Here is a 72,089-nt window from a genome sequence, read left to right as displayed (position 1 = left end):
GTTGGTGCGAGGGTGCGATGCGAAGTTGCCACCTTTTTAAATCCCAAGAGACCTTATTTTAATTCCAACTTCCCACACTTATTTCCACACATTTATATAGGCTTCTCAAGAGTTCTTTAAGGTTCCCTATCACTCCAAACCTTTCCATATCGTCAAGAGAGAAGATCAACATCAAGACCTCAAGATAAATCCATGGAAGGTGATGGTTCTTGCTTCCTTTCAAAGTTGTGGTGAACTTGATTTTGGAGGGAGATGAGTGAGGTGAAGTTCCTTGATTACAAGGTATGTTCTTCATCCTATTTTTATGGTTTAGCTGATGTAAACGTTTAGTACCCCATAGAAAGGAAAAGAATTAAAGTGGAGAAGCTATAAGTGTTGCAGTGAAGAAAATGACTATGAGGTGAACTCAAAAAGGGGATTTTGGTTAAATTTGAGACTAAATTGAATGTAACTTCTTGATTATGATATTATGGATGTTGTTATTGTTGTTTGGGAGCTCTTTTGTAATATGGTGGAAATCGATAAAACAGGGGAAGTGTCTTGCCCCAATTCACGTTAGCCTTTTAGTTTACTCTGTAGTTTGAACTTAAGCATGTTTTCAAGACTTAACCTTAGTATAAATTCTCTTGAATATAGAGTTTGCGAGCTTTGGAGGAAAACGTTTAGTAATTAAGAAGACGTGAAGGTATGTAAAGCTAACCCTTTCTTTCAAAAGGCATGAATCTATATTTGTGAACCTAGATATGATATCTACAATATTCCTATTCTTAGAAACATTAGAAGCTCATAATTCTCATGATCCTTTTGATATTGTTGACAAAGTTCCTTGCCAAACCTTAAAGTTCTTAATGTTCTTAATCTTCTAGAGATGCCAAAGCTTAAAGTTCTTAATGTTCTCATAATACTATTGAGCTTGTCACATGATTATTGATAGTAATCCATTGTTGTTGATCTCATCTTATAATAGTTGTTCTTCCAAGATGAGATATAGCTATGGTGATGACTCCATAATAGAAATCAGAGGTTACCGACCTTACGTCACTCCGGTAGAGTAGTAACATTTTATTTGGGCTCTCATGCATACTTTATATATATGTATGTATTTTCACACACCGTGCCGCGCTATAGTCGGCCGGGCAGGCGCTTAGATGCGCACACCACTGCAGTAGGCAGTTTATGAAATCGTCCTGGACGCGGGATAATGATGATAACACTGTACCTACATGGTCGGGCAGTTTACTATTGTTATATCCCGTATTTTGTACATTGGGACATTCCGAGCTAACCATGAAAAGTTAAGGACAGGACTATTCCGGGATACGAGGTTGAGACTTTTAATGTTATATCCCGTATTTTTTGTACATTGGATTATTCATAAGGCGGGAGTGGGGTCCACATGTCGAGATTATTTTTGACATATGATAAGTTATATGAATAATATATGTGAAGTTAAACACAACTCAAGAAGGACCCTTGAGCGAAATCAAAGTGGAAGTCCTCGAAGCAAATATTTTAAGTAACGTTTTCGGGTGATCTGACTTTGAGGGCGAAACGGTATTATAAGTTTGGAATTTGGAAAAATACCAAAGATAGAAGTTGTAGATAATTGAATTAGCTTTCCCAACCATAGGTCGTGGGCCCACGGGTGACATCGAGATAAGGAGATATGAATATTTTAAAGTAGAAAGGTCGAGTTTGAATAGTGGATTCGCCCAACCCGATTCCAAATCGGTCGGAGCCCAATACCCATGCCATTTAAGTGAAATTTTCAGCTTTCTCCTTCATTTTTCAGACCAAAACGTCCAGAATTTTCAGAGATGGAGAGAGAGAGGGAGAGGTAGAGAGAGAAACCAAATTTTGACCACATCTAAGCCCTGAATCGCGAAGCTCATGAGAAAAGTGTTGTACGTTGCGTTGCCTTCAATTTGGGCTAAAAATCAGCTAAGAAGAAGAGGGTGACGTCTTTGCACATACTTAAGGTAAGACTAAGGTCCCTTTTCATTGTTAACAAGTTTAATTAGAGTTTTAACGGATTAGAACGGAGAAAATAGCGTTATAAACTAGTTTTATTATTTTGTTGAGATTTATGGATTAAGGGGTTGTTTTATGTGGGTTAAATGGTTGGAATTAGGTTTGTGCTATGGATGTTTTGAATGTGTTGTAGTGTGTAAAAATGGATGGAAATCATGATATGTTGTGTGTTGAAGTGTGGCCGTTAGGGGCTGTTTTGGTAGACTATGATGGACTAATTTTATTTAGTGTATTAGTTGATGATTGTTGTGGATTATATGATGTTGACTTGATTATATATGGTTGAATTGAATGTAATTGGAATGTGGTCGAATTATGTAGAAAGGAGTTACAAATGTTAGAATACGTTTTGAATTACTTATTGATGTTGTTAGTATGGTTGTTGGTGTTGCTGTTGATGATATTGGCCGAGTTAAATTCTCGGGGTTGTTGAATTTACAGGGGAAATCTTTGCCCAAATTTCGTAAACGAAGTGCTAGCTTAGAATCAGTTTCTAAGTGCCTATGACTAATGTTTGGTGCCAAATGATGTTATTGTAGATTTTGAGAAGTCGAGACTTGAATTCGGATTAGCTTAGGAAGCGGACGAGGTATGTAAAGCTTAACCCTTCCTCTCTTTTGGCATGCCTTAGTTGTAAATAGGCTATGACACGAGCCTCGGAAATTCTATTCTTGCGATCCGAGTATGCCTACGATTCTTATTTGCATTTTATCTTTGACATTCGTAATGTAATGGAATAATGGCCCTTATGTCTTTGAAATAATTGGTTTTCAAATGTTGCATAAAAAGTTTTATTCCTAAAAGTTTACTGTGGTCGAAAAGGACCGTAACTTTCGTGAGCCGAGAACCGGATCGCCTTGATATGCTCGTGGGATGTTCCATAGCGTATAATGATTGCACCTTCCATAGGCGGGCTCGGATTGGGTTGACGTCCGTCCGTGGGTCCCGCGACTTTCCTTTGTATAGTTCCCACGACTTTGTGACAAAACTTAATATGGCTACCATCTGAGCCCTTCGGATATGGTTAGTGTACTTATCTCGTCGAATCCGTAATGATGATTATGCTTTCGAGCCCATAAGCTATGTCATATGGTTTTGACACGTATCTATGAATTCCAAAGCTCTATTCGATATGTCCCCGAGCGACGTTCGGAGGAAACTGATTTGATTAATGTTTGGTTCTTAAGTAATGGTTTGTTTTGATTATGCTATTGAGTCTTTGAAAATGTTTTCGATCGCATATGGTTATTCACGACTCGCTCGTGCATTCGTTATTACATATTTCGCCGAGTCCGGGCCGGTATGTCATCGTGCGCACTATGCTTTATTCCGGAGTATGATGTGTCCGGTTCGGGCCGAGCCCCTTTTGGTCGGGAACCGTGTATATATTATGGTGTTATGATGTGTCCCGTTGTGCCGAGCCTCTTTCGGCCGGGTGCTCGTGTATATATGCTATGATGTTATGATGTGTGACGGGGATACGGAGATATGAAACCTTTCCGGAGTATGATGTGTTATGGCGCCAATGTCGGAGGGCGACCATATTCTAAGAGCCCCATGTATGATTTGTATTTTAACCAGTAAGCATTTTGATATTCTGGAGATTGCATTTACTTTTTGTACCTTTTGTTCTGATTATGATCCTATTTCTTGTTTTCATGCTTTGCATACTCGGTATATTCCGTACCGACCCCTTTCTTCGGGGTTTAGCGTTTCATGGCGCGCGGTACGATGCTGTTTGGGTCCACCGGCTTAGATCCCCGTCCCCGTGTCTTGGAGCGGTCCACTTGTTTTCGAGCCTATACTTTGGACCCCCGCATTCGTTATTATACATATATATATTTGTTCGGGGGTACGGCGGGGCCCGTCCCGTCATATGATTACATTATGACTCTTAGAGGTCTACGTAGACATATGTGTGGGTTATGGGTGGTTACTTCTCGGTTGTGTCGGTGTGATACGTATTCGGACGTCCCCCGTATGATGACAAATTTTTGGCGCATGATACCATCCGCCGGAAGTTGTGACCGCGGTATATATATATATATATATATATATATATATATATATATATATATATATATATATATATATATATATATATATATATATATATATATATATATATTTGTAACAGCTTGGGGTGACGTATCATTTGTCTATGTGTATAAGATCTAATTATGTCAGCTATGGTCTGATGTCTGACCTTTGTATATATGTAAGCTATTTGTATGCGGTTTCTGATTAATGGTTATGTCTGGGTACCCAGCTCGGGCACTAGTCACGGCCTACGAGATTGGGTCGTGACAACTATATATATATATATATATATATATATGGATACTGTTTTTAAAAGAAAAAGCTAAGCATGCATGATATCTGCCTTGAGAGGCAATCAGATATACAGGTTATCTCTTTTATCTCATGCTCCTCCTATCTTTATTATGCTGTTGTTCATGCTTTACATACTCGGTACACTATTCTTAAAAGAAAAAGCTAAGCATGCATGATATCTGCCTTGAGAGGCAATCAGATATACAGGTTATCTCTTTTATCTCATGCTCCTCCTATCTTTATTATGCTGTTGTTCATGCTTTACATACTCGGTACACTATTCTTACTGACGCCTTTTTGCTTGTGGACGTTGCGTTCATGCCCACAGGTAGGCAGGGAGATGGACCAGATCCTTAGGTGCTCATCAATGGATTCTTAGGAGCATTCCATTTGCTTCGGAGCTGCAGTCTATTGGTACTACTCTTTTGTGTACATGTTTGGGCACGGCGGGGTCCTGTCCCGTCATTATGATCCCTTGTACTCTATATAGAGGCTCGTAGACATGTGTGTATAGTTAGACATCTCATAACCTCATCGGTTCTTATCTTGTATATCATTTTTATAGCCTTGTGGGCTTATATATATATATGCGGCATAGTTGATGATAATCATATAAATGAGCTTCTATTGATAATTTATGTCCGTCCAGGTTATGATAATTGTGAGTTAGATATGTGGTCCACCGAGATACGATTAAAAGAATCATGCTAGGTGGTGCTCGGTAGGTTAGCTCCGGGTACCCGTCATGGCCTCCGGTTGGGTCTTGACAGTTCCTCCTTAAAGGTAAGTGCAAACCCTTACGTGATTCATTATTTTCTCTACTTCAAATCCCATGACAAGCTTAAGCTCCATTAATGGTAGGTGCAAGATTAGAACCCAAGAGTTGATGAAACCTTTTATAGTTGAAAGGCTAGGGATATAGAAATGGAAAATCATTCACAAGCACTTTGGGTAAGATTCTAACCTAGTATTCATTATTTATTGTAGATTATCATCATCTCATAGTCATCCTACACACTAATTATGAAGAAATAATGGGTTGAGAACCCTAGGGCTAAAAATAGAAATAATGAATTTGGATATCTTATGATGAATAGAATTCCATGAAATTAAGATTGAAGGTTAACTGGATAATGGGTAACATAATTGTGCACTAAGTTTCCCGTTTTACCCTCAGAAACCCAGATTCACATTGTAGGGGAATTTTTCTAAAAGTATATCAATATGGGTATCGTTGGACACGTGTAAACACGTAGAGTACTATTTTGACTATATTGTGTCAGCATTTTCAATAAAATTACTGTTTTGCCCTCGTGGCTATTTTGGAACCATTTTTGAGTTTTGGGTAAAACTATGCCAATATGGGTTTCCTTAGATTCATATTCTAACGTAGAATTCATATTTGATAGATGTTAATTGTTTCGAGGTTCTCCAAAAAGGAAGGCAAGGCTAAGGTTTGGCAATTCGAGACTGTTGCTCGGCATTCCAGGTAGGTTACGGCTTACTTTAGTTAGACTTTGATTAGCAAAACGTATGTATTGTGTATAATTTATGGGAGAAAGTATGATTAGGTCTTCAGACATGGTGTTTTGGTTGGATATTAGCTAGGTTGGTATAGCTATTTTGTGGGCTCGTCGCCATAACTTTATGTACTGAAATATGAGGTGTAGTTGTATTCATACTGTGGTGATTCGGGATGGATTTCTATTAGGCTAATTGTTGTTGATGGTGGCTCGTTGCCCTATTATTGTGATTGGACTTATGACCTAAATTGTCTTGTTGTACTCAGTTCTCTCTTATTGCGACACATGTCATCGGAGAAAGGAAGGATAATGAGTTTAGGCTTGATTTGGGATATAAACTTATGACAGTATGTAGATGAAAACTTGATGTATGATTTACTGTTGATGATGATATATAGAAAAATGGAGCATCTTGGTGATACAAGACTTAGTTATGAGGCGTACTTGCTATATGTAGAAGTAAAGAGGGACATAGACTCTTATGTTGGGTGAGACGGTTTGTATGGTCCATTTCATGGTTGAGTTGATCTAAGTCTTGCTATGACTTGTGGCTTCTGACTTGTACCTTCACTGTTGCTTTATTGGTTTGCATTGATTTATCATTTTTACACTCATTTATGCATTCCTACACTCATACATGATGGAAATGGTTCGGTAACAATTCATCAAAGACTTATGGCATGATGCCTTGTGTTTGACATTGATATTGCTAATTGTTCATAGTCCATACATACTAATGAACTGGAATACGTGGAGACATACATTGTGATGTGAAATTAGTGAAGAAGTTAATATAATCTTCGTGTTGAACTTGTGATACTATTTGATGACAATTGTGGTGAGAAGTTAATATGATCTTCTTGATGAAAATGATATACTACTTGATAATCGATCATTGAAAGTGATGTGACAATATATATATATATATATATATATATATATATGATATATATATATATATATATATATATATATATATATATATATATATGACCGTTGAGTGAGGATGTTGCCTAGTTGTGAGCTCGTGGTCGAGGTTCGTTTGAAACGAGTGGTGTATATGTGTGTGTATATATATATATATATATATATATATATATATATATATATATATATATATATATATATATATATATATATATATATATGGCACGTTTGACCACGGGTGAGGATGTTACCTAGTTGTGAGCTCGTGGTCCGAGGTTCGTTACAGAACGAGTGGTGTATATATATATATGAAAAGGCACATTTGAGAGGGGGTGAGGATGTGGCCTAGTTGTGTGCTCTTGGTCCGAGGTTCGTTCCGAAACGAGTAGTACATGCACACCATGGGTCCCCTGCAGGTCATGACTATTAGGCAAAGACACCAAAGCATGTGTGTACACGAGTGAGGAGTGACTGAAGAGTGGGGTATTTGACCAGTGCATTGCATTACATTGCATGTACTTCATCATATTTTGCATTATACATCATTACATTTTATTCTTCATTATGATATGCTCGTTTGGTTCTAATTTTGGTACGGATGTTGAATGCCTATTGTGATATAAATATGACTATTAGTAGATTAAATTGTGGATTGACTCTACCTAGGACGAAACTTGGACTTGTGATCATCGGTGAGAATATTGAGTCTTGGTCGACTTGTGGTTTAGAAGCTTCATCTTAGGGTGTGACTCGGTTATGATATTCGTGACTTGGATTTGAGTATTAAGTGCCTATCAGTTTATCTTGTTGATTTTATACTTATATACGTGAACTAATCTTAGTCGGCCTATGATGCTTACCGATATACAGTGTTTGTACTGATACTACCTTGCTGTACCCTTTTTTAGTGCAGATTGTGTTTTAGAGATTTCATCCAGACTACATCTCTAGCTTGAAGCAGGTTTGCTCGATCAGATCCGAGGGTGAGCTTCCACCCATGCCATGCCACCTGAAGATCTCTCTTTCTAAATGTCTACTTTAAATTCCAGACATTATTTATTATTATATTTGACATATATTTCATTCTTTAGACATTGTTGGTTAGAGTCCTTGTACGATGGCTTTCAGATTTTGGGGGTGTAATAGTTAAGACTTCCGCACTTATACTATTTATTATTTATGATTTGGTTAGACTATTTATTCATTCACTTATTTATTGATTGTTAGAGTATAAATGATTAAAGAAGTTGAAATTGGCTAGTGATTAGTGGGTTAACGGGTAAGGGTTCGCCTACTAGTGATAATAAGGTAGGTGCCCGCACAATCGGTAATTTGCGTCGTGAGACAAATTACAGGGTAAAATGGTAAATTCTTCACTTGATCAAATTTCCCTAGATTAGAAAGATAAGAGTACTTCATATTTTCCTTTTTTACTAAATAAATAATTATCTTAAAATTGTAAACACTTCAGGAAATATCATAAAAGCATTTATTAATTCTCAAATGATTTATGGCATTAATAATTGCTTTGTTAATTTATAAAATCAACTTGACTTTCGAAATTCCGAATTTATTTTATCTTGTCATCCAAGGGCTTAGATTAACTAAAGTAATTTATGAGAGATCAAAAATTAGGTGTCAACAATGACCGTGTACACTTTCTCTTTGAGGAATGGATTTGGACGTTATCAGTTTCCCGAGACGGTGTTGTTGGAGACTTAGGGTGAGCTACTGCCAGATCTGCAGCCCGATTTTTCATTCTTCGTATACTTGTTATCTATTTCCAGACAGTATTTCTTTTGATGTTATGAGCTTTGTATGGCAACATTCAGATAGTTCTTGTTATATATTCAGACCTATGTAATTAGTAACTCTTGTGCTGACTTAGACCAGATGCCTTGGGTAGAAGATGTATTCCCCATTTATTCTCTTTTAATTGATATTGAGATTTATTATTATTACATTGTTCTTCCGCATTGATAGATTGCATGTTGGGTAAGGGAAGGGTTCGCCTACCAAGGTGGGAAATGGTAGGTGCCCACACGACTAAGCGATTTTGGGTCGTGACATTCTACCATAGATTCCTTAATATAAAGATGATATAACATAAAAGGAATGTAGGAAACTTACCCCAATCCCCATAAAATCCACAAAATCGCCCCACAATCTCTCTTTAGGTCTCAAGTTTTTTAATGGAAAGACCAAATACGAAATGGGGAAATAAAAAAGTTTCTAATTTTGCGATCCCGTATCTGCGCACAATCCCTCGCAGATGCAGGATTGCATCTGCGGAAAATTACTCGCAGAGGCGAACCGACTTAAAATCGAAATCTCGCAAATGCGTAAATCCCGGATTGCGGGTGCGGTCTGTCAGAGCCATCCAACATCTCGCATGCGCGGAGACCCGGCCTCGCGGGGGCGGTCTCTGCACTCGCGAGTGCGGCACACCATAAACTAGAAAAATTTGGTTTTTTGACCAATTTCAACCTGAAACCCAACACTCTTCCGAGACCTCCCGGATACAAATTGTCACACTCCAAAACCCACCCTACACGTGATCGGCATCCGAATTCCTGAACAACCTCGGAAGAACCTAAAGATGCAACATTCAACTTCTAGAACCCGCAAGGTTCGCTACTCAAACGCCAGCAATTTATAGATAAGCAACTAACAAACTTAAAAAAAAGGTCAATTATTAAATCAGCGGAAGTCTTGATAAAGGTATAACTTAGTCAAAACAGCAAAGCCGAAGCTTTAACAATAATTCTTCAACTACCCACGGAATGAATGTAAACTATGGAGCTTCTGAGAATAAAGAATGACCGTCTAATCATCGGGACACAGCCCGAAAAACTAATATAAATAAATGGAATGAATAAATAGAGGATGACCCACGAATGAGCATGTGGGCTCACCAAATCAACAGCAACAACAAGTTCTCCTAGCGCTTTAGTCTTCACTAACCTGCTCTTCTTCATTACCTAACATACCATCAAAAACAATAATGGTATGCCTGAGTACGAAATACTCAATGAGTGCCTCGGGGTCAATATGACATATAAAAATCATATACAATAATACGTAAAGAAAACAGTTCAGGAAACCATGTGAAATCATTGTTAAACAGTTACTTAACTTAGTTCAATATGCTTGTCAAAACAAATGAGAACCCTTTTTTATCAGGTTTACAACTTTCGGTTATGTCCTTTCAATTTGCTAGATTATCATCAGTAATACTTTCATAAAGAGATAAAGATATCACACATGCCAATACAGGCCCAAGAATGAATCACATTGAAGGGATGACCTTTGAGGTTCCCTAAACATAACTGCGCACCACACCGGAATATTAGACTCTCGGTGGCTATCCTTCCTCCCGAATAGCTAGGCATAAATCGCACCCGGGTAGCGAAGGCATCACTATACTAGGATCCATAGTGACTGCCCTTCCTCCCGAGTAGCTAGGTCAAACACAACAACAAAGTTCATAGCATAGAAGCCGAATCACAATTCATCTCAAGGTAGTCACATCATCAATTAGCATTTAAGTTCATCATGTCATTACCAAGATACATTATTTCATTGATAATCTTGAAAACATTTCCACTTTCTTAAACAAGGTTCAATTGTCATAGTTCATCATAAAACACCATTACCAACCCTTAGCCATTATTGATGATCATCTCTTATAGAGGAAAACGATTAGAATTACGTATACATGTATAGAGTATAATACAATCAAGGTTTAATGTGGGCTTGTCCCCTCACGCACACCAACCACAATCAAAGCATGAAATAGGGTTTTAAAATATGAAAAGTTCACCTTTTTATTCAATAAGGAACTTTGAAAAGGAGACACATCCAAAATAAGGTTTTCAAAAGAGACATACCTTATTAAGCCATACGTAATTCAACAATTCACTTTTACAATGAAGAACACCCAAAACCCTAGCTTGAGTCACTTTGAGAAAGATTACCTTGCAAACCTAGGTTTTTCATTCAAGAATCATGTTAAGAATCATGGGTTTAATGCTAGGATTGATTATAATGTTAACGATGTTCTTACCTTAATGTTTAAAGACTTGGAGGAAAGATTTTCGTCCTTGGGTTTTATGAGAATGTGAATAAGTGATAAAATTAACTGAACCCCGCTTTATATACCCACTGCTGGAGGCAGGTGAAATACGCCCAGAAATACGGGCCGTATTTCAAAATACGGGCCGTATTCTTTGGCCGTATTTTACATTAACAAAACAGTGGACAACATAGGGAGGCGGGTGAAATACGCCCAAGAAATACGGGTCGTATTTCAAAATACGGGTCATATTCTTTGGGCGTATCTTTCATTAACAAAACAGTGGAGTCCTGATTCTCCAAGACGCTTTCACACTTAACTCGGATTTACTGAGTGTTACACAAACCAACCATACAACCCACTATAAAAACACACTATGAATGCATCCGCGCCTTAAAAATTCTCAAACGAGGTCACTTAGCCCGGTGAACTCCCAAACCCCCAAAACTAAGTTTCCAACCCAAAGACCAAAACACCCCCGAGTGCCTTGGGAACCGAACCAAATACTCTACCAAGTTATAGTCGACCCTCTAAAACTAATGGAACCTACGAAAATTCCAAAAAGACTCGTTTATCCAAAAGTCAACTATTGGTCAACACTTTTTCACTTATTCAACTTAAAAGCTTCTAAACTCTTCCAATTCCATCAAGACTCTCCCGACTACCTCGGGAACCATGCCACCCATCCCCGCGGGTCAAAATCACTCTAACGAAGCTAGGGGGAGGGTCAACGGGGGTAAAAGGGTAAAAAGAGACTAAACGACCAAACAGGTCGTTACATCATGTTCATAATAGTATATCCCCAATGGCAATGAGTTCGATATTGATAGATTACATTTGATCTTGTTGATACACATGCTTTTCAATGATGCCAAAAGCAGGAAAATTCAGTTATATTCATACAGTTTATGTGCCACATCAGATATATCAGGCACAAATATTGTAAAGATCAAGCATGCTTGAAAGAAAGAAGATGATTATATTGAATGAAAGAAAGTGGTCAATAATGAGAAGATGAAGAAAGCTACATAGATATCTAGTTGGTAATTAAGATGCATTGTAAAGGAATTGGTTCGTATTTGTAAAACAACTTAGTCCTATTTTAGAAGCAATTTATTTTGTATCAACATGAAGTTGTAGTGTTGAACAACACCGAGCAGGTTTTAGAGGGGAAGATTGTCAACATAGGATATATGCCTAAGAGGGAAGATGTGATCAGGAGCTAATGACGATTGATGGAGTAGATCAAGTGCAAATGAAGATGTATGAAGCTTCTATGAGTTTGTCATCATCAAAAAAAGGAGGAATTGTTGAGATGATGTGCTCTCAATAATAGTTTAGAGCTTAAATGAAGTTTTGATGATTGATAAGCTATGTATCAAGATACAATCAAGTACAAGGAAGATTGAAGAAAGATGGATAAGAACCAGATTCTAAACAGATCTCCAAAGGAACTGGTAAAGCAGTCACAACAGAAGAAGAACTGCTCAAAGGAACTTGTCCTTTGAAAGAAGAACTGGACACTATCGGAGAGAAGTTATTTCATGCAGACTTCAAGAATTGGAAGTTTTGACTCATTCCTATTCGACAAGGAATTGGAGTTCAATTTATGAAAATATTACCATAAGTTGAACACATGAAATTAGATTGGAAACAGGAGAAGGAAACTCAGATGCGCATAAACAAGGAAAGAAGGTAATCAATATCAAATAAGGATTGGTTGTACAACTTATGAAATCAAGTCTTGATGGATTCAAAGAGTTGAAGACGGAAATCCACTATTATAAATACAGCATGTCAAAAATCTTTGAAGCTTAACCACAACCAAAGAGAGAGACATCCAAAGTGAATTGAGAGCCAACACCAAAGTCTCGGAGGAGCCAACTAGAACAGCAACACAGAACCTGTTCCTATCAAGATATTTTCTTGAGTTGTAACAGTTGGTTCCATCTATTTACTTTTCTTAGTAATTGTAATAGGTGTTTATTAAGTTGTAAGGGACTTCTCTGATTGGGTAAAGTCATTGGAGAGTGAGTATAGAGAGCTAACATTTTGGAACTATTAAGGAAGAGAGAGTTGGTGCAGGGATTGTTTGGAACAATTCCTTAGATGTAAAAGTCGTTGTAACCTTGAACAAGTTACTCGAGTTCTAGTGGAAGAGTTTGGAAAATTCCTACAAAGGTAGGTCATAATTTTTCCTCCCGTGAGCAAGGAGTTTTCCACGTAAAATACTTGTGTTGATTTTACTTATTTCACACCTTGCCTTCTTTTATATTTGCTCAAAGAACCTGACTAGTTGGGTGCCTAGGTTGCAGCCGAATTATCACATGTTTAGCAAAGTATTATATCTTATTTGTATGACATATGACTTCTTATGTGAGTTTATTATGTTATGATATGCACGTTGTGTGTGTGTGTATGTGTGTGTGTGTGTGTGTATATATATATACACACACACACACACACACACACACACACACACACACACACACACACACACACACACATATATATATATATATATATATATATATATATATATATATATATATATATATATATATATGTCCGTGTGTTTTGTGTGTGTATATTATATGAGATCGTCCATACTGTTTGTTTAATAGGCACATGGAGATCGTTCGTGTGCCATGTCATGGAGATCGTCTGTGCGACGTGCGCTGCGAGACTATCAGTGTCACGACCCAGCCCCGTAGGCCGTGACTAGTGCCCGAACTGGGCACCCGTACCCCTTATCAATTATAATCGATCATAGCAAATATAATGAAAACTTATACGTACCGAAAGGCACGACACGCGCACACATATATATACATATATCATATACAACACAAGATATACGAACACAATTGCAACCGAACGGTGCTACCCACAACCCACGTTTATGTCTACGGGCCTTCTAACAAGAAGAACAAATCATATGACGGGACGGGGCCCCGCCATACCCCGAATAAATATATACACATATAACGAAGAGTCGTACCAAAATGCGGGCTGGGACAAGGGCTCTCCAAAGTAGCTAAGTAGGGATCCTAAGTCGGCGGCTCACCCAAACGAGTGTACGTACCGCGCGGCATGAAACGCGACCCCGAAGAAAGCGGGGTCGGTACGGAAGATGTGCGAGCATGTAAAGCACGTAATACAATATATAGAACCATAACCGAACCGGAATATATCGAAATAAATATAGTAATCGAAAACCAAAAACTTGCACGTGAATCATATATCATGCATGTCCATATCATATCATCAAATCATTATGCACATATAAGCGTGCCCGGCCCTCCGGGAGGGACTCGGTAATAAAATCATGTAAACATCGGTATAGTAATCATGTAATCATATGCATATGCCGCACCGCCCTCAGTGAGGGACTCGGTGAATAAGATCATCAAATGCCATCCGGCCGCCATCCCCATATCATCACATCATCATATCATATAGATAAATATATAGCGTACCCGGCCCTCTAGTGAGGGACTCGGTGAACAATGCAACGAGACCGTGCACGAATACGTGCCGGCCGGGACTCGGTGAAAGAGGTAACAACCGTATGCACGAGCGGAGTAGTGAGGAACCATATGCACACAAATCATTTAAAAGACTCGATGAAATAAGTTAGGCGAACCACCATTCAAAAATCGGAACAATCGTTATATCAAGTACACTTCGGATATCTCTCGGAACTTATCGGGGCCCAGGACTTAGAAATCACAATCACATATTGAAGTCATATGCGTAACAATCCTCATTTAAAATGCATACAAATCATAATTCTAAACTTACCAAATAAGTAGGGAATCCATACTCGGAGATCAAGGTGAAAATAGTACTAAATCTTTCTTAAAGGTCATTAAGGATAATCATAGAAAAGCCGCGGGCCCCACGGACGAGTGCCGACCCCATCCGAGCCCGACTACGAGAGTTAGGGGAATGTTATGTCTTATGAAGTTACCTATTATGTTTCGGGGCGATCCGAGCTCATATGCAAAAGTTACGAGCGTTTGAAGTTCGGAACCTTTTAGTAACAAAATTCTTTATAAGACTTTTGAAATTTAATCTTTTGAGAACATAAGAACCTTAGTTTGGTTACATAAGAGAGTAAGTTTTTAAGAATGAATAAGATACATATCTAAGCTCGGATCCTAAGAGTGGAATTTCTCCGAGGCTCGGGTCATAGCCTAGTAGCACTAAGACATGCCAAAGAAGAGAAAACAACGCCTTACATACCTCTTCCGCTCGCAAGCTAAGTCAAGCCTCAACTCTCGGATGCTCCAAGATCTACATAACGCCAATATACCAAACATTAGCCATAAGCCTTTAGGCATTCAATTTCAAACGAACATTGAATTTTACGAAAATTTCGGCAACATTTCCCCTATAAATACAACAACCCCGAGATTTCAACTCGGCCAATTTCAACAACAACCAACCAACAACCAAACTACAACATCAATAATCAATTCACAATGCATTCCAACATTAATAGTTCTTTCTATATGACTTCAACAACATTCAAGAACGTTTTAAGCAATTCATACAATTTCCCAAACAACCCAAATAAGGCTCCAACTCACGCGAATTTGTCTCCAAACCCGAGAACAACATAATCTACATTCTTTCCTTCCAAATTCATAAATTACATTAATAATCCACACATTAACAATGCAATCCTCATAAGTACAAAAACCACATAAAATTCGCATAAATTTCCAAATCATCCCATAACCAACATAACATTATTTTGAGTCTTTAAACTTGCATTTTTCCTCATAAAATCCATAACGACGATAACGAAAATACTAACGACGATTTATTTATTCTCAACTACACAAAAGGGGACCATTCGGCCAACACACCCTCCATGCACATTTCATGATTTCCATTCATTTTCTACACATTACAACAACACATAAACATGCTAAAAACACTTAATTCATTATTCCTACACATCCCACACCACACACGGCCAAACCTCAACATTCATGACTCAACTTCAACTTGATTTCTATCATGAATTTCTTCCATTTTAGCATACAACAACACACATAAACCATCTACAACACATGAAAACAAGATTAAAACTCACCTTTCTTCTTCAACTTCTCAACTTGTCAAAAGTGGTAGATAAAGAAAACGAGTAAGCTATTGCCCGAAACAACGACTCCACGTTACTAAGCACCCTTGATTTAGCAAGTTTACTTGAAGAAATTATTTTTTTGATGGCCAAATCTTGGTCTTCCTTTTTCTTTCTCTTGGCCGAATATGGCCCTTATTGTTTTTCTCTCAAAGCTTCTTGAATTCTCTTGATTTTTCTTAAGTGTTGAAGTATGAAAGATGACTTATTAGTCATCTTTTTATTACACCTTATGGCCATCCATGTGGCCCTTGGCCCACACCAAGGTGGCCGGCCACATGGTCCATATTTTCTTTTTTTTTTTTTTGAATTTTCAACTTTCCAAAAATAGCATACTTACTAAAAATGGAATTTGACTCCAATGTTTCCTTAACATTTTCATGACATTAAAATCATACACAATTTAAGCCTTTAAAACATACAAAAGTCTCTACTTCATATCTCGGAATGGTCTTGTCCTTAACTTATCAAAATTGACTCGGATTATCCCGACGTACGAAATACGGGATATAACAATCAGGTAGTGTGCATGCAGGTTGTGTTGGAAGTACTAAGTTGTGATGTTTAAATAGAGTAAGTTTTGTATAAGTGATACATTGACTGCTATCTGTTTTGTGCATATTACTTTACATGTTGTATTTGTGCATAATTACTATGCTGATTTGACTGATTTGCTTGCACTATTATTTTTCTTATCAGTTTAGACCATATTAACTAAAGAGGTTAAGGTAAACATTTTGAAATCCAACCCTATCCACTACCTCATTGGGGTCGGTCAATGATACTTATTGAGTACACTTTGATTGTGTACTCATACGATACTTGTTTCACTTTTTAGTGCAGGTACTGATCCATGTACCAGCGGGAGCCTATGAACTAATCCAGGGAGTTTTCTTGGAAATGTTAGGGTGAGCTGCGACTGATTTGTAGCACCGTGGACTCTATTCCTATTTTATATTAGCTCTTCTATCTATTTAAGGCGTTGTATTTAGTTACTCAAACAATTGTATTTTTATTTAGTAAATGTTGTTGATTCACATAGCTAATTCTTGAGGGTTTTCTTTGTAGTTTTGCACGTATCATATTTCAGATTAAGTTATCATGACTTTGGATTAATTTAAATGCTTGAGTTTTGAATCTCTTTGTTTCACTCTTTCATAGATGGTGAGGACACAAGCATCTGCGACAGGAGAGTAGGAGCCCTCACCTACAGTCAGGGCTGCTACTGGCGGTAGGGATATGGGTAAGGGCCGGGCTGGTGCTCAGACCAGAGGCCTCACGTCAGCACCTGCGAGAGGCCTAGCACTAGTTGTTGCTTAGGGCAGGGCTAGATCAATTTCAGTTGACCCACCAGAAATTTAGGATGATGAGCCGATTCTAGCAATTGAGGTTGGACCAACTCAAGCCTTAGAGGTATTTATTATTACTCATGTGCTCCAGGAGACTTTGGTTCATATTTTGGTATTTCTAGAGAGTACAGAACAAGCCAGAATCTTACTTGCTATATTCAGATAGTTCATAGATAGGGTGAGAATTCAAACGCCATATCAATAAGTTGCACCAGGTTATTAAACTCCAAGGGCTCATCCAGTTGTAGCAACTGTGCCCCAGCCTATGGCTATACCATCGCCTAATATTTCTCCACATTCAAAGGTCCCACCTACTACGATAGATGATGAGTAGAAAAGGTTCGATTCGTTCAAGCGGTCAGACACCCCCCCCCCCTAAAAGTTCAATGGGGATCCTTCTAGTGATGCATAGGAGTTCTTTTTCACTGTCAGGAAATATTGCACAATTTGGGCATAGTGGACTCCAATAAAATCGATTTCACTACTTTTTAGTTGATATAGTCCAACTAGATAGTGGTGGAGAGTAAATATTGAGAGCAGGCAGTGGGATCACCACCTCCACATGGACACAATTTTCGCACGTGTTCCTGGAGAAGTTCCTTCCTCCTAGCCATAGAGAGGGGAAGAAGAGTCAATTTGTAACACTCTGTAAATCTGGGTTAGGTGTGAATGTGCTAAGTGAGTGATAATGTGACATTTTAGCCATATCAAATTCTATCGGAGTCAGTTTAGGTGAAAATAGTTGTTTTAAAATCAAGACGAATAGTGAGGTGCATAAAATTCGATAGAACCGACTAAGTTTAGGATAGGTCTGACTTCCAGCCAATTTACATGAAAATCTATTAGGAATTTGAGAAAACTTTAAAAATATGAAAGTTGTAGCCCTTTGAAATACCTTTCCAACTATATATAGACTAGCTCAATCGAAGCTCTATGCTAGGAGTTATGCCAATTTTACTAGACACTACACATTCTGCGCGGCCGGCTACGTGACCAAGCTTCAGGTGCTTAACCGCGAACTGAAGGAAATTTTACTGCCTCTGCTGCAAGGTCAGCTGCGCGGTTGGGCATTCCAACTAGGCGGCCACACACCGAGAACGACTCTTTAAAAGCCCTAGGTCGTACCTTACACCCCAATACAAATATTTTCTCTAGAAAGGGGAGCTCTCAAGAACCCAACTTCCCCCAAGGTCCCTCCATCATCTAAGGTAAGTTTTTGATCAATTTCTATCATTACCACATCAATCTAACATCAATTAACACTAGTTTATCTTTCAAAACCATATATTCTTGAGAACCGAAGAAAGAGAATTGATGGAGTCTTTAGGATATCTCTTAAAGGTATGAATTGATGGAGACTTTAGGATATCTCTTAAAGGTATGATCTTTGATCTATAATGATATTATTTATAGGATTTATACTAGTTTAGGGTTTTAGAAACAATGAGAATCCATGGATAATTCGTGAGGGATTCAAGAACATGTTTTTGGGTATGAAAAGCCCTAGTTTTTCAATTACGGGTGGGAACTCTTAAAATTTGTTAAAGTGTCGAACCTTATCATTAGTTATCATTGTGGAATGATTGTTGAACTTGGAGGAATATGTTTTCTAGATTTTAGCGGGACTTGAGGTATGTCTAGATTTCAAAAAATCCTCTTTTGAAGTATGTCTACATTTTTTAAAACGTTTTGATATACATCTATACTTTAAAGATATCATTTGAACCATGTTTACTTCTAAGAATGTTTTTGAAAACGTGATTGATTTTTGAGAATCCTCTTTTGGTTGTTAGCTTGGTGGTTCTCCTTTGTTGAACTTATTTTCGAATTAAAGATGGTATGTGAACAAGGCCATGCATGTGTAGGGTCAAGCCTGCATCGAACCTTATATGAAAAATAATATTGTGATTAACGTGTTTTCCCCATTATGGGATCATTGAACTTACTTTCTAAATATTAAAGCGTTAAATATGTTTTGTTGTTGAATGGGTTTTCTTGAACTAGAAATTGAATTAATGATTTGAACAAGATTCCTAAATTGATTATGACATGAATACCTCTACTGTGAGAAGATTACTTGAGAAGTTAATTCAGCTATAAGACATGATTGATGATTCGATTAATATGCCATGACATATATTTGTTTGTGTTTGGGCCTGTATGGGCAAGTTGGGCTAGTCCAGAGGATGATTAGTCGTTATCCCTAACATATTGCTTTGTGAATTATTGTGTCAGTCCATAGGATGCTTAACCTCTATGGAGGGTAGCCCCAGTGTATCTATTGTTGTATTAGTTCAAAGCACGATTGACCTCTAAGGCGTGTAGCTCGGTGCATCTGTTGTTGTACTAGTCCAAAGGATGATACGATCTATCGAATGATTGTTCACTCGTGATTCACTCTCCGGTGGTTAAGTCGCATATATGCATAAGCCTAATTATTTGAGAGGATGAGTAACCTGTGAGTTACACCCCGGTGTAAGCCACACTTGTGCGCAATGGTGAATAAGTCGCATTCATGCAGAAGCCTAGTTATTTCGCAAGATGAGTAACCACCTTGAGTTGTACTCCGATGCGTAAGCCGCATCTATACACAGACCCTGATGATCATTTAGTGCATCCTATGTTTGTCTGCCCATGAGTTGGCATGTGTTATACTTTGGTTGCATGTGAGTGGCTTGTAATGATCTTGAGTTCTTGATTGAAAGACTTAATGTGATAAAAGGTTTGATGGAATGAAATTGGTATATTTCTTATCTATTTAGTTGTCTACGAGAAGTTCTACTAAAGTTGATGATTGTTGCTCTATCGTTTACTTTGGAATTGTATGAATACTATTGACTCACAAGTTTTACTATAACTATCTTATTTTGGATTTATTAACTATTTCCCGTAGACACTCACTGAGTACCCAGTACTCAGGCACACTATTGTTGTTTTTGAAGGCATGTTAGGTAACGAAGAAGAGGAGGTTTGTGATACACGTATGGAGTAAGAGAACTTACTGCTTTCCAGACTTATTGGTGATCCCACATGCTTGTTCGTGGGACACCCCTCTATCTTAGTTTATTGCTTTTAAGTTTTCAGGCTGCGTCCCGAAGTTAGTCCATCCATTTATTTATCTTAGAAGCTCCATAGATAGTTGTCAGAGTTGTGGGTAGATTGTCAAAGTCTCGTCTGACTTGTTGGGGTGTTTCCCATGTTCTATGACATCTTATTTCTATTAAAATTTTACTAATTTTTATAAGTATGAGTATGCTTTCAGTTAGCTGTAAATGACTGTTTTAAATAAATGTCGAAAGATTTTCAAAAGGGAGTAGACGTTTATTGATTTTATAAGGTGCTTCCGGTGTTGTTCATAGCGTCGGATGCCTGTTGCGCCCAAGGTAGGTTTTGGGGCGTGACACAATTTGGGCTTTTGCACCAGGATGAAATCATAATCACAAAGTATGAGATGCGATTCATTGAGGTTTGTCGTCATGTTATTATGATACTCACTTATCATATCTGTCTAAGTTTGGATTGCGAGGTTGAGTTAGGGGCTTCTCTTCATCATGCTATTGACATTACTAGGCGGATTGAGCGCATCAGGCGCCAGGATTAGGAGGAGCGTGAGGGTAAGAAGCCTTGGAGTTTAGGTGGTTTTAGTGGTGCCTCTTTTAGAGGTAGGGGTTTTCATGGTTGAGGGCATCACATGCCTAGAAGGTTAGTAAATAATCTTTGCAAACTTCTCAGGGCAGTTATTCTGGGCAGAACTCTTATAGTTCACCATCAGGTTAGACTTTTTATAGTTCTTCTTCTGAGATAATGACCCGTGGGCTATCCAAGGTATCGGGTCCTACATAGTAGTCCCAGCAAAACTACAACATAGAGGATGTTATGAGTACGGTGATCATGGAAATTGCCTGAGGTTCTACCCCAGACTACAACGAGGTTCTCTAAAGTAGGGTACTAATGCCATTATTCATGCCCCTACACTAAGGACAACGGTACAACCAGCTAGGGGCGATGCACATTGAGGTAGATGGATAAGGTGGTGTACAGGCTTGTAGAGGCGACGGTCGTGGTGGTACTTAGGCCAAGGGCGACGAAGCTCATTTTTATGATTTTTCGGGTGGACTAGAGGCAAAGGCTCCAGATGCGGTCATCACAGGTATTGTTCCCATTTTCTATTGAGATGTTTCAGTTTTATTTGATTCGGGTTCTAATTATTCATATGTGTCTGCATATTTTTGTTCGAACTTGGATATGCTATATGATTCTCTTATTGTACTTGTTCGTGTTTCACACTCATAGTCTCTAGTTCTACTTAAGTGTCCCCAGCATGATTTTCACTCTTTAAGATGTAGCTACAAGTTCCTTATTTTTAGTCTCCAATGCATATTTTTCATCGCATAGTGTGAGAATGCGCTCTTGAGAGTATCAATCATCCTACCCAGACTCTCTTGACTCTCTCCTTAATTTTTGAGATCCAACTTAAGAGAAGTATATGCATTCATTCTTTTCTCATTTACAATATGGAGAATCAAAGGCATCAATGGAAACATGAGCCACACTCTCCAATTTCCTCCTGGAATAAGTATGTATGACATCCTTTATATTCAGCACAATTTACCTCAGAGTTGTCATCTTCATAATTTGCATCAAATTTGACAATTAATGCTAGGTTATTTTCTGAGTCCAATTCTTCCTTTGCCAGCAAGGATGAACCTTCTTCTTCAGCTTCATCATCCTCATCATTACTTGAGGAGTTTCTCATGACAACTAATGTCTTTCTTATTACTTGGTTTACTTGCCTAGTAGTCATCCTGTTTCTAGGGACATGCTCCCTGCTTCTTTTGTCAGGCAAGCTTCTCCTTGACGCAAATTCTCTTTTCAGGCAGTCTCTTATAAAGTGATCAGGACTTTCACGCCTGTGGCATACCACAAGGTTTCCCTTATTAGGTGTTTTAGAGTTAGAGGTGTTGCCCTTATCAACTCTCATTTTCTAATCATCCTTTAAAATCTTCTAGTTAGCAGAGCCATTTCCTCTTCATCCTAGTCATGTCTCTGAGTAGATAAAAGGACCAGATTCATTTCCCTTCATGGTGGAGTCTTCTTTTGTTTTGGAGTCTCTTCATCTCATAGGTTTTCAAGTTTTTCATGAGTTTATCCGTTGGCATAGTCTCAATATTCTTTGTCTCTACTATTGCATTGACCTTGATTTCCAAGAATCATATAGGATGTCTAGAAGCTTCTCAATCCTCTTACCTAAAGGAACGACTTCTCCAAGTGAGTTCAATTCATTAGTAATGTCTATGAATTTGTTGAGCATCTATTGCAAATATTCTCTGTCATTCATCCTGAACAGTTCATATTGCCTATTCAACAAGGTAATTTTTTACTTCTTTACTTGACTTTTTCCTTCATAAGTTGTTTGCAAGGTGTCCTATACTTCTTTGTCTGTCTTGCAAGAAGAGACTCTGTTATATTCATCAGTCCAATGCCACAAATAAGAATCTTTTTGGCCTTGGCATTCTTTTGGACTGCCTTGATGTCTTCATCATCATATTCTTTTGGACTGCCTTGATGTCTTCATCATCGTATTCCTCTCTTGCCTTCGGAACAACTTTCTTCCCCTTATCATCTGTGGTCATGTGGATTTTAGGACCATCCATGATGATATCCCATAATTCAAGATCTTCACCAACTATTAAGTCTTGCATTCTTTCCTTCCACCATCCATAATATTTTTCATTAAAGGATGGTGATCATGTGGTTGATTGACCTTCTTGAACTGCTGGTGATGCAGCCATCGTTAGTCTTTCAAGAAATTAGCCTCTTTGAAAGAACTTTCTCTCATACCAATTGTTATTTATGTTGCCACCTAACTTACTGACGAACCAGGTTCTTCAGCAGTAAACAAGAAGTAAATAGCAGAATAATAAATCAAACAAGAATTTTTACGTGTAAAACTCCTTGTTCAAGGGAGGCAAAACCATGATCTATCTCCAATAGGATTTCCCAAATCTCCACTAAAAATCTTAGCAATTTTAAGATTACAGTTCTTTGCATCTAAGGAAACACTTATCCCCCATACTACAATTCTTTACTAAATGTAGCTAACTTCTTCATAGACTCTACCCAATCTAAGAAGCCCTTACAACTCAAAGCAACACCTAATAGAAATTCTATATGAATGAAAAAGGTTACAGGCAAGAGCAAAGAATCTAACTATTACAACTCAAAGAATTGTATGAATATATCTTGATAGGAACAGGTTTTTCTTCGTTGTAGTTGATTCTCTCTCACTTCAAGACACTCTAAATAATTTCTCTCTATTTGCTCTGGAGTCTCTCGTCTTCAACAACATCAATGTAGCGCTATTTATATGAGTAAGATGATTGCTTCTTATTCTCCAAATCCTTGTACAATAAGTTCAAGAATCCAAGAGTCTAATCCATGTTTGACTTGGTTTCAATTTTGCGTCGGCCTCCAATTGTTTTCTTTTATTTCACGGCTAATTCCATATGTCCAATTATGGTAATATTTCCATGTCTTGAACTTGCATTACTTGTAGAATTGGATTAAGTCTTAATCCCAGTTCTTCAAGAACTCCTTTGTGCGTGTGAAACAGTTTTTTCATGCTTGGACCAAACAGTCTCCGGTTCTTCTACAAAGGACCTGGTTCTTCCAGTGTTTGTACAATCTTGTTGTCAGCATTACCAGTTTCTTTAGGAGATTTTTTAAGGATCTGGTTTTGTATATATTTGTTCATCCTTCTAGATCATTGACTGTCGATTATACATGGTTTATCAATCATTAAAACTTCATAAGATCTTGAATTAAATAGACCAAAGCAGCTCAACAAAGTGATTAATTTATCTGATGAGCGCTTGAAAACACGCGCAAAAACTTTTCGAAAATTTTTGTCAAGAGTTTCTAACGGCAACACTTTATCATGTGTTCAGGTGTTCAATTGAGACACGTCATAGTTCGAGTGTCTATATAAAATTTACTGACAAGTTTGAGGGGTATCAATGTGTTCGGCCTGACATTTATTTAACTCTTATTGAATATATAGAAGTCGCTTGATAGAATGTCCCTGTAAATTTATTGCGGAACCTGTTTTTCAAAAGCTTTCAAAGTTCATTTCTACTCCAAAGGGAAAGGAAAGAACTGACTCGGATGAACACTTTAAGGTGATATTCATTGTTTTGGCTGCAATTTTCACTATGTATTGTACTGATTATGTTTTCTGTTATGGCTATTTATGGTTTTGAAGCATAGAGCACATAAGGGAGAGAAATGAAGGAAAAGTCGAGCAGTAAATTTTACATTGCATGAAATGAACTACGTTAATTAGCTAAGTAATGGAGTATCAGACTTGAAACGTTATGGATTTAAGGAACCTCTAGAATAGAGAGAAACAAGAGCAAAGGTGAACTTGATACATCTAAGTCAACATGCCTAGACATTTTCTTTTCACGATGCCTAACCGTTGCTTTTTATCTTAGAGGGTACAAAATGCTTCTATCCTCCGTTTTAAATGCTCGCGCCCGTGCTAAATGGGTTATCTCAGAGAATACAAAGTACTCCCTTGTCAATTCTCCATTTTAAGCGATCGAGCCCGTGTTAAATGAATTACCTCAGAGAATACAACGTACTCTCGTGTGAATTCTCCATTTTAAGCGATCGGTCATGCTAAATGAGTTATCTCAAAGAAACAAAGTACTCCCACATCAATTCTCCAGTTTAAGTGATCGGTCATGCTAAATGAGTTATCTCAAAGAAACAAAGTACTCCCACATCAATTCTCCATTTTAAGCTATCGAGGCCGTAAACAAAGATGTAAGAGCAGAAAAGATTTTAAAAATATCTGTAAAATTAATTTGTAATGTTGGTTTAAACCGACACTAGTGGAAGGATAAATTACGAATGCTAGCTGTTTGTCAGTTGAATCAGTTCACTGTATTTGGTTCTTTTTTTCCCCAACTATCCAACTAGTCGTCCGCTGCACACTGAACTTTCCAGTCGAATATGGTTGATTAACATATTACACACGTATATATATATATATATTATTATTTTTTTAATTTTTTTATTATTATTATTTTGAGACGTATATTGGATGCATAATAAAGGTAAAAAAGACGAGCGTGTGCATTTTTTTTCCAACTTTGTCGTCTCTTTTGCCAGGGAAAGAATTTGAGTAGTCCATAACAGTTGTGTATTGGCAGAAAAAGTATAGGATCTAACTTATTTGCATCCATTGATTTACAGAAACAATAATTCTTCCAACACTAACTATATTTACATGCTAGCCCAGCTAACTACTTAAGTAAATCAACATCAAATCACAAAACTAGATAATAGAAAAGGAAAATTAACTAAGATAAACAAATGGAGTCCTAACAAGCCAAAAGGAACTAATCTTAATGCATATTTCCAGAGGAATAACCTTGACTAGTTTATTATGCTTATCCAAGTAATCAACAGGATTTCAACTTCAGTGAACACAGAGAAGCGTCTATGGTAAGCCCAAGCCTCATGGATCTTATGATTTATTTGGCAAGGGTGGTCGAATCGGAAGGATTAAGCTGGCAAGCTCGTCATTTAGCTTTACAGGGAGGGGTGGCATCTGCTTCATTATTTCGGGCATATCATTCAAGCTGCAAGAAATGGTTTTCTTAGCATGCAGAGAAAAGACTTCGTCAAATATTGTTGTCCACATTCTTAAGGAGATACATATTGAAGCAAACATTTCAGTTGAGGAAGATCAAGAAATCACGAATAAAAACATCCTGTTTAGCTTTAGCATAAAGTAAAAGTAGATACTTGAATAACAAAAAACCTATTCTTGTGTAAAATTCCAAGGATTAAGATCTTTCAGGTAAACTATGAGAATAAGAAGTTTCTTCCTAGTTTCGTAAGTCATCACATATGTTTTCAATTATAAGGCGCAAGGCATGACTCAAATTTTCAAAAAAAATCATTTTAACCCCAGTTGAAACAAAACAAATTAGCTAATATGGAGAATCAACAGGACTCAAAATACATCCATGAATTTGCTAAATGCACATAACAGTTCCTCCCTCCGTCCCAACCTAAATATTTGTGTGGCTACATATCATCTCATTAAGGGTAAAATTGAAAGTATAAAGTCAATGTTCCTTCTAAATATAGAAAAGCGACAGACTAAAAAGGAAAGTGCATCATGTAAATTAGGACAAAGGAAGTACAAGTCCAAGCAATTACATAAGTTCGAGCAAAATTAGATAAATGAGTACGCAAGAAAATGTATCACTTAATAAAAACACGTACTCCCTGCAAATAGGATTCCTTTATGCCAAAGAGATGGCATAAGATTGACTGCAAATAAAAGCATGCACACAAACATCTACAATGAGAAGGGAAAGGATAATCCACAACATACTCATTTAAGATGGTGAGGATATTGTTTCGAGCTTGAGTGAACAGGTTAATGTTTTCTTGGATCTGCATAGAAACAGAAATAAAAGAAAGATGTTAATACTACCGATAACCCAAGGGACAAATGATGCTTTGCATTGCAAATTATGAAGAAGAATCCATCCATACGATTTAACTCAGAATACAACTGACTTGACCTTAGCTCAGCATAACAACAACAACACAACAACAAGCCCAGTATAGTCCCACCATGTGGGGTCTGGGGAGGGTAGAGTGTACGCAGACCTAACCCCCACCTTGAAAGGTAGGGCGGCTGTTTCCGAAAGACCCTCGGCTCAAGAGAGGAGAAGAGAGGAAGACAAGAGGAAAACAAGACAAAAGGTCAGATAGGGCCAAGCATATCGAAAACAATATGATAACACGAATACCAAAAGCGAGAACATGGTAGAACAGTCCGGGAAGAAAGGAGCATTAACTACTATAGATAAATAAAATAATCAAAGTACAACGGCCCAACAAATATAAGCAGCAATCAAATGCATAAACCAAAAGGCAATAAACAAATGAGCGAAACTGCAACTACTATGGTGAAAGGGTAAGTCACCTAGCCTTCCATCCTAATCTGAGTTCTCCACAACCTCCTATCTAAGATCATGTCCTCGGTGAGCTGAAACTGTGTCATATCCTGTCTAATCACCTCTCCCAATACTTCTTCGCCTCCCTTACCTCTCCCCGAAACCATCCATAGCCAACCTCTCACACCTCCGCACAGAGCATCTCGTCTCTCCTCTTCACATGCCCAAACCATCTCGGCCTCGCTTCCCGCATCTTGTCCTCCACCGATGCCACTCCCACCTTGTCTCGATATCTTCATTCCTAATTCTATCCCTCCTAGTGTTTCCACACATCCACCGCAAGATTCGCATTTCCGCGACTTTCATCTTCCGAATGTGACATTTCTTGACCGGCCAACACTCCGCTCCGTACAATGTCGGTCAACCACCGCTTGTAGAACTTGCCTTTAAGTTTTGGAGGCACTTTCTTATCACACAAAGACCTCGAGGCAAGTCTCCATTTCATCCACCCTACACCAATACGATGTGAAACATCGTCGTCGATATCCCCATCTCCCCGTATAATGACCCAAGGTACTTGAAACTTCCTTTCTTTTGAATGGCTCCGGGTACCAAGCCTCACTTCTCATCAACCTCACGCGGTACGCCACTGAACCTGCACTCCAAGTATTCTGTCTTGGTCCTACTCAATTTAAACCCTTTAGACTCCAACGTCTGTCTCCAGCCCTCCAGCTTATCGTTAACTCCGTTTCGAGTTTCGTCAATCAGGACAATGTCATCTGCGAACAACATACACCAAGGCACCTCGCCTTGTATTTGTCGCGTCAATTCCTCCATCACCAAGGCGAATAGAAACGGGCTAAGAGCTGATCCCTGATGCAACCCCATCGAACGTGGTGGTGCTCCGAGTCTCCTCCTACCATCCTTATCCTCGGTCTTAGCTCCATCATACATGTCCTTTATCGCTCTAATGTACACCACAGTACACCTTTAGCCTCCAAGCATCTCCATGTGACCTCTCTTGCACCTTGTCGTAGGCCTTTTCTAGGTCAATGAATACCATGTGCAAGTCCCTCTTCCGCTCCCTATATTTGCTCCACCAATCTCCTTACAATATGAATGGCTTCGTAGTCGAGCGCCCCGACACGAAACCAAACCGGTTCTCCGAAATAGACACACCTCTCCTCACCCTCATTTCCACCACCCTTTCCCACACTTTCATAGTGTGACTTAGCGCCGATACCTCTATAGTTGTTGCAGCTTTGAATGTCTCCCTTATTCTTGTACACGGGAATCATTGTACTCCATCTCCATTCTTCCGGGATCTTCGTTGTCTTGAAAATGACATTAAACAATCCAGTCAGCCACTCCAAGCCTACCCCTGCCTGCATTCTTCCAAAATTCTCCAGGAATCTCGTCAGGTCCGGTCGCTCTTCCCCTGCGCATCCTACGACCTTAGCTCAGCATAAAAGGAGCAATTGCAACATACTATGCAGTGGGTGCATGAAATAAAAAGAATGACCTCGCTAGCAAATATTCAAAAAGAGAGGGATGTCGCACACCCAATAAACATACAGAGAAGGAATTATAGGAAAGGTGTTTACTGATTGTACTGCTGACATTTACAGGAAACGGTAACAGATAAAATCAGAGAAAGAACAGGGAAGGGATACAAGAGAGAGAGAGCGCACAAACATGTGAGGAAGGAAGATTATAACGGATTTGGCTGCCTACAAAATGCTGCCACTATACTATTTAACTATCCCCGCCTCTTAATCCATTTACCATCCAAGCCCATCAACCCTTGTCCCATACAAAGTCCAACAATCTTTGTGATCATCTCCTCTTTTTGCTTCTCTCAACGATTTAACTGGCCAAATATTTTCTTCCACAGCTAGCCCATCATATCTGCAATCCTGTCTCCATTTTCTGTCATGAAAATACCCCCATCCCAAATAAGAACCTTTTTCATCAAGGTTTGGTAAAGCAACGTGCTCACCATCCTGGAGCTGCAATGGTGTAATTTGATAATCTGGTGTCCCAACATCTTTGTGGCATGGGAATATGGAAAACGTGGTAATTCGAGCCTCATCCAGTAAATCCAGTTCATAGGCCATGTCTCCAATTCGCTTAAGAACCTTAAATGGACCAAACTAGTATTGCAATCAATAGAGTACAGTATCTAGGTATTTAATTTCACAAACACCCATTCTCCTACTTTAAACTCGACATGGTGTCACCTCTCACTAGCAAATTCCTTCAATCTTAAATGAGCCTTAACAAGATTGTGCTTTAGCAAATCCATCACCGCATTACGTTGAAGCATATACCGCTCCACCAGTTCACTGGCACTATTGCTCATGACATGTCAAAAAATAGGAGGTTTTCTACCATAAAGGGCCTGGAAAGGTGTCATCTTGGCAACTCTGGTACATTGTACTGTATCAAAACTCGACCCAAGGTATATGTGGCCATTCATGCGGGCTATCAGCCATGAAACACCGCAAATACTGCTCACAACACTTATTTGGAGCTTCAGATTGACCATCCATTTGCAGATGATATGCAGTGCTCATAGATAGTGTTTTTCCTTGGAATCGGTGAATTTCTTACAAAAGAGAGTCCATCAGTCTGGGATCGCGGTCTGTGACAATGACCTCAATATGCCCATGTAGCCTAAAAATTTCAGAAGCAAATGAAGTAGCCATGGTTTGAGCTGTGAAGGTAGAAGGAAAGGCAATCATTGCCCATATTTGGGTAACCTGTCACCCACCTTCAACCCGAAAGGCAAGTTATAAAATCCATTGATACCTCTTCAGACACGAGGACTGACACAGTAGAGGTTGTAAGACCCTTGTTGGCTGCTTGCGCAAACTTACATTTGTTGACGCATTTGGGAAGAAACAACAAAAGTCTGAACATCCCGACGCATTCCTTTCTCAAGAAATTGGATGAGAAGCGAATGAAGGTGCGCGACACGTGCATGGCCACCGAAAGGGGTAGAGTGTAACTTTTTTTTTGTTGTGATGAAACAGAAAGGGGTAGAGTGGAACTAAAGGAGTAGTTGTAATGTAAAGGGCAAATCTCAAGGAAGAACTAAGCGTCCCCTGAAAATAGCAACCTATCCTTGTACAGGAGGTCACTGGCCTTCCTAGGATCAAATTGTGTACATTGTTGTAATTCAAGTAGTTCTATATCAAAGTTTTTGAAAGTGAAAAACACAAAAAAGCGACAAGCTCCTTGGGGCTTGAAGCGAAAAGTGAAATGAAGCGCACAATTACAGAAAATTAAAAAATGCCAAACATGAAGTATTGTAATCAAATTGCAATTACAATACCTAATTCCGAGATTCAATTTACAATAAAGCTTATATTAATCCAACTCCTCAAAGTTGAGATTTAAAGAACTGACCGGCCTGAGTGACCGCTTTTCATTTGGATCACTTTGTGGGTCATTGTTTGCACCACACATTTCTCGGGAGCGCACGGCCTCACCTATGAAGCGATAACCCATCACTTTGCATCGCTTTAAGCAGCAAAGCAATGATTTTTAATAACAGTTTTCTGAATGGGCCTTGTTAGCTTCTCAAAGGGCCACCACCAGATCGAAGGTGGTCGCAGTAATAGCATATAAAGATGATCACAGTGCATCATAGGGCATCCACACTAGATTATGACGCCACGACTTGTAAAGGATTGTGAAGTTGTATCCAACCAACTTGCTTAATCACTTATACTATGGGGTCTGAATGACTTCGTCTGTTATGTTTTTGAGAGCTCGTTGATTGGAATAAATAATGAAAGCTCAACCAAGTAAATATTGGTGCCACTTATTGAGTACCTGGTATAGCAAACATTCCACGATCGTAAGTTAAAGCCCGTTAAACCTGGGGCAAAATTTTTGACAGAAATGTTACACCTCAGATTTTCGCCCGTTAAAGTCGCATCATGAGTTAGTCGGCGTAAGTACTTTTGGGTGAGATTAGGAGTGCTCCACATGCTAAGCAAGTAATGATATGAAGTATTTGAATTGTATAATGATCTCTTGTTAAGTTTGGAAGTCAAACAAGTTGTAATACGAAAGTCGAAAAAGGGCATCGCAAGTTAAGTTTGTAAATTTCACTGAAATTTGGGTCAGATGTCTCGGAGCTTTTCTCTCAATATACTTGGAGTTACGGGGTGATCCACCTATCAAATCGAAGGTCTATGAGTCTAGTTTCCAGCGGATTTTACCGTTCGTCAATATGACATCGGAGTAGAGAGATATTCGCATTTCCGTCCAGGGACATAAACTGTCGCGGGAACAGTGCTCTAGGTCGGTGGCAGCTTATTCCTTTTTATATAAAAGACCCACAAATCAGATTGGAACCTCATTTCTCTTCAAAGAACAAACCCTAAACACTCCCTATACTCTCTCGCACATTTCTCCATCAATCGTAAGCAAATCCAAAGGCTAATCAAGTAACTTTAACGTAAGGAATCACGTGGTAATTGTAGAATCGTCGTTTCTTCATTGTTTCGCTTTTCGAAAGAAATCTTCAACTTGAAGAAACCTCTGTTTTGGATTGAGTCTGGGAATATAAGGTATGTTTTATCCTCTTAATCATCTCCTTATGATTCTCCAAGTATTTAATCTAAGAAATTTGGAGGAAATCCCATGTATATGAACCATATGAACTAGTATGGATGAAATTGATTGGTTGAGCTGATTTATGTGGTTTAAATGTATTTTCTTGGAGCTGTGAAGGTATGGATGGATTGATAAGGAAGAGTAGGAGTAAAGGAGAAGAAAAATGGTAGTCTTGAATGAAGAAATTGAACTACAAATGACCCTACGAACTTACGCCCGCAAGTTGTTCGACGAAATGTCTCATTGAGTATTTCCATAAGCTATGAACTTGGAATTGATCCCATATTGGTCGTATGATGTAGGAAATCATTCGTAAGACGTTCAAGGACTCGGGAAAATGTATATAACTCCATCGACGAGGTATGTAGGGCTTTCTATTCTCTTTGTGGCATGACTAGATTTCAAATGACCTTTCATTGAAAAGTTATTCCGCTAACTTGGATCGATCGCGTTCCATGATAATTGAGCTGACACATACTCATCTATGACTTGTACCAAATTATGGTCCACATCTCCTTTTGGCTTTCGATTAAAAGACTTTCCGTTCAACTTGTGTCGATTATGTCCCAAAATGGTTAAGCTTACCCTTTTCTCATGAATAACTTGTATTGAAATACCTTTCACATTTCGTGTCCCTCTTGTTTATCGAATGAAGAATGATATTAGTTATGGTACTCTTCACATCAAAGTTGAGTTGATTGTACTTCCTTTAATTGAGTTAATCCTTATCTTTTTGTCTATTGCCCCGAGGTGACGAACCTCTCGTTAGCACACTCTTTCCGATAAAAGCTGTGTCGATCATATTTCATAAGAGTTTGGCTAACTTTGGCTTCGTGAATAATTCATAACAAGATGTTTCCTTGTACTTTTACTTCTTTGGCCTAATGATCAAATAATGATAAACGTAGCGACAATAATGAAAATCGGAGGGTAACGACGACAGGTCACTCCAACTCTTTCTATGATGTCTCTTCTGAGGTCAGTCTTGCATTGCACTTACATATATATGTATTCATTTTCATTACCGAGCCGCGCTATAGTCGGCGGATAGGCACTTATATGTGCACCTAGACGTGTTTCTTTCTTTACCGAGCCGTGTTGTAGGCGGCCGAGTAGGCATGTAGTTGTGCATTGCCACTGATCAGTTGGGCAGAGATGATGTTATGATGATGAGCTCACCCCATAGAGGGATTTATTATTGTTATATGATATGATATATGCCTCCACAGTGAGGAATGATTTTACGAGCATGCATTTACATTTATGTCATGGTTATGGTCGCCCTCAGTGGCCTCGTTCAGAGTTTCAGGTTGTCTCTAGATCTCTTCCCATGATTATCCGTATCTCTTATGCTTATGTTATGTTTACACTTACCGCCTTACATACTCGGTACATATTTCGTACTGACGCATTTTGTGCGCTGTGATCATGCCCACAGTACGGTAGACAGTTGGTGTGCCTTTCTCGAGGATACCGTAGTTCAAACGGGATGTTCGCACCCATTCTCCCGGAGTTCTTTGGTCGAGTCATCAAATAGGATGTATATATATATATATATATATATATATATATATATTACGAGTAGAGAGAGAGAGAGAGAGAGAGAGAGGGTCGAGAGTACCATGTCTCGACCGCCTGATATATATTAGTGCTCTTAGAGGCTTGGCTGTACTATCGGTCGGCCGTGTACGAGTATTGTGTTTGGCCTTGCCGCGCCGACCGGTTGTCTTTCTTGGTTGGCCTTGTCGGCCCTAGTTATGCATCTATGTGTTGTTGGGCATTTTCTGCTTGCAGGTTGTTATGATATACTTGTTGCTATTGCTATTCAGCGGCCTCATCGGCCTATGATTCACGTTATAGAGTTTAGATATCACGGTTGGTTCGCTCGGCCCCACTTCGGCAAGCGGTGCCGCCACACCCCCAAGGTTGGGGTGTGACACGAAATATGCAATAGGGTATCCCCATTGTAGCAACACTGTCCCAATCCCTGTAAATAAGGGCATCAATCTCCAATTAAAAATCTTCGAAAAATTTGGGAGAGATAACAAGAGACTGGACCCTAATGCTAAGTTGCACGGACTCTTCATTTTTTATGAAGCTCCCGTCTCGACACGGGACGGGTGCGGGTGCGAGAGCGGGATACTTATCGGATATGGTCAATCAACTTCGGATACTTTGACTGGAGTCCATGGACAAATTTGGGGGAAAATTGAGATTTTGATTTCTCAAAATGAAAGATAAAATAGATTTAAGACATGGGAAATGGCATACCTTCAATATTATAGTCCTTTTGCCTCATATTCGTTGCTTCATGTTTCAGGCCAAACATAGAGAAACCAAGAATTCAACGGGTCTTTTTCTTTATAGCTTTATTTTTATAATTTTGAATTTTCTTAGGCGAATCCCCACACCCGTATCCATACCCGGATCCGCACCCCCGAATCTTAATATTTATATTTTGCCGAATCCGACACTCGGATCCGTACCCGTATCAGATACACACACCCGAGTCCGAGCAACTTAGTCCTAATGTGTGCTTCAAGTATCAAAAAAAAAAAAGAGACTAAGTACAATCATTCCATACAAAAGCATCCTTTCATAAAATATTAGTGAGTGGACAAGTGATAGTTGCACATTGACAGAAACGCCGATAATAACCAGCAAGGCCTAAAACGCTGTGAACCTTCCTCAGCAGCGTATCGGCTATTGTTATGTTACTTGAATATTGGTCGAATCTGCTTCCAGGCCTTCTTGGGATATCATGTTATCCCAGGTAATCAGGTTTTTGATGCCCAAATAAACATTTTGATTCATTCGCGACTGCCGACTAGATGGTGTTCACAAAGCAATTGGAGAACCATTGCCAAATACTCTAAATGCAACTCTCACAAACCATTATATATCAATATATCATAAAAATAAGAAGAGAACAGATCTCCAGAGGTATGCATGAAAATTGTGTTCATCATGGCTTGGAAAGTAGACTATGCATTGGATAGGCTAAATGGCTTTCGCACATACGAAAAACTGATTTAGCCACGTCTTCTGGGAGGAGCCGTATTTGATGGTAACAGAGAGCACATCCACTTTGGGGAATATTTGGCTCCTCCTAGTTCATCAAAGAGCTCATCAATAATCGGAATGGGAAATCGATCCCTCACGATGATGGCATTGAGAGCTCAAAAAACCATATAAAACCGTAATGTTCCATTCTCCTTTCGCACTAATACACAAGTGAGGAAAAGCGACATGTACTTAGGCGAATAACACCGTCTTGAAGCATTTCCGAGACAAGTTATTTGATAAATTCTTTTTGGAAGTATCAAAAAATGAGGAGAATTTTGGTTGAAAAGTTCACACTTGAGAGCCCATGGAACACCAAAGTCTTTATGACATCTCATGGTACAGGAGGAAACATATTCGATTGTATTGGAACAAATTTGAGGCTAGCATTGGTTTTCTACTTGGAAGGATTGGTAAAGGCACAATTGTGGATATGCTAGGGTTAGCAAAAGTGGTTGTCTTTTTAAGTAAGCGGATTTAGAATTGGGCCCCTTCTCGAAGTTATACATTGCTCTTGCAAATGGGCCAATTATATTGCTTCCTTCAATGACTTGGGCATATGAACCAAACCAATTGTTTTAATATCAAAGCAATGCCCAGAAATGAAACACTAGACCAGAAATTTTATGGTAAGGCCATTGTTTCATTTGGTATCGCCAAAATGAGTTTAATAGTCAACAATCACAGAGGATTGTCGGAGCCTGGTCATTCAGTGCCTCCAGGGTCCTCTTATAAAACAAACAATAGTTTCTCAACAAAGTAGTCCCAATCCACTAGCTACTTGTTGCAATGAAGCCATCAGTACCATCCAAGGCGTCGCCACCGAGATGAAAAAAAAGGTCAATAACAACTTGTGATCGTCGGAAAATGGAGTTGAAGTCGAAATATTCTCCGCTTGAAAAAACCAAACCGTCTTAATTCCACTAGTCTTTAAATGCAACGTGGGATGAGAGAAGCCAGTAGCAAGCTGTGGTGAGTGGACACCATTCAAGATAAAAGAAGAGGCCAATCATAACTTGTGATCATCAAAAATAGAGTTGAAGTCGAAATATTCTCCGCATGAAAAACCCATGCCTTGGGGTTGACCAAACCGTCCTAATTCCACTACAACCGGCTTGTAACGCAACGTGGGATGAGAGAAGCTAGTAGCAAGACGAGGCAAAAGTAGCTTAGTGCAACAAGTACGAGAAGACTCCACCATGGAGAGGTGAGACATCAATGTGGCCATATGGAACATGTCTTGTATCACTCATCGATTGGTCTCCATAGAAACTCAAAATTATGCCAATTCGCGAGAAAACCCAATTGGGTTTCACGATCTAACTATGAGAGGGTCAATGAGGGAGGGGCTCTTAGTGTCCACCATGGTGGACAAATCAATAAAAGCACCAAACGTAACACACCCAATAAACAAACACCAAGAGAATTACAGGAATGGGATTCATTAACCGTACTTCAGGCTTTACTGACATCGGTAACATATAATAGCAGAGAAAGTGAGAACAGGGAAGGGATAAAAGAGAAAGACGGCACAGGTGGGAATGAAGATTATAATAGATTTGCATGCCTACAAAATACCGCCACTATACTATGTCACTATTTCAGTTTATTACACATTTACACACCCAAGCTCAGCAACTTGTGTCTCATACATAGTTCCATAATCTTTGTGATGGTCTCCTTTCTCTTTTGTCTTCTCCGCAATGATTTAACTGGTCCAATATTTGCTTCCACGACTAGCTTATCGTTCCTTGCAGACCCTTCTCCACTTTTTGTCATGTCAAGGGATCTCGCTGGCAAATATTAACAGGCGGATGACGGAATGAATGTGTTCAAAATCCTTACCACTCTTGATCATAGCCAAAAGGTCGAGAAATGTATTGTTCAACAACAACATACCAGAGTAATCCCACAAGTGGGGTCTGGGGAGAGTAGAGTGTACGCAGTCCTTGCCCCTACCTTGGGAGGTAGAGAGGTTGTTTCCAATAGACCCTCGGCTCAAAGAAAAGTAAACAAAAGCTGTTGGGAAAAAGAAATAACACAAGTAAAAAAGTAATGGCAAAATACTATATACAGAAAAAGGTATTGTTCAACATCTTTATTAGTGATACAAATCTCCCCAGACCCCACTTGAGTTCTAGTGCCCTACTTGAGCCGAGGGTCTATCGGAAACAGCCTCTCTACCTTCACAAGGTAGGGGTAAGGCTGCGTACACACCACCCTTCCCAGACCCCACTTGTGGGATTACACTGGATATGTTGTTGTTGTTGAATTCTAGTGCCCTAACCATACACTTGCTCGAAGAAGTCAAAATCAATCAAAGAAAGCATGTAGACTATAGAGTTTTCCATTTCTTATCATGAAAAGGACTTCACGAATAGAACAAAATGAATACAACACTATTTCTTTAAGAATTGAACCTTGCCACCGCAGGAGATAAGAATGAGATGAAGATGTCTTTCTTAACTCAATTCCTCCCGTTGGAGGCAAAGTTTACGTAAGCTGGTTTTCTTTCATACCAATGAATACTTAAATTTGCCCCCGTAAAAATAATCCAAGTTAATGTTCGCACAAAATGAGATAGAGGTAAATATTTTCAGTTTTTCGTGGAAATAATATTTCCTTACCATCCAATTTTTATGACACTCTCTGGATGCAACTCTCATCTCTTTCAAAATTCAAATTCATATGAACAATTCAAATCATAATGGTTGATGTCTGTGCCATCCTAATAACTTACCAATCATTTTTAAGAATTTCCAATCATTTTTAAGAATTTCTTGTTCACATACTAATTTAATATACAAGTCGAATTTCCTCAAAACTCCATTACCACTCAAACAACATCACATTTAATCAAAGGGAGTAAAAGCAAAAACAGCAAATGACTATTATGATCTGATACCATTTTGTCAACTCTTACAAAGAAAAGAAGATGAGGCAGGTGGGAATAAAATTGCCAGAAGCATCAGCTGACCTTAAAAACAGCAAAATTTGAAGATATTTGATCCAAGGCCTGAGCGTTTTGCTCAAGAAGCTGTCCGGTGGTACCACCAATCACTGCAAAAATTACAAGATGTACACATATTCCTCAGAAATTCCAACCAAAATTAGAAGAAAAAGGAAAGAGAACTCAGAAAATAACAGTTACTTTACGGTTGCATATCACATCAGAAATACTGATTGTTCTTTTTATCCCTTTATTCCATTTTGCATCCAGTGATTATCATAATTCGTAAGTGCACAGGGAAAAAAGCATTCCTTGATTAATCCATGGAAACGGACAGCTGATGTTCTCCATGTTACATGACTCTCCATACTACATGATATCTTCTATGCTACATTCCTCCTTACTGTATATCAAATTACATAAGAACAGAGAAATTCCTTTTCTTATTATTCTCCGCACCAAACGAAATCCTCTATGTAATCACTGAGGTACTAGCTCTTGCAAAGTGATAAGCAGCATGCCAAATTATTTCCAATGTTATAAACTTCGAAAAGTCAAGACTTGGCTTTTCAAAGCACACAAGTTCAACCATAATAACAAGTTAAATCCACAAAAAAAGAAGTAAGAAGGAAGGGGGACGAAGTCTCTAGTAGCAACACTTATTCTGCATGAATTTCCTCAACAGGCATGGTAGAGAACTGGCTGCAGTTTTTGAGCAACTATTGAAAAAATAAGAACGGAGGACGGTAGCACTTAAAAGGAGATCTCGTTTAAACTTTTCACTGGCATCAAATAAATTCCCGCTGTTTAATCCATGTAACAAGCACAACAGAAGTTCAGAGGATTCGTCTAGCCCTAGGTCTTGGAGTTCAAAGTACTTGATAAATGTCAGCTTTCAGAAATACTAAATTGGCTGATAATCAGATGTCAAAGACACTTCGCACTTTCACTAGGAAAACAGATGAAAATTAGATGATTGAGCTGATTGATTTTCGCATCTCAACTATTCTAGCTTTGAGCCTTCGCTCTATGTGCTTATTTTCAACATTAGGAAAATCCGTGTACATTTGTAATCTCAGGATGAAACCTCACTAAAAGCATACCTTATGGGAAGAAACTAGAAAGAGAAGTTGGCTTCTAATGTCTAAAGGCCCGTGTATATCCACCAAGCCGTCATGCACAACTAATGCCACATGATGATTGATCTTAGATTATGCATGTAGCAGAGACATAAGGTGATGTGCTAATCACCATCTCTATCCATTTCATCTTTCCAATTACATAAACTTTCCTCTACATTCAATTCCAGGCATATCTATCCAGACTCACACACAAAAACAAAGACTACCAACAACATGGTTCCTTTGATATTTAGTCTCAAATTTCACTCAACTTTTTAAATGTGAACTCAGAAGAGTAAATAAGGACCGACCTTTGTAGGAAATTCCGTCATCGCTGTCCATTGACATAACAGATTGAGCATAGGGGGGACCATTTGCACGATTAGCAACATGGGTAGACTTTGGCATAGAATCTGTAACTTTTTCCTAAAACCAAAAAACAAGGGAAGTATGACAAAGAAGTTATTATTTGACAGAAGTACCAAACAGGAGTGTCTTTAAAATGCTGCCAAATAAGCATAATTTTCTCCAAGAGTCGTAACTTAATTGCAAATAAATCTTTTTTCATCAGTTGTTTGAAAACAATTGAATGACCCACAAGCAACTTGAGCAAAAATCTCAAATAACATCAACTAAGCTGTCTAAGAGAATCTGGACTTGAAAAGAAATCATGGATGCACAACAGTTCAAAGATGTGCATAAGCCCTTAGCATTCAATGAGAAGTTAAGAATCTGGAATTGAAATAAACCATAGATGCATGGTAGTCCCAGAAAAACATAAACCCTTTTGCATTCATTCAGAACTTAGCTAAAACTGTAAGTGTCATTTTTTCCCTAAAAAATTAAGACTGCAACATTTAAAAACCCCAGATATTGGGCCGTTCAACCTAATGAAGGCTTAAATAATAGCCCTAACAAGCGCTGAAGCACCAGAGTTTCGTATATCAAGAAAGACAAAACTTGCAACAGCCCTCCATTTTTTCCCAATCTTCAAAACTTACAAACTGCAAATCATCGAAGAGGAAAAGTCATGATTTTTTTAAGGGAGACAGATAATGGATGCCGCACTTATTGCAAGTGAATGTGTGGATTCAAGACTGAAAGGTGCTGAACCAGGTATAATGTGCAAGCTGGACATTGAAAAGGCATATGATCATGTAAACTGGAAGTTCCTACTGAATACTTTAAAACAAATGGGTTTTGGAGAAAGATGGCTCGGGTGGATTAAATTTTGCATCAGCACTGTTAGGTTTTCTATTTTAGTGAATGGTGAACCAGTGGGCTTCTTTCCCTCAGAAAGGGGACTTAGACAGGGTGACCCCCCCCCCTTCCTGTTTATCTTGGCAATGGAAGGTTTTGATAGCTTGATGAGGATAGCAATCCAAAACAGATGGATTAAAGGCTTTCAGATGGGGGAGAAACAGTGATCAAGTCAAAGAGTCATCTGCTTTATGCAGATGACACTGTTATTTTTTGTGAACCTTCAGGAGGAACAAATAAGATTCATCAAAATAATCTTACTGCTCTTTGAAGCTTCTTCAGGTCTGAAAGTGAATTGGGGAAAAAGCAATTTGTTCCCAATTAAGGAGGTGGCTAATATTCAGAGTTTGGCAGATATTCTGGGATGTAAAGTGGATGATATGCCTACAGTCTATTTGGGCATGCCATTAGGTAATAAACACAAGGACACAGAGATATGGGATGGCATTGTGGAGAAGACAGAACGAAGATTGGCAAGATGGAAGGCTCAATACTTGTCTTTAGGGGGTAGACATATCCTTATAAATTCAGTGTTAGATTCCCTTCCTACTTATGTAATGTCACTATTTCCAATACCTTCTGAAGTTTTGAAGAAACTGGACAAATTAAGGAGGGATTTCCTTTGGCATGGTTGCAAAGAGATTAAAGGTTATAATCTGGTTAAATGGGAGATTACTTTGAAAAGCAGAGACAGTGGAGGCTTGGGCATCAGAGATTTGAGAAAGCAGAATAATAGTTTATTGATGAAATGGCTTTGGAGATATAATGAAGAGGGGCAAGCTCTATGGAAGGATGTAATCAAATGCAAATATGGTACATACGATCCTTGGTGCAGTAATGTCAGCATTGATACTTATGGGGTTGGGGTCTGGAGAACTATCAGAAACTTATGGCCAAAGCTTGAAGGCGATTTATATATAAAAGTGGGAGATGATAGGAGAACAAAATTCTGGGGAGATGCCTGGAATAATCAGACCCCTCTGAGAGATTCCTTTCCAGATATGTTCATTCTTTGCAACAATCCAGAGGCTAATGTCAGTGATTGTTGGACACCACAGGGTTGGGATTATCTTTTAGGAGGCTACTAAATGATTGGGAAGTGGAGAGAGTGGCCAATTTGCTAGAAGAAATAGGGATGTTTCCTGGCACCAACCATGCACCTGACTCATTGAAATGGAAGCATAGTGAAGATGGGGCTTTCACTATTAGCAGGTTTTACAAAATGGAAAGCAACCAGCAAAACAACAGACGCAAAAGCTTGTGGAGAAAGGTTTGGAGAAACTTAGCACCAACCAAAGCTTTACATGGTTGGTTGCTAGGAGGGCTTGCTTGACACATGAAGTTCTGAAGAAAAAAAAAGGAATGACTGTAGTATCTTGGCGTTCATTATGTGGGAAAAACAGAAGAGACCAACAACCATTTATTTTTGCATTGCAGCTTCACAACACAGATTTGGGCCATCTTTCTTAGTCTCACAGAAACAAAGTGGACCATGCCTGAACATACTGCAGATCTGCTAAGCTGTTGGATTAGAAGAGGGGGAAGTAAGAGTCAGAAGGCATGGTGGAGGATAATCCCACACTGCATATGGTGGACAGTGTGGAAAGAAAGGAATAGTAGAAATTTTGAAGATAGGTCCAATTCCATTCAGAAGGTTAAGTGGAATTATATTGTATCTTTTTATTTTTGGTGTAAAGAAAAAGATATAGAGGAAACAGAACAGTTGGTAGAATTATTAGGATCTCTGTAAGTATTTCTCTCTTGTTTTTCTTTTAAAGGTCCCCAGCATCTCCATAATGCTGATGAATACAAATTACCAAAAAAAAAAAAAAAAAAAAAAAAAGTCATGATTTTACTTGTATAAAACTTGCACCACAAGTATATACTCATATGAGCATGATTTTGTACATTTGAAGAGTAGCCTCTTATCTTTTAATTACCTTTTAGGTGCACCCATGAGATTTCATCTACAAGTAAAATCACAGATTAAGGTAGAAGGCTAGTAGATAGTGGAGTGATGTCCCGCTTTTCCTTCCATACTAGTAGTCGTAGTATTACTCTTTAAGTTTCTTGTACTTCGATTTCTATTACTAGTCAAATCCGGCTCAAAAAGAGTGTCCACTTAGCCATTTGCACACCCCTAAGAAAATACTAAACTCCTAGGCAAAAATAGGTAATTTGACTAAACTACCCCTAATAAATAGGTATTGAGATTTGATCACTTAACACTTAATAAGAGCAATTTTGGAAGAATAAGGTTAATTGTTTCTTGATTTGGTAACTGGACGCACTTTTTTAACCAAAAAAAAAGGTAAGTGGACACTCCTTTTGATACGGAGAGAGTATTATTTTGTTGTAGCTACTGTTCCTTTTGCAGAATGCTTTAACATGCTTTCTATAGTATTTTGCCGTAGCTTCTTCACTTCCGTTGTTTCTTTTTCCGAACTGCCTTCATTTGCTTTTCCTTGAGCCAAGGGTCTATCAGAAACAACCTCTCTACCTCCCAAGGTAGGGGTAAGGTCTGCGTACACTAAACCCTCCCAGACACCACTTGTGGGATTACACTGGGTGTTGTTGTTGTTAATGGATGCCTTTTGCAAAAAACTATTCATTCTTGTAGGTTCTCAACTTTTGGTATACCTCTTGTATATGTGAGTTTCTCCCATTAGTAATGATAATATTCCTTGATAAAGAAAAAGTATATATGTATCTTCCAATATGACCTAGCACCGCTTGTCACAAGATAAGCTCTGAAGGAGTATCTACAGTGTAGATAGTATAGACTAGAGCATCAAATCTGACATCAAGCATACTAAGCAGATAAACCATTTATCGTTTCTTTGGAAATGAAGGTGAATTAAAGCTAAAGGACCAAATGAAGTAAGAACCAACCAAAACTATAATGCCTTTGAATTGGACATCAACTAGAGATTCCTATTGGAATGATGTAATTAACAGTTAGAAAGGATCAGAGCATCCAACCCAAAACCTTAAAGCAATAAATGGAGTGCCGCAAGGGCTTCATATGCCCCCTGACGCCTTCGTATAGAACATGTGAAAAATCTTTATAAAACCCATCATCCTCCTGTGCGTACAAAATTGTTGTTGGATTGCCACCCTGAATGTAGACTTATGAATATAAGAATAGGTTTACTAAAAGTTGGCATCTAATCCGAACCCTTAAGGGAATTGGTGCTGCGGGCCAAAATATTTATAAGTCCCATTGGAAGCCCTTAATATCAATATGAATCTTTATAATATAACTCCACAAGCCTACAATAAATTCTCTTAATTTACAAAGCATGACGGAAGCCCGATGTTCTCCAGTCTTGGAATAATTTTTTTTTTTTTAAAAAAACACAAATGCTACACAAATGAAATGAGCTCCAATAGATCACAGATGGAAGATTAACAGAGACCTGAGTCAAGACCGATTGACTGATTAGCCAAAATAGTAAAGCCAATTATGTAACTATCCTTTTCTTCTGACAGATTACTCTAAAGAACTATCTACAGACTCGCAGAGATGTTCTAAGCTAAGAAATAAAAAGCCGCATAAATTTTACCAAACCTCATTTCAATTTACTTGAGAGTTCCCATTTTACTCTAATCCAAATTACTTGACCACTCTCCCTAAAACTGGTAAAGTTACTTATCGACAAAGAAATGAGAATAATATAAACCATAATACCCTGTACTATTGGTTTTGATATTTCTTTGACACACTCACAGTTTCATAAGTTCAATTAATTTTGAAGAGTTTCAGATCAACACCAACATAGTAACCCATTCAGCCATGAGTTTTCATACTAAAGGGTTCTCATGTTACTGATAGTTTCTCTCTATGTGCCCACTAAAACTACATATAACAGATGCAAGTATATAGTACATAATAGCATTTTCCTGAGAGCAAAAAGGAATTCAGGTGTACATGTTTGCATCCATAGTTATGTTTGACAGAGAGAGAGTTTGTGCGTGTGTACAGTTATTTGCGCCTAAGTTCCTTACATATCGAGTTCGTTTCAGATGAGATCGATCAAACATGAAAAGGAGAAATTTGATTAGAAGTTGAAGGATAGAAGGTGGAGAAGGCCTCCGTCACCCCGGGGTGGGGGGGGGGGAGAGAGAAGCCTTTGGTGAGATACTAGTCTAGAAGAAGGACTAAATCTCTATTATCTCTTTCTTATCCTGACAAAAAATGTGCAACTACTTTTACCATTCTCAAAAAATTACAAATGTACAACTGGGTTTGTATCTTAATTGCACTTGTAACTTCCGCTTCTATTTCTCTTTTTTTTCCAATATATGCAAGTCACTGCATAGCCTGAGCCTTGAGGAGCTGACAATTATGCTTAGTCGGAAGGCATCGCACCGGCTTAGAATCTGAAGTCTTACTATCATGCCCTTAGCAGCACAGACGAAGCACATAGAGAGAGAGAGTTTGTGTCTCTGTGTGTTTGTACAGTTATTTGAGCCCTAAGTTCCTACACATATCGAGTTCGTTTCAAATGAGATCAATCCAACATGGAAAGGAGAAACTTGATTAAAAGTTGAAGAATAGAAGGTGAAGAAGCCATTCTTCAAAAAAAAAAAATTACAAATGTACAACTGGATTTGTACCTTAAATACGCAGCCTTGGAATGAGCACATAGCGAACTATTCTTTCGTCTTTTACTAAAGACTACCGTGTGCTCGTTGCAAATAGTGGTATACGCTAATTTTTGGAGGGTGGAAGAAGAAAAGATGTGTATCTTAAATGCACTAGTCACTTCCGCTCCTATTTTAGAAGGATAGCAAAAGATTGGCAGGTGGAGTCCATTATCTCTTTTTTTTTTTTTTTTCCAATTTATGCAAGTCACTGCATAGCTTGAGCCTTGAGGAGCTGACAATACTGCTTCGTCGGAAGACATCGCACAGGCTTATAGTCTGAAGTCTTACTATCATGCCCTTAGCAGAGCCACAGACGAGGCAGGGAAGAGAGAGAGTTTGTGTCTGTGGGTGTGTGCCTGTACAGTTATTTGCACCCTAAGTTCCTACAAATATCGAGTTCTTTTCAAATGAGATCGATCCAACATGAAAAGGAGAAATTTGATTAAGAGTTGAAGGATAGAAGGAGAAGGTCTTACTATCATGCCCTTAGCAGCACAGACGAGGCACCCTTTCCTTTAAAAATAATTTGGAAAGATAAAGGACAAAGAAAGGATCTTTCTTTTTATTGTTTTGCTTTAGTAGCTCCTCTTACAGGTAACAACTCTGGGGAGAGGAGAAGAATTAGTGCTAATGGCTGCCTGTTCTGTAAGAGAGCTGCAGAAATAGTGAACCATCTCTCCTTCATTATGGCTGGTTTACTGAGATTTAGATCCTTTTTTCTTAGTTCCCTGCGCGATGATCAGATGGGTTGTGCCTATGTCTGGATGAGTTGAGGCACATCTTGAGCATTATTATTTTGCTGGCAAAAAGAGGTAGATTTCAAGTGCTATTCTTATGCATTTGGATGGAAGAGAAGAAGAACATCACTAATAAAGGGGATGGATGTTTTGGCTCAAGTCCAATGTTATTTCATTTTTGTTAGGGGGGGAACCTTCCAGCTAGTCATGATATTTTGCGATTCTTTTTGCATTCTGACACGTGGTATCTTGAGACAAACCTACAAAACCTAAAACTTGTTGGACCCATTCCAGAACTAAATGACCTTTACTCACTAAGCAGCATTTAGGTAGAAAATAAGTAGAAGATTCCGCTTTTGACTTCGCATGTTTTCTTGGGTGGGTCGACTTGAAGCAAAAATTGGCAAGGGAGATAACCTCTTTTACTAATGTTCTCTATAATGTCAGAACAGAGCTCCATAATATGATCAAAAGGTAAGATTATTCCTTTTCACTCTCGACTTATGCATCCACAAGGCCTACCATGTAGCACATTAGTATTTCAACAGGCTGCTCCAATCAATTTTACTTTTTGTCCTCTACTCCTAAATATTGCACAGCATTTAGATAACAGATTTTCTTGTTGATACCTTCGTTACTACAAGGCCACATGATAAAGACATGTTTGAAACAAAGAAACAGAAAGACTACGACCTCTATTACATAGTTTCTCCATCCCGATTCTGTGACCTACTTCAGTGGAGCATAGGTATTAAGGTAACAGGGTTATTGTGTTTAGAGCTTTAGGTAGAAGTGGGTCAAATGTGAAGATAAAGATTGACTTTGACTTACTTTAATGTTAAATGGGGAACCAACGAACGTTTATAATACAGAACATCTAAAGGTATTGAAGAACCTTGGGATGAGCTTCCCCCACAGAAAAGCTGACATAATTGTGAGAAAATACAATTATGAAGAGGGACAATTCATTGGATGGCAGGAGTATTTAATTAGCATTCCAAGATATTATCGCAGTAAGGGGAAGACCAGGACAGCTAAATAGAAGAGAATTGCAGATTGCTCACCAGAAAAGCAGCACGCACAATATCAGGAAGCAAATATGGGAATGCTTTTAAAAATTGTAATTTAGCTTAACAACCAAAAAAGTCAATAATCCAATTGTTTGTTAACGTCTAAATTTCATACTACACAAATAAGAATCCCAGTTTTCCCCGTTAAGGGAGGGGGAAAAGAGTTCAGTATTCTGTCATCACCATTATATTGGCTAGTTTTTGATGAAGCATAACACTGCAATAGTAAATGACAAATGAAAACAATGACCACTACATGGGCATGGTTACATATGGGTCTATACAGTAACAGACAACAGTGAACACTCAACAAAGACACACTTGATACTTGCAATAGTAAATGACAAAAAATGAAAGCAATAATCTCTCCACAGTGATATGGACATGGCTACATATGGGTCTACAACATAACAAACAACAGTCAGTCAAAGCTCAAAAAAATCACCCTTAACGACAGGAAAAGCCCTCATCTTTTAGTAGGCATAAGGAAATGATGGCCAGAACTATGCGACGCAAAAGCTGTAGTACCTTCTTATCTTTATTTTTGCGTGAGTTATGATCATCTTTTCTTCGCTTTCCAATCTCCTTTTTCTGCCACAAGGAATTGATAAAATTTAAAAGAAGAAGGAACAGATAAGAAAAGTTTATTCTAACAAACAAAAATAACTGGATTTATTTGCAGAAGAAGGGAATGTAATGCCTTCCAGCTTCAGAACAAAGCTTTATAACAAAACCACTATACAATTGTCTGCACAAAGTAATATAATATTATTCTTTATGGAGTTTACAGTAAAGCAATATCATTGTTTGAGACATTGAAGTCCCTGTTCGGGGAAGGCAGGATTTTTAAAACTAGAAAGGGAAACATTTCAGTTTCTCATTTAGATCCGTTCTAAAATTTTGTGATTTTCACCAAAAGAACACTTATTCAACTACAGTGTTGTCGAAGACGAAAAGCGTAAAAAGTGTCAAAAGTGTGTCTGGGATTTAAGGGTAAACACAATTAGAGCGCGGGCTTAGCTAAAAATGGTGCAAACAAAAAAATCATATATGTAATGCAAGAAACAAATCACTATTAACACAGACAATAAATATGTGGACAAACAAATTTGTAAAACCACAAACAAATGATACACTCCTATAAGAAGAAAAAATCATATCAACCATGGTCCGGAATCATTTTAAATTTCCGATCCTTATTGCAAAAGTTATAAGTATTTAATTGACGTTTATTCAGTAATTTTCTTGTACAATCATAATGTTTCTTTAACAAACGGTGGTGTTCAGGTAAGCTTACTCATACCTCGACTATGTCACCGGATACCAGCTACCTCCACCATCACAACTACCGGGTAACTCTATCCACCAAGGCTTAGGCAGATGGAAGAAAATCACGTATCACTTTTTGTCTCCGTTGGGATTTGAAGCAGAAACCTCAATGTTTTCCTCCCACTTCATTACTATGGGTGCTTCTAAACAATTAATATATCAGTTTGCTAGATTTATTTATTAGCGGAAAGAGGATCTTGCCCTGAACTATTTGAAATGGGACAACTTAGTCCTTTGTTTCGTTTTTTGCCCAAAAAGTGACCCCTCTGTTAGCCAAGTAGCTCAAAAATGTGCTCCCCACTAAAGACAAGGGAACTTTTCAGCCAAAACGAAACGGAAGACAGTTTGTGGATAATCAAGTTTTCAATGTCTGAGGCTTATATGTCATCACATGAAACCCGTAATGACAGAGATGTTGTTGCAAACTGATTGCTCATCCGAGTACTAGAAAGAGGTTTTACAAATGCCCGCCATCAGCTGTAAATTTAGTTTCTTCGTTTTCATTTGTTCGATTTAGTTAATTGATTTGTTGCTTTATTTTGATCAAGAGGTTTAGTGAACTGAAGCAAAAAAAATAGCTCCACTCTTGTTACTAAAGTTCTGATTTGATTAGGAGCAACGTATCTGAATTGGGTGGTAAGTGTTGCTTATTTTTGTTTGCAATTTTATTGATTTTCCCAAAAATTTGCTCATTATTTGTCTTACTTTTTTCTTGCCATGATCCCCAAAAAGAAGGGTGCTTTTGAACTTGGGGATTTCAGGCCAATAAGCCTCATTGGTAGCATATACAAGATTCTTGCAAAGGTGTTAGCAGGAAGACTGAAGAAGGTTATTGACAAGCTGGTCTCTTCTCATCAAAATGCCTTCATCAAACAAAGACAGATTACTGATGCAGCTCTCCCTGCAAATGAGGTACTAGACTGGAGGATCAAATCTGGGTCACCTGGAATTATGTGCAAGCTACCTATTAAAAAGGCCTTTGATCAATTGGATTGGTCTTATTTGATTGCAATCTTGAGAAAAATGGGGTTTGGTGAGACATGGTTAAGATAGATGAGATACAGTATTTCTACTGTTAAAATATTATGTCTTGATAAATGGAGGTCCAGTGGCCTTTTTCTCTCCTTGAAAGGGATTCCCCATTTCTGTTTATTCTAGCTATGGAAGGATTAAGCAAAATGATGGAGAAAGCCAGGCAGATGCAATGGATGCAGGTGTTCAGTGTTGGTGGCACAAACACTGGAAGCACAGTCACATTCTCACATCTTTTGTATGTTGATGACACATTGGTCTTCTGTGAAGCTGAAAAGACTCAAGTACAATATTTAAATCTCACACTTCTTCTTTTTGAAGCCTTATCAGGGTTACATATTAACATGTTGAAGAGCATTATATACCCAGTCAACAATGTTCTAAACATTGATGAACTGGCTGGAATTATGGGGTGCAACATTGGGACTCTTCCTAGCACATACCTGGGTCTTCCATTGGGGACAAAATTCAAAAGTTGTGAAATCTGGAATGGGGTTGTGGAAAAATTTGAAAAAAGGCCGACTTCCTTACAGCTTCAGTACCTGCCTTTAGGGGGGCAGAGTCACTCTTATGAGTAATGTTCTTGACACGATACCCACTTATTTCATGTCTCTATTTCCTATCCCAATAAGGTGCTAGAAAAAACTAGATAAGATCAGGAGAGACTTCTTATGGGAAGGCAACAGTAGCTCCAATAAGCTTCATCTAAGTGTGAAGGAGGGCTGGGGGTGAGAGATCTGTCTGCTCACAACAAAAGCTTATTAATGAAGTGACTTTGGAGATATGGCACAGAAGAACCAATCCTATGAAAATAGGTGATCAAATCAATTCATGGGGCAAAGGATAAAAGGAGTACCCAGATATCTAATGCTCCCTATGGAGTTGGGCTTTGGAAATATGTTAGCAAATTGGGTAATGAATTCTTCCAGAAGGTCCATTTCAAGCCTGGCAATGGTGAACATGTGAAATTTTGGAAAGACAAATGGCTAGGCAACTACACCTTAAAGGAAGAATACCCTGGTTTATTCAGTATGGCACTGGAGAAGCTCTCCTCAATTGCCCAAAATAGAAGCAACAACTTCTGGAATGTACACTTGAGAAGACACCGTCAAGATTGGGAGTTAAGAGGACTTGCTGGAATTACTAGCCAAGGTGGAAATATCTAGCATTGATGCAAGTACTACAGATAGAATGAGATGGGGCAGTAAAGGAATTTTCTCAGTTAAAGATTACTGTAGACAGCTTAGTAACCAAGATCAGGTTATTGACTCTTGACCATGGAAATTGATTTGGACCCTAAGATTAAGTGCTTCATCTGGATAGCCCTCAACAATGTCAGCCTTACTATAGACAAGCTTAACAAGAAAGGATGTCAACCGGTCAACAGATGCTATTTTTTCAAGTGCAGCTGGAAATGGTCAACCATCTCTTTCTTCATTGTCCAGTAGCTTTTAATCTTTGGAGCATGTTTTTCAGTATTTTTGGATTAAGTTGGGTGATGCCTCAGAATCTGAGAGAAGCATATGTAAGTTGGAGCCTTTAGAAAGTTGATAAGGCCATCAAAAAGACTGGTAGATGATCCCTTCTGCTATTTGTTGAAGTCTCTGGAATGAGAGAAACCGAAGGTGTTTTGATGGCATCTCAACTCCAAGCTACTCTCTTAAAGCTAAATGCTTAGTTAATCCCAGTTGGAGCCTTTGGAAAGTTGATAAGGCCATCAAAAAGACCTGGTTGATGATCCCTTCTGCTATTTGTTGAAGTCTCTGGAATGAGAGAAACAGAAGGTGTTTTGATGGCATTTCAACTCCAAGTTACTCTCTTAAAGCTAAATGCTTAGTTAATCCCAGTAACTAGTTCAATACAGTTTTTGGATTTTATTAGCACTTTAGTTCTTGAATGAGACATTGTTTTGGGGCAAACAATGTTATCCTACACTTTTGTTCTTTTGTAATTAGCCTCCTGTAACTTTACATCCCTTTGATGCCCTTCAATGAAACACATTACTTCATCAAAAAATTATTAGTCTCTTTTTAAAAAAAAAAAAAAAAAATTGTCTAATTGACCAGGTTAATTCGCGTGATTTTTGATAGTGGCAAATCGAAAAGTTCCCCCAAAAGCAATGATTGCTATGATGCTATCAATACTTTAAAATCTTTTATTTTATAACCGCGGTGTCCAGGCATCAATACTTTAAAATCTTCTTGGATGCTATTAAGTCTCGAAGGAACAATTTGAAGAAGAAGGTTGATGAAATCAGAGATTATTAATCTTGTCGAATTTCACATAGTAAATTGGGGGAGAAAGTTCAGAAATCAAGATTTTCATTTTGATTTCACGGCGTATGTTCGGATTCCTTACCGCGAGGATGATGAAATGAAAGTTTGTGCCTGTTTAAAATGTATCGGTGTTATTCTAATAGTTCAAGGGTATTTTTGGCTCTTTATCCTTGTTTTAATTGTACTTTTACCGTGTTAGAGAGATCGTTAGTGGGGAGGGCATTTTTGAGTTACTTGGCTAACAACAAGGGCACCTTCGGGCCAAAAGCAAAACAAAGGACAAACATGTCTCATTCTAAAAGTTTAGGGATATGTCTGGTCATTTTCCCTCTATAATTTAAAGTCTTCTCCTCAGAATAGAGCCCAAGAGATATTAGACGCACGCCTTAGCACTTTGGTACTTGTGTTGTGACACTGAGAAAGCGAGGCAAAATGCCCAATCTGTGCTCGTTAACAATATTGCAGCTAAAGAACTTTAAGATTTGGCTTTAGACTCTGAAAACGATGATTGTGCCCCCTCGTCTCCCCTCTCCCACACAGACAAATTGGCCAACTGTGGTCCTAGGTTCAACTAAAAAAAGACAAACTTCTTTTTCTTTTTTTTTTTTTTTTTTTTTTTGAAGATGACTCATGAAAGACATAATTAAGGCAAGAAATTTCCTACTCTTGGACATTGCGATAAAGCTTTATATTGCAATGGAGGAAAGGAAATACAGATGCTGAAGTAGGAATGCTTCTCCCTTCTTTGCAACAAAATGCAGAAATAAAAGGAAAACTCATTGAAAGGCGCCTGATCCAACCAATCTGTACATTCTATTATTCAGGGGTTTAAAATTCATACAAGCTCAAGCTTGCCTCTTTTTCTTTTTCTTTTTTCTCTTTTCTGATAAAGCAAGATTGCCTGTTACTAACAACTATATTACTAGCTACAAACAAACCGGTTAATACCAGAAAAAGGAAAAACTTACAGTGATCCATCGACAACATCTGTGTTACTAAATATGCGAATAAATTAGATGAAACCAGAATCAAAAAACTTACAGACATCCATCTACATCTCAATGCTACATCTCGAACAGTCTTGTCTTTTAACTGCATTGCAATTTTTGCATACCTAGATATGTTGCTTTCTGTTGCATATCTGCAAAAGTAAATTTCCTATCTTCATTTAACAATTCATGTCAATAGAAGTCAGATACTAAGAATGCATAGTGTAAATGATGTTGTTTGGCAATGCATGCAGCAAATTGAAGCAAATACTGATTAACCAACAGAAAGAGTTGTCGTCTCCGACTGAAATGCATGGTTCAGATAACCATAACAAGAACATTCATATTTGTAGTAACTAATTATCCTTTATCAAAATCTTTAAACAGCAAAGACGAATCAGGAGATGATATTTGCTCATCTACATAGAGAACAGTTGTTAACTGGGTATATTTCCGAGTTGATTGGGTGAGACGAAGAAGTGCTCATTGTCATTATAAGTACTTTTAAGATAATGAGCTGAATTACAACCAGCAGAACACAATATACAAGAGGGGAAGAGATGATTATTTGTCATTGAAAATTAAATAATCCTTAGAATACGGATACCTTTACGCAGTTTACAACTTGTCTAATTTATCCAAGCGAGATACATCCACCATACAAAATTTAGCAGAAGTTACCCTAAATGCTGTATGATTCTTCCTTGCCCCTCCTCCCAAAATCTCAAGAATAAAAAATAAGCAAGCAAGACGCCGCAGGAAAATTTCAAGATGCATGGAATTACAAGGCGTGTTATTTTCAAGAACCAAAATTTCAAGAATTAAAAAAAAAAAAACAATAATTCAGAAATGAGCAAGCAAGATACCGCACATTAAAATACTCCCTCTCTCCATTTTTATTTGTCATGCATTGACTTGGCACACCCATTAAGGAGCCATAAATAAAATGACTATATCACCTCTAATTATTACTAAGTCATCTAATGATTGAAATCAATAAAACATACTAAACTTTAAAAGTAGTGCAGCCACTAACAATTCATTGAAATTTCCAACCCAATAATTAATAGTAAAGGTAAAACAGGTATAAAATAGTAAATTATCTCTTGGTTTTTCAAACTGGACAAGTAAAAGTGGACAACTGTTTTTAGTACACTGGACAAGTAAAAATGGACGGAGTGAGTATTAAAAAAGAAGGGACAACTTTCGAAATTGAGATTATGTACTTACTAGTCTTGATTTCTTAATCAAAGAATTAATCAAAATTGAGAGAATGATGACCGACTAAGATTTAATTAATAGTAAAGGTAAAACAGTCATGAAATGGTAAATTATCATTTTGATTCTCCAAAGTGACAAGTAAAAATGGATGGAGGGAGTAGTAAAACTCCAAAAGGATATTGAAAGAAGAAAAGAAGAAAAAAGGGGAAGGGGTTTTTACAGACTTGGCGATCAATTCTTCGAGGAGGGACTGCTCATCGGGAGTCCAATCAACGGAAAGGCCTGGATTGTGTCGTAGGGCTGCCTGTGTGGGGCCAACCACTGAGTTTTCCGGAACAGAGAGACCATTACCGTTACTGGTGGCCCCATTCCCATTCCCATTCCCATTGCCGCTGCCTTCTTGATTACCCGCAGGCGGGTTCGCGCTCGCAGCCATCACCGCAAATCCAATATACCCTTCAAATTGAAGTGAGCGGTGGAATATATAGCTGAATCTGTAGCGCCGAACGAGTTTGGAATTCTGGAGCTAGAAGAAACGTGAGAGAGAGAGACGGGGAAGAGAAAATCTGTACGGAACAATTTGGGTACTAATTGACTTGGATAAATACGGGAATCTTTTCTGATTACATACGCCTTGTTTAATTTTCTGATTAAAGGAAAGAGGTTAGTTATTTATATTTTACGCTTTTACTCATGGTCTGCTCACGATGACTGCGATATTTTTTTTGGGACTTGTACATGTGGTCCTTTGTTTATTGGTAAAAAAAAGATAGCAATATTTAGGATTTTCGTGTGCAAAACTTAGTACACTTTTTTTGAGAATTTTGAAGTTGGAATTGTGTTTGGTTATAATTTTTGCAAAGAATATTTAATTGTTTGAATGTATTAAAAGTGAAAAAAATGTGAAAATAAGGTTTTCGGTGTTTTTCAAATTTCAAATACAACTTCAAGTTGTACGTATTTGAAATTTCATGGCCAAACGTTGATTTTAAAATAAAGTGAAATTCTCATGGCCAAACGGGTTATTAGTTTGTTGCGACCTATGTATTGAAAGAACCAGGTTTTGAGCAACTATGCAAGAAAGTAAAGTGCGAAATTGTAAATCAATAATACTAGTATTTTTATGTGAAAAACTCCTTGTTCAAAGGAGGAAAATCCACGACCTGTTTCCAATAGCATTTCTCAAACTCTCTACTATAACACAAGCAACTATTAGAGGTCGTTTGATGCGTGGTATAGGCTGGGATATCCTAGCACTAATTTTTTGTACCGTATTTGGTAGGAGGTATAAATTTATCCTGGGATAAATTTATACCTCCTACCAAACAAGGTATAAAATGAAGCATAATCCCAAGGGTGGGATATCCCACCTTATCCCAGGATTATTTTATACCATCTTTTAGATGGTATAAAATAATCCCAAAAGGTGGGATAAATTAGTCCCGGGATTATAATCTCGGGATAATTTTGGCTACCTACCAAACGACCACTTAAGGTTACAACGACTTGTACATCTAAGGAACTGACCCTAGTAGCCCCTACCCCAATCCTCAACAATTTTTCATAATTGTTGGTACTTTCTCCAACTTCTTTAAAGACTACCTAATTAATGAAGTCTCGTACAATACAATATAAAACAACGTCTACTACAATTCACTATGAATATAATCATCTCGTTTTGGATCACATGAATCTAACTATTTCACTCAAGAACGGTATTGATAAATCTTGATAAGAACAGGTTTTTGACGTTGTTGTAGGTGATTCCTTCTTCTGGTAGACTTGTATAGATTTTGATTTATCTCTCAAGTCTTTCTCCTTGTGATAAGTCTTAAAAGCATCAATGTAATGCTTTATATAGATGTAGAATACTCGTTTGTAGTTCTCCCAATCCAACCAAGATTTTACTCATGCATATGCCGTCGTCTTCTCCTAATCTCAAACTAATTTCATGTGTTCAATTATGGTAATTTTCCCTTGTCTTGAACTCATGTTCCTTGTAGAATAGAATTATGCCTTCTTAAAGGTTTCTTTTTGTGTGCATGGAACTGCTTCTTCTTCGTACACCAAATAGTCTCCATGTTATAGCCAAAGGACTAGGTTCTCTCAATGTTTCAACTAGTCATGTCACAAAAAAAAAAAAAGATGTCTTGACTTGATTAGTTTTTTCTCTGCATTTAAAATAATCCTTCCGTCTTTCCTACGCTGACGGATTGTATTAAAAATATAATTGATATATAAAATTATATATATATGTATATATATAATTAAAAAATGTCAATAAAGTGTAATTGATACTTGATATAATGTCATGAATAAAATAAAGAATATGACATTTATTAAAATGATTATTGAGTGAAACAAAATTATAGTAATATGTTCTACATGTGCAGATGAATGTGAAAAAAATAACGATTCTTGAAATGATTTAAAACGAAAATAAGTTGATAAAAAATCATAAAAACAAGGATAATTATCAATGCATTATTATAAAATTGACAATGACAATATATTAAAAAAACATCCTAAAAATTCGGATTAAAATTGAAAATATGTAAAAATTATTTTTTGAATATTTAATGGCCAGGAAGCTCGAAGACGTTATTTTTAAACAGGGAGGACCAAAGTTTGGTGTCAACAGTTATTAGGTGAATCGTGGATGATATGAGTTAATTAAAGCTGTTAGAACACTGTGTGTTGGTTTGTATGTCGAAGAACACCATTCTAGGTTAGAATCCTAGTTTCATGAAAACTTAGAATTCGATCAAGTTTTTATCTTTATAACTTCAATTGAATGTAGAGTGATTGTTTGAGCCTTGGAGCTTATGTTTGGAGTAGTATAGCTGGATTTGAGGTATGTCTCCTTTGAAAACCTCTTTTGACAATAAAGGTGCCTTTGAACAAGGCTTTGTGCATGCGCAGGACAAGTTCGCATCGCTATATTTTGTTATATGGCATATATATGTATGTACATATGTTTTACCCTAAATATGAGTTATTAAATTTGAAACTCGAATAATGATTTTTAGAATATGATTTCTAAACTGAATGATGGTTTGAAATACCCCTATTAATGAAAAGGTGAATATGAATGATAAAGAATGATTAGTCTAATATGTCATGATTGATGAAACGACCTACATTGATTTGTATGGCGTTGGTATTCGGACGAGTAGACGTTATGGATCCTAAATCATCGAAGAGCTTTGCTATTCGGGAGGATGAGTAGCCTTCGTGAATTGTGCTCCAGTGCGTCGCTATTGAGCACTGGGTTCCTTATTATAGATCTATCATCTATTTGGTTTAGTTTGCACTTTGTTGACATGTTGACAATTTTGAAAGGCTGAACATAATATGAATAATGATATCAAAGTTATCTAACACTGAGTTTTCATGATTTATAATTATTTATTTGATCTTTACTACTTTAGTGATATTGTTTCACGGTGATTCTTATTTTTTTCATATCAACTTTTGCTCCTAGACATTCACGAAGTACCTAGTATGTTAGGTAACAAAGAAGAGCATGTACATGAAGATCTTACCAGCTAGGAGGACTTGTTGCTATTCAGATTTTGGTAAGCTTACATACTTGTTCGCGGGCCTCCTTTATATTCTTTCATTATACTAGTTTTCAGGCTGTGTCCTCAGAGTAGTTTGTTATCTCATTCTTTTAGAAGCTCCTTAGACAGAGTTAATACTGTGGGTGGTATTTGTTATAGTCGTGATTAGTATGTAAAGTTGGGCGTTAGTCGTGCTTAGTTGATTATTGGTTATTGCTTATTAATATGAAATTGAAATATTTATTAAATTATGTCTTGATCTTAATTATGAATTAATGAATCATTGAATGAGAATGGAGCATTGGCTGCGTTTGGGTGCTTCCGGTGTGGTTCCTTAATATCGGATGCCTATTGCGCCATGTTGGTATTTGTGGCGACAAGATTGTAATACACCATCTTAAAATACGAGTGGGCGTACGGTTCTTCGATTCGGTTCTTCACTTATGCATACCAGATACGAATCAAAATTAGTTCAATTTTTTCTAATTCGGTTCGATTCGATTTTTTAGTATGGGCCTGATATAACAGGGTATTTTTCTGCTTGTAAAATGAGATATTTTCTCTATTTTCTTTTATAAAATCATGACCTCCAGCAAATGTGATACTATTGATCACCTAACTTGGCCAATCGAAATATTAGAGTAGTAGTCTCATTCATGTGTGTTATATATATATTTTGCACCTACATATATATATGCGACATGAATTATTTAATGAATGAGATCGCCAATAAATTAAACTGAGTCATCCAGCAGTCACTCTCAGAAGAAGTGTAACGACCCGCTAGGTCGTTATGGGGGGTGACTTAGGAAATTGGACCTCCGTTGGGAATTCCGATGCCGCGGATGAGTCTGTAGTGTGTTTTTATGTATATGTGCATGTTTTGTTTGCGTCTGTAAGGCCTCGTATTGGTGTTGGGAATTTTGGGTGAAAAACTGGTGGTAAAACCGAGCTACTGGTCAAAATGGACTGCTGCTGCGGGTTAGGGACCGCTGTAGCGGGTCCATCGTAGCGATGTTAGGCTCACCGCTGCAGGGAGCCGGGGATTAATTGTTACACCCCAGAAAATTTCGTGTTAATAAGGCTGCAGACGGCTTAATGTGAGCTCAAGGAGGAGCAAATATTGCAAGTATAAAGGATGAAATTCTACTGTATTAGCATGAGGATAGCCTGAGTATGATATTTGGATTTCGTACAATATGATTGGAATGATACGTTAAAAGATATATAGCCCTCGTAACCGTAAGCTGAGGTGGGGCCCACATGATGGGTTTTTATAAAGGACATATGACAAGTTATATGGACAATATATGTGAAGTTAAACACAACTCCAAGTTAGGACCTCGAGCCAAATCCAAGTGTAAGCCCTCCAACAAGATGTTTTTAAGTTACATTTTGGATCCGACTTCGGAGGCCATAACCCCATCATTATTTGGGAATTTGGGAAAACTCCAAATATGAAAGTTGTAGATAATTAAATTAGATTTCCAACCATAGGTCGTGGGAATTTATTCGATATCGGAATCAAGAGATATGACTGTTTTACTGAACAAAGGCGCTAGCCGCGAGTAGAGAGCCTGACACATGGTGGACACGTGGTGGACACGTGGCAGGACCACTCCACCGCCCTTGGTCACTATAAATAGACTACAAACATGTCATAAATAGCATGATAATATGATATAAGGTTCAGCAAGCTTATGGAAGGTTAGAGAGAGAGGGAGGAGAGGTTAGAGAGAGAAAGTGAGGGTTTGATCAAGTTCGAGGCCCCAAATCCAGAGGATCGTGAAGAGTGAAGTGAAGAACAAGTTGTTGTCGTCGTTTTGAACCAAAAATTGGCTTTGTATGGTGTTGATTTTGTGGCTATGGACTACATAAGGTATGTTTAAGTTGTCTATGATGTTATTTACATGTTTATTGATAGATTTGGCGGATTAGAATGTTGGAAATGTTGATGTAATTGTCGTATATATTGTATTAAGGCATTGGGGCTTAGGTGTTGATTTGGATGGATTCTTTGGTGGATTTAGTTAGATTATTGTGGATAATTGTTGGGTATTGTTGTTAATGTTGATATTGATGGTTTGTTAGCTGAATTGAGGTATTGGGATTGTTCAGAATAGAAAGGAAATGCTGTCTAAATGTCGATAAAATATCAATTAGTTAAGAACTAAGTTATAAAGTATGGTATGAGTTGATAGTCTGTATATTTGGTATTGATAACAAATTGATGAGGTTCGAGGCTCGAATAATGGTTAGCTGGAAAGCGGCAAAGGTATGTAAGGCACACCTTTATTCCTTTGGCATGATTCTTGTTGTTATTCATTCTATATGTACTCCATATGATTCCATTCTTAGATGAGTAAGGTCTAAATGTTTCTTATGATGCTCTTATGGATATTGTACTCCTATTCTGTCCCGAAAGGAACACCCATAAGGTGTCAAGTTGAGTTGTGTATATGGTTTTACTAATGATTTCGAGGAAATGAGTTTTATACTAAAGGAAACATAAAGTTTGACTTTCAAAACCACTCCGAAAGGGGTGTGAGATTTTACTACTTCATTTCATTTACGATTTCTATTTACCTTCCATAGTATCATCCCTTTGTATTGATATGATCATTTATTCTTTGGGTAGATAATAAGATGAAATCGAGTAGAATATAAGTAGTAAGAATTTCATAACAATTCTACCCTCAAACCCTCGAAAGATGTCCTCCTAAGTCTAGGATACAAATTTGATAACTTTTTATGAAAGACTAAGGCTAATAACCGGATTGTGATGAATTGATTAGTGACTTATGATATGAATTGAAATTGATATTTGTGGATCGAGTTTGTGTTGATATGATGGTGATATTAAGCCGGAGAGGTCCGCCCGAAGGGCGTATCATTATTATGCCGGCGGGCTGTCCGAAGGGACTATTGTGAAACTAGCCGGAAGCGTGTCCGGCGGGACCATTCGTTAACATGTCGGAGCCGGCATGTGTGTTGGATTGCATTATTTACTTAAAGATTGTTTGAGACTTCGTGTGCACATTTATGTTTTCCAGCCGAAGGCCGGAGGTATTAAGTTAGATTGTGATTTCTTTCTCTCCTAAGTCAAATTATGATTATGATTTGTTACCACCTTACTTACTCGCACATTGTCCGTACGTACGTCCTTTTTCCGGGGACGCCGCGTTCTCATGCTCGACCCTGGGTGGGTTAAGTGTATAGCTAGGATGCTTTGGACGCGACCGGGATTGGCAAGTTTCACCTCATCGTGGAGCTATGCTAAGTCATGTATAGATATGTATGATTATGGGTATGTCGTGCCTTGTCCCGACTCATAATGTTCCGCTGCTTACTTCGAGACTTCGGGCAGTATGTCCCGTGGTATGTTTGTCGAGATGTCGACAAAATGATATCAGTTGAGTCATTTGTGGATTTTAAAAGAATATGTATTTTAGATGATTTCAATTGGTTTAAAGTACTTATTTGATTGAAAGTTTTCATAATCATTATAAAGATAATGATTTCAAATTGGAAAAGTTTTATGTTCTTTAAAGTTTTTGAAATGACAGGTTTTGATAGGGCGAATGTCTAAGGGTTCACTCGACTCTAATGAGAGTCCGGTGCCCGTCATGCCCTACCATTGTTAGGGTGTGACATTAATGAGTTCCGCCATAGCGGGAGGTTGCCCGCTATAGCGAGACCGCTGCAGCGATACACCGAGCGCTGCAGCAGTCGACGGGAGGCAGAATCTGTGTTTTATATTCTTTATTCCGGACCCATTCCCCACACAACTCCAAAAACAGTTTCCAAGAACTCCTGTGGAGAAATTCTAAGGTTAGGGCTAAAGTACTCTCGAAAGGTAAGTCTCAACCCTCCACTTTGTTCATTCCATCATATTGTTAGGTTCCATGATTAGTTAAAGGGTCTCTAATGGTGAATGAAAGGATAGAACCCTAGAAACTGCAAACCCTCGAAAAAATGAATAGGGTATTGATTTTATTGCTATTTAATCATCTAGGAGTATAGATTATCACTTCTTAGGATGAGAATTTGATTATTAAATGATGAGAATGATGTATTAAGACTTAGGGTTTCATAAAGATGATAACTTTAGCATAAAAACTGCTTGTAAAAGGGTTGAAACGATTAGAAAACCCATGAATGGATAGAATATGATTATTGGGATTGATGTAATATGAATTCATGTTTAGTGATAGTTTACCCATTTAAAAAGGGTAGAAGTAATTGGGTTCTTTTCCCCAATTGTTGTATTGATTGAGTAGATGATTCGAATACTCATGTAGCGTTATATTTCTAGACTTTAAACGTTTGGACGCTTTGTGAAAGGGGAAAGCTATCGCGGAGTGATTGCATTGTCCCAATTCTGCTTTGGGGTACGTTACGGTCTACTTGAGTTAGACTTTGATTAGTTGATAGTATATGTTATGAAATTGATAGGAGAAGCATGATTAGGGCTTCGGACATAAAGTGCGATTGGAAATTCCTTAATTGATATTGGTTGATTGATTATGTGATTAACTATAATGAAATGATAAAGAAGGAGTTAATAAATACTCTTCTTGTGGACTTGAAGTAATCCCTTATTCATGCTATTGATGAATTGATTGTTGAGTCTTGATATGACTTGTGACATGGTGACTTGTGTTCCCCGATATTGATTTATTGATTGTTCACATTCCTTAATTGATTGTGGAACGGAAACGCATTGTAATGAGAAAGACAATATAACTATGAAAAGGCATATTTGACGGGGGTAAGGATGTGGCCTAGTTATGGGCTCGTGATCCGAGGTCAGTTCAGGAGCGAGTGGTACATGGACACCATGGGTCCCCTGCGGGTCATGGCTATTTGGGCAAACATTACCATTTAGCATGTGTATACTGATATGTGAAAGAGTTGAGATGATTCAGGAGATATAGTTGTGTTGGTGTTTACATGGATTGAGTTACTTTTATTGATTATTGTTGTGTGGGCTTATCTTATTTCGGTGTTGGATGATTCTTGTTGATAATCTCATCTGGTTATGTATTGTTGTGCCTATCTGTCTATTTTATTGATTTTATGATTTTATGCATGATATTAATCTTAGTCGTCCTATGATATCCACCGGTACATAGTGTTTGTACTCAGAGGAGGACCTAGGATTTTAAGACGGTGGGGGCACCATTATCTTAACATACACGGCAACAAAATTTTTAATGACGACTGAGGGATAATACCGTGTCGAACCGGTCACTAATAGCGTAGCAGTGGCAAAAATACAAGTACATAGGCGAAAAAAAATTGTGTTGGTTTGATCTCGGGTGGTGACCAGTAAGCACTCAGGGGCAATCCTACCAACTGAACTACTTTTGCAATTATGTTTGAGGGGTCCTTTTAAATATATCATAGTTTTTTTCGAAGTTGGGGGGCACGTGTCCCCCCACCCAACACGTTGGGTCCGCCCCTGTTTGTACTTATCTCACCTCGTCGTTAACGAGTCGCGGTGTGATCCGTAGACATCGTGTTTTTCGAAGTTGGGGGGCACGTGTCCCCCCACCCAACACGTTGGGTCCGCCCCTGTTTGTACTGATGCTACCTTGCTGCGTTTTTTGAGTGCAGATTGTGATCCAAAGACATCTACCAGACCTCATATTTAGTGTGAGGCCATATTCCAACAGATTTGAGGATGAGCTCCTATCCATTCCAGGCCGCCTTAAGATCTTCTTTTATTGATGTCTATTTGCATTCCAGACATTACTTATGTTATTTCAGACATTTGTTATTTCCTTAGACAGTTTATGATTTAAAGTCCTTGTACAGTGACTTTCGGATTTTGGGGTTGTAATAGTTAGACTTCCGCATTCGTTAATTATTTATGGCATGACTAGATGTTTGGATGATTATTACTTTTGTTATATTCTGGTTATGTCTAAAAGTGGCTAAGTAATTGGTAATCATTGGATGGTTGGTTAAGGGGATTGGTTCGTCCACTAGGTGAATTAGTGTGGGTGCCACTCACGGCTATTTGGGTCGTTGGTTAAGGGGATTGGTTCGTCCACTAGGTGAATTAGTGTGGGTGCCACTCACGGCTATTTGGGTCGTGACTAGAAGCCAATTAAGACAACTTTCTATGTAACCACTGTACTCAAATGCTTCTTCAAAAGATTAAAAATAAATGAGCATTATTTGCATGTATTCATAAACACGGCAAAGCGTTTTATCGGTGCTGGTCCAATTAATTCCTCTCATGCAAATGTCTCCATCTGCCTTTGGCTTTTCGCTCAACACGTATTTATCATGCAAAACATAGAATCAACTTTAAATACACCATTAAAATTAATACTTTACAATTACAAGCACAATAATTCACCTCTTTTATATATCACCAAAAAAAATATCTCGCACTTGTTCTAGCTCTTTTGGGTTATAGAATAAAAATTTTGGTTCTTCGATTAGCCAAAAAACCAGGACCCTAAAACTAGAAATTGAAGCAAATATTGAAGTTTTAGAAAAAATAAAATCGATATCGGATTGAAGAATCGAATTAATTCAGTTCGCTTCGATTTTTCAGTTTTTGGTATTTATGCGCACCCCTATCTTAATATTAGATGTTTATTAAGATTCAGGCGTCTGTATCTTGATAAAAATAAATGAGGCATTAAGCTAATATATTTTAATTGGCTAAAATAATAAATTTTCAACCAATTGCTTCTCTATAATCTAGTTTCTCAGCACGTGCGTTGCACGTGCATGCTGAGTTATGTAGTACACGATTTTATTAAAATCACATGATGATTATACATGGTAGAATAAAGTACAATAATTTATGAATGACCAATGTACGTGGATCAACTAGCGTATGATGACTCATTTTCGAAGAATGATTGGATATTTTCTGAACCTATGTACAAGAACATTGAGTTTGACTCTATGTAATTTATTTATCGTCATTGCAAAAATGTACAAGAAACTATTTTGGACGAATTTGAAAAAATATCCTTCATTTTTAGCAGGAGAATTTGAGTTTTTTTTTTTACTAATTACGTATATTATATGTGCATTTTCTTTCAAAGCTAATGTGTTCAACGAAACATAAAATTAATCTAACTTTTTGTTTGGTTTTTGTAGACACATAAGTAAATACATACATATATAGCGAGAGAAAGTAACAGAATACGACAAAAGTATGTGATGGAAGAGCATTTGATGCTAAAATATTTAGGTTTGATTCTGGATTGTTGTTGTTGGTAATATCTTTTACATAGTTGAAACTAATGAATATTTAGCTTTTACCAGAAAAATTGACTATCATCATTTTGTTTAGGTGGTCTACATATTCACTCAAACTCGGTTATTAACATTTCGTTTGAGTAAGCTACATATCCATTTATATTATGTGCGTTAGATAACTCTTTCTGTTATGAACTTTGCAGAAATAATATTCTTGAGCAGTGACGACTTTATTTCTCTTATTAAGTAGCATTATTTTATGTTACTGTCATCGTATGTTTGACAATTATTTATTCATGAAATAGTATAAATTTGTCTTTTACTATTTGCTCTCCTGATTATCGATCCGACAAAATTAGAAACCATTGAAACTTGGATCATCTCTTAGTTATATATTTGTTCTTATAGTCCCAAGTGCATTCATGTTTTGATGATTGTCCAAACCTGTTTCGAACCGTGACAAAGACATGATTACATGTCAGATCGCTCTCTCAGGCACCTTACGCACCGTTGTGAGATACCAGTAAGCCAAACCCACTTTTGCATACAAGATGCAAATGTACCGTTGGCCCATGCTTTAGGTCAAAGTGAATAAGTGGTCTCTATCCATCACACATGCTTCCACTATATAAACAACATGATGGCAACATATTTGGTAGACTTGAAAACCGAATCTAAATCGTGCAAAGCTGCCGACACAAGATCTCAAGATCTCTCAAGAACAAAGTTACTTTTAAGCTGAAGAACCAGATCCTTGATATGAGTTTAGCCTCCTGATATGAGTTTAGCCTATGTTCTTTAGGTTGTTGTCAGTCTTTGATCATGTGGTTAAATTGTAAACCTACTCTTCTGTGTTAAGAAGTTGTTTGTAGGTGGTTTGAAAAGTCTCAAAGTGTACTTGCTGGATGTGTGTTTCCTCAAGCTTTTGAGTGGTACACTAGGCTAGAGTTAGTCTAGGTGTATTAGTGGTCCTTGGCTAGTGTTAGTTAAGTGGAGGTGCTTGCAATCGGAGTATTGCAAGGGTGGAGGGACTATGAGGTTAGTTCCTAGGTTACATAAGCATTATTGTAAGGGTGAGGGATTATGGGAGTTAGTTTCTAGCTTATGATAGAGTTGTAACCTGAAGTTGCTTGTGTAGTGGAGTTGAAATCCTACTGGGGTAGGTCGTGATTTTTAATCCCTTAAGCAAGGAGTTTTCCACGGTAACATCCCGTGTCCTTTACATACTGCATTGCATAAGGGAACTGGTACACAACCAAGCCCCTCATATATTGTGTTTGGTGGACGCACAACCTACATCAGTTAGTATCCGAGCAGGTTCTTTCGAAAAGGTTAACACCTAGAAAGGATCCTCTTCATGGCTAGCTCGTCAAACCAAATGAACGGTGAGTGTTGTAACGGTTCGCTTTTTTACGCGGGTTTAGGGCGTAAAAGGCTACTGCGTAGTCGTTGGTGCTCTTTCGGACTTTGTTTTTAAAAGAGTCGCCACCTAATTTTTAGGAAATTAGGAAAATCGGTTTTGAAGGGTTTATTCAAATACCGTGAAAAAACCTTCGTAATCCAAAGTTCTAGGTAAGGGTTCTGATGATCCCCTGAGGTGTTAGGCGCCCCAGTATTAAGGATCCATACTATACGGTTGACCTTCGAATTCCAGTGTATGAGTACTGCTTTAAACTGCTTATTTTCTGCTTATTTTCCCATAAAAGAACTGTCATATCATATCTTTTGGAAGAATCTAAATATATCCCCTTTATTTATAGGGTACCATAGTTTCAGATTTATTATCTCCGAGTGTAAATAGTTTCCTTTTATATAGAAGGAATAAGTATAAGTTTATAAAGAAGAGTGAAAAAAGTCGTTATTTTTTGTAAGTTATTTAAATTTTGTACTCATACACCGAAGCTCGGGTTGGTCCGTATTGGTACGTTTCAGTCTTATCCGGAACTTTGTATTACGCGTGGGTTTTTAAACGTTTTTATATTTTTGAACCAGTATACCTCATCTGAAAATATAAGCTAATTTGGGGCCAACTTTGGGCCAAAACAGTGTTTGTGCAAAACTATTTCTGTTTTCCAGAAAATGAGTTGTCATCTCTTGGTAGGAAAAAATCCGGTTTTGTTTGAGTCCAAGACTTGGTCCAATATTTCTGTCAAAAGATTTGCCACTTATTAATACGAGTTAAAGTCAGTTACATATATCATTCTATTTAAAACTGATTTTTTCAGAAATTCAATCATTAAGCTAATTAACTCATTGTTTTGTGAAAATACCACAAAAACGGGATAGTCATTTTAATTTTAGAAAATCAATAGTGATTTATTATTTGAAAACAGTTTGAAAAAGAAGGCTGTATTATTATTATTATTATTATTATTCTCTTTTGTGCTTTAGTTGTAAAAGACCTTATGTTTGAGTTTGTGGTTTTCGAAAGTAGCGTACGGGGACCTAAATTCGACTAAACGGCCTAAGAACCATTGTCCTAAAACATCTAATTCTAATCATAAGTATTTTCCACTATAATATGAGTTGAATACATATAATTACATACACATAGGATCATACATATATGGAAACAAATTTTAAACTAGGGGCGTACCAAGCCCCTAGTGGCCATTTTCACCCATGGCTGGGCCTTCTGCACGCCTCGCTATCATTTTTCTCCATAGACCCGATCTTAATGTAAATGAGAAATCCCATTGGGCCTTTGGCCCAACAGGGGCTGGTTTGGACCCAAGCGGTCATGCAAGTAGAGGTGGAAAAGGAAAAAAAAAAAAAAAAGGGGAATTGGTTAGTTTATATTTAACTGCTCTTATAACTAGAATAATCAAACACACATGTATATATATAAACACACACACTATATAAAAGATCATATACTTGCCCCCATATATTGAGACTGCCTATAGGGATTTATTTTAAGGCTTAGTATTGGCATGGGCACTGGGTTTCAGCCTCGTATTCCCGATGTTGCACAAGTTCCAAAGGGTTTCAAAGAATCCCAGGCATGGTTAACACCGAGGAGACTAAAACTACCCAGAATTACCAAACCAGGTCCTAATACATATCCCAACAATTTAGTATACATGGAGAGTACACAAATCACACATGGATATAAGCCTATACTGGACAGTAATAAATGAAAAAACAAAGAACAATACTTCTAACTATTTATAACTTTACATAAAAGGAAATGAATTACATAATGGAAAAGATAAATGGATAGTCCCTGCTAAATATAACTATCATCTCTTTATTGGGCCCAATCTGAGACATGGGTGTCAAGGCTAAAGGAATAGACCCAAAAAGTGAGCCCAAAAAGGATAAGTCCAATACTGTGGCAGTTCTGCTCATCCCAGGATCAAAATAACATCCAAGCATAGTATTTTATAAATAAAAGCCAACTACGACACTCTTTCATAAACACTTTTGAAGGAAAAGCCCATCTCAATTAACAGGTCCAAATAACTACTCTATCATGGTGACCAAATGTTATTTCTATTCAGAACAATCCACTATTATGCACAATAATGGCAAAGTATATTATAGTCATATCCAGTTTAAAAAATAAAGAACTATACAACTTTAGGGAGAGATAGTAAGGTTGAATGGACAAGAGAAGGTAGAGGAAACAAGATGAAGTCTGTCTTAAACACCAGACATGAAACAGATCACCAGATATCAAAATTGGACTGGATTTTCAAAGACATCATTTCATATAAGATGTGATTAGAACTAGACCCTATTCTAGGTGAAAGAGGAGATTAGTTAATCCAGTTAAGAGGTCTTAAAGCATTACACAGAAAAGCAAGTTAGGGGAGCAACATTCAACTCAATAGAATTTTTCTAGAAAAGAAACCCAATTCATAACAATGGAGACAAGTTGGAAACTGATCCTGCACAGTACAACTTAGACATGGCCTAGAGTGAGATAAGTGACACATTAGTTCAACACACAATTAGAAGTGTTACAATTCACATCATCAGGAACTATACAACCAAAAAATAAGCAACATCTTTAAGCCATCAAGTCCACAGGTTAGTGAATATGATCTTTTTACTGTGAGAAAAGCTTTTGATGGATTCAGTATTGAGAACAACAGAGTAAACAGGACAGCCTAGTTAAGTGTACACAGACTTGAACAAAATCAGGACATCCCATTGGCATAAATCAGTTTAAAAGAAGAGAATAAAGAAGAGAAAGAGGCACACATCCACATAAAGTTTGAAAGCAATAATGTTCACATATAATCCTGAAAAAAGCACACTCTCCTCAACCAGGTTTAAGAAAAGAACAAACAAACACACTCTTGGCTTTTAAAAGGGAAACTGTCACTTGACAAATTAAGTTCTAAGAAAAGGTCATACAGTTTTGCACACTTGATCTTTAAAGGATCATACAACTCATACAAATAGCTTTTTAAAGATAATGAACACTCTACAACTTAGTCTTGAAAGGGGATAGGTCAATTAAATCAACAGGAACAGTTTTGGAGAATAACAAGCACCTTATGTTTGGTTCTGAAGGAAGTATCAAGTTCATACAAATTCAGTTTTTTCAAGAACTCAGACACTTCACAGCCATAAACTAAGAAAAGGAAGAAGAATTTGCACACACTGGTTTTTTGAGAGAAAAGAGTCAACCAGTCTCACTTTTAGTTCTAGAAACAAACAGACACTCTCATTTATTTAAGCCAAGGATATATCATTCATTTGTAAATCACACTATTATTCAAGAAAAGAGGTTTCTCAGCAAGTTTAAAACTTAAATAAAAAAAACAGGTGTGAGTAGGTACTGCAAACATCACACAGGTATAGGAAACTGAATTTGCACTCTTGTAAAGATGAACAAAGCACAAAATACCACAACAACAGATAACTTAAGGATAGGACAAGAAAGAAAGATCATCATTTTAGTCCAATGGACTCAAATAGGTCTTTAATCCTTATTCATTTTTATCAAACAAAGAGAGAAGCTAGAACTGGCTTCCTGTTTACTAGGCTTATTACAAAATAAGTAGGTTTGAAGTGACAAATTCCTTTTGAAGAAAGTAACTAATATAATCAATCAAGGATATCAAGTTCTGTTTCTAAAAAGACAAGTGAGGGTATGCCAAATATTAGTGTTCTATGTTTGGTGAAAAAGGAAGCTAGAAATCTAATCCCAGAAGAAATTCAACTATACCAATGGGTCCATGACCTTAAGGTTTGAAATTAGTATCAACAAATCTTTTAGAAAAAATTGAGTATGACAAATATATAAAATTGATTCTTCCCAGAATAAGTACAAGTTTTAGCAAAACAAGTCCCATCAAGATTCACCATACACAGAAGAGAGAGAGTTCACATAGGCAAGTATTAAGCACATGGATCACAGCAAGAATAAACCACACTTGTTTATGAAAACTAAATCCCTATTTTCCTGAATCAATCCATGAGAACCAAACAAGCACAGATGATAAAAGATTAGATGTTATTTTTTGGAAAAAATGTGTTGACCAGTCCATGTCAACTATTTTGATCAAGAAAGACAATCAGACACTTAGCAAACCCCAGAACTTCTCTTCTTGTCTTTTAAATAAAGTGACAACAAACAACCAAGTACAGACATCCAGGCAGTCAACTTATGTCAAATAGTACTCAAATCAAAAGAGAATCCAGAATTTAACTTTACCCTCCACAGACCTTCAAACTAACTCAATTTCTTTTAACTTTTCATTCTTTTGATACTACTTAAGCTAAGTGAGGTATGATAACATAAAACGAAATGACTCTATTCTTTTTAGACCAAAACAACGCACAAGAACCTTTTCAATCATTTAACACTATTCCATTAATACCAGACTCATACAAATAAGACCCTTAACTAAAGTTTGAAAGAAACAGAAATCGCAAAGGGGATTTCATGATAAAAACCAGCACTTGACTATAGAACAAACTTTCAGATGACAATAAAAGAGCAATTAGGACTAAGCAGACCAAACCAGACAGAGAAAATCAAACAATAAGACTTTTTTGAACTTAACCCTTTTCCTAGTCTCATTCTTTACTTTGAAATTCATTCTTTCCAGGAAAACAATCAAATGTAATGCAAACAAGTTAACTGAACATAAGGTAATCCAAACAGTTTCAAAGAACCAATGTTGACCCTTTTTGAAAAGAATAAAATCCATTACTTAGGCATTTACTAGTGCAATCTCGTTCAATAAACTATCACAAAGTGATTCAAAGTCCTAGTTCTATATTATTTTAAATTGTACAGGCAAGAAACAAGGTCCTGGACACATCCAATGCATTTAAATGCCAAATTTCAATCCCGATGATCACCCTTTAACTACTAGTCAATCTCAGACAATTAATGCAGTTTCTAAACAAGTAAGTTCATCAAAAACAAGTCACAAGATGACTAAATTTCACACTGGAATCACATAATCAAATAGTTTGCAAACAGTTTACAAGTAAAGCACCTTTTTCACTTCAAAACCAATTTTTTAGACAGTTAAAACTATGAATTAAGTAACTGAGTGATACTTAATCCAAACTAGAAAAGATGGTGTAGGTAATCAACTTATGAACCAACAATCTATACTAAGGAATAACACTCTAAATGAACACAAGTTGTAACAGTAAGGATAAAAGAAATGCTAAATCCACAATCAGCAAAAATCAGAACCCACAAACCATTTGGAACAATAATAACAGAAGCTAAAGAAGATGTAACTAAAAAGGCATAAATTACTTCACAACACAAAATGAAGAAACACTAAATTTACAGCTAACAAAACCCAATCCCTAAATCACTAAAAAATAACAAGGACACATATTACTAAACAAGAACAAACATCGAAAGCAACTGAAACTAAAAAAAGGAAATAATAAGAGCAATTGTTACCTTTTTTGGACAGGGCCAAGACCAAAAGTGGATTTGGAGGATCCTCTCTCCTAACACAAGCCCAGCAATGCGAAAAATAACAAAGAAAAGTACAAAAAATGAGAATTAGTTTTTCGAATCAACGAAAAACCTTAAGATTTTTTTTTTAGAAAATTTTAACTATTATCAAGGATTGAACTTTCACCCTTAGTTTTTATCAAATTTTTTTCTCCGACCTCTTCTTTCGTGAATGGGGGTTTCTATTTATAGAAACCCCAAAAATGCTCTAGAAACTACAACCAACAATGTGGGACTTGCAAGTTTTTTGCAAGTCTCACTCACAAACTAGAATATACGGCTCAGATGAAGTGAAAACGAAATCAAAGGTCTAAAACACTTTGATCCTAGCAATAAATATAACATGGGGGTGGGTATACCTTTAAGGTCTTGTTTGGCTATTTTCTGGTGAGAGAAGGACAAAGCTTTTAATGCTTCGTCCTCTCCTCCGTATTACGTGCTTCTAGACAGATGAGACGTGGCCAAGAAGGGGCGGGTAGGTGGTGCGTACAGCCAGGCGGCGTTAGGCTTACTTCTAGCCGCCTCCTTCTTCTCCTCTTTGCACACAGGCTCCTAGGGCCAAATAGAAAATGACGGGGAGGAGTATAAGGCTCCCCCCTCCTTTAAGCCGTTTAATGGACCGGGTCTGGTCCTTTTGTTGGACTGG

General features: G+C 37.6%; 1 protein-coding gene, 2 long non-coding RNA genes and 1 other non-coding gene across 4 annotated transcripts in view; 2 read left to right on the top strand and 2 right to left on the bottom strand.

Moving 5' to 3' along the window:
• Positions 1 to 25,583: 25,583 nt before the first annotated feature.
• LOC132056763 (uncharacterized) lies at positions 25,584 to 54,348 on the bottom strand. The gene is made up of 7 exons (XM_059449102.1): positions 53,929 to 54,348; positions 52,536 to 52,635; positions 47,386 to 47,448; positions 39,452 to 39,566; positions 38,047 to 38,129; positions 26,807 to 26,868; positions 25,584 to 26,042 (listed from the first exon to the last, which is right to left on the bottom strand). Exons 1-7 carry the CDS (start codon positions 54,138 to 54,140, stop codon positions 25,928 to 25,930), a joined length of 750 nt encoding a protein of 249 aa, XP_059305085.1. The 5' UTR covers positions 54,141 to 54,348; the 3' UTR covers positions 25,584 to 25,927.
• Positions 31,732 to 32,680, top strand: LOC132056765 (uncharacterized). Its single transcript, XR_009414932.1, has 2 exons — positions 31,732 to 31,960; positions 32,124 to 32,680. It is a non-coding gene; the product is annotated as an uncharacterized LOC132056765 (long non-coding RNA).
• On the top strand, positions 45,032 to 45,145 carry LOC132058627 (U5 spliceosomal RNA). Its single transcript, XR_009415351.1, has one exon. It is a non-coding gene; the product is annotated as a U5 spliceosomal RNA (small nuclear RNA).
• A 12,641-nt stretch (positions 54,349 to 66,989) lies between the features above and the next one.
• LOC132056762 (uncharacterized) overlaps positions 66,990 to 72,089 on the bottom strand; it is a 5,338-nt gene continuing 238 nt past the window's right edge. The window contains exons 1-2 of the long non-coding RNA XR_009414931.1: positions 71,803 to 72,089; positions 66,990 to 71,436 (exon numbers count right to left, since the gene is read on the bottom strand). The exon at positions 71,803 to 72,089 is cut by the window's right edge and continues 238 nt beyond it. This is a non-coding gene — a long non-coding RNA (uncharacterized LOC132056762). The remainder of the gene's footprint in view (positions 71,437 to 71,802) is intronic.

Source organism: Lycium ferocissimum, chromosome 5 (genome assembly GCF_029784015.1).
Source record: "Lycium ferocissimum isolate CSIRO_LF1 chromosome 5, AGI_CSIRO_Lferr_CH_V1, whole genome shotgun sequence".
NCBI lineage: Eukaryota > Viridiplantae > Streptophyta > Magnoliopsida > Solanales > Solanaceae > Lycium > Lycium ferocissimum.
The sequence above is the reverse complement of the archived record's forward strand: the minus strand, read 5'-3'. Positions and strand labels throughout refer to the sequence as shown.

Coding starts and splice junctions, on each gene's coding strand:
- LOC132056763 (XM_059449102.1), bottom strand. CDS start 54,140: ATGGCTGCGAGCGCGAACCCGCCTGCGGGTAATCAAGAAGGCAGCGGC. Junction 39,567..47,385: donor GCAAAAATAAAGATAAGAAG/GTACTACAGCTT, acceptor TTTTGGTTTTAG/GAAAAAGTTACAGATTCTAT. Junction 26,043..26,806: donor ATCCTCACCATCTTAAATGA/GTATGTTGTGGA, acceptor CATTTCTTGCAG/CTTGAATGATATGCCCGAAA.